Source organism: Lissotriton vulgaris, chromosome 11 (assembly GCF_964263255.1).
Source record: "Lissotriton vulgaris chromosome 11, aLisVul1.2, whole genome shotgun sequence".
NCBI classification, from domain to species: domain Eukaryota; kingdom Metazoa; phylum Chordata; class Amphibia; order Caudata; family Salamandridae; genus Lissotriton; species Lissotriton vulgaris.
The window spans coordinates 791,612,830-791,684,918 of NC_141699.1; positions in this window are offsets into that span (position 1 = coordinate 791,612,830).

Genomic DNA, 72,089 nt, shown 5'->3' on the forward strand with positions numbered 1-72,089 from the left:
ATTTTTTGCGAAATTAACAGACACGCTACATAGCACAGGGTTGTGCAACTTCAGCCTTACTTGTCGTAGGGGCGCAGAGTTGGTTGAAGTTTTAAGTACACATAACCTCACCAATGTTGTGGACCCTTTGGGTGTATCACACACCAATAACCAACCTGAGCCAACATTTAGAGGAAGGGGATGTTCTTCCACCATAGACTTTGTTTTTACTTCCCCCTTCCTCGCAGACCACTTAACGGAAGTAGAAGTTATTGTTATGAGCCAAGGGAATCATAAGCCAATTAAAACAGTGGTGAGATTAGCCCCCCGGCCCATGTTTACTTCCGAATGCGGGGCCAGGAACTTAATGCCCTCCACCAATACCTTAAGATTGGTATGGAGGGGCATCAACAATAATGAATTGTTTCAGGCATTGGGGAAGGCTTATATGCACCTCATAAATTCATGTTTATCAGCCCAAGATCCATATCCTGAGGCTCTCCATTATTTTACCAAACTCTGCCTAGTAATTAAAACCCTTTTATCAAAACCTATCCCCCTCGCAAAACATGGTCCTAGATGGTTTGACCACGAGTGCTCTGAGGCAAATAGACAATTGCGCAGAGCCCTGTCATCCAACACAAGGTGTAACCTAGAAGAGAAAATGGCCAGGCAGAAGTATAAAAGTGTGATTACTAGTCAAAAAAGGGTAATTTTTAAAAGATGGCTGGGAACCATTATCCAAAGCAGCCAGCATAAAAAAGGGTGACACATTCTGGACAGCTGTGAGGGATTTGCGATCCATGGGGCAAATATTAACCCGTATCAGCTGCACCATTACGAGTTAGTCATGGGTAAACCATTTCGCAAAGATATATGCTGCCCCTATACAAGATGGGGACCACTTTGAGCCTGGGCCAATTACCAGAAAACAGACAACTCTGTCTGAGGTGGAAAAGGCCATCCAACAGAGTGTGGGCAATAAAGCCCCTGACTGAGATGGGTTACCCATTGACTTCATCAAATGTGAAGCAGACTTTTGGGTGCCTCTCCTCTTAAATGTTTTTAATAACCTAACGTACGCTCCACTACCTAACACCTGGTCTTCGAGCATCCTTGTCCCGATTTTTAAAAAGGGGGATCGTTCTCAACCCAATTGCTATAGGCCTATCTCTCTAATAGATAATACCTTAACAATTTTGGGAAGAGTCTTATATAATAATATATTAGAGTGTTCTGAGGAATGCGCTATTTTAGAGCCTTGTAAATTGGGTTCTTGTAGTAAAGTTGGCACCAATGAACAATGCCTAAACATTAATTTAATCATGGGCAAATATACCATAGCGTGGGCCTCACCAATGTATTTCACCTGTATGGATTTTGACCTCCCCTTTTGAACTTGTCAACAGGTCAAAGCTCTGGTCTATCCTCTTGGCCTATGGATTGGATGAGCCCCTGGTGCATTTTTTGACGCAGCTTCACCAAGATCTCAAGGCTCAGGTTAGGATTAGTTGAGGGGGTGAGGTCACGGAAGCCATTAAGTTAGGCAGGGGGGTTAGACAGGGTTGTGTTCTAGCCCCCCTCCTCTTTATCATTACATTAATGAACTGCATAAAACATTAAAATCAATGTCTCTAAAATCAATGGTAAAACACTTCCCGTACTACTCTATGTGGACGATGCGGTACTCATGGGCCGCACTCCTTACTCCTTACGCATCTTAGTTCAGGGCTTTGTTAACCACATGGACAGTTTGGACTTAAGTACTAATTTCAAAAAATCCTTTAGAATGTCATGTGGTCCTAGGAAACACCAACTTAGTTTTATATCTGTGTGCAATCGGAAACTGATGAATACTAGCACTTTCCCTTATCTTGGGGTGGTCTTTGCTGCGAATGGCTCCTGGACTGAGCATTTGGCTCACTCCAGGAGCAAGTTCTCAAAGGCCATCAACTCGATTCTTAGCCTTCCACGCCCAAAGAGAACAGGTGCTATTTTTACATCGCAATGCGTACCAATAGCTATGTATGGTGCCAAAGTCTGGGGTATTGCCAAGAGTCTTTATTTTCCACAGGAAGAGAACAGATTCTGCAGGAAATTATTAGGCATACCAATCTCCACACCTCAATATTTGTGTCATAAGGAACTTAACTTAAAATTAATAGAGGATTTTATCAGGGTTCGTCCCTCCCTTTTTTGGCTGTCTGTTTGGAAGAACTCTGCCGCATCCCTAACAATAGAGATCATAAGTGATTGCATTGGGTTCGAGAAAGGGAAGGATATCCCATGGTTGTCAGGGGTGTATCGGTGTTTATGTAGTTTCACAAAGGTAGTGTGATCTTAAATCCCAGCACAGCTGAGACCTTGCATAAAAATGATCTTAGGAGTGCACTTTATTCACTATATAGAACGGAAAGGATTGAAAGGGAATCAACGAAATCCCTCGTCCTTAGCTATATGACCATCGAACAGCCTGTGCATCCCCTGGCCAGCTATCCAACCCTGTCTATGAGCCATTGGGAGAGGAGTCTTCTGTTTCGCCTAAGGGCAGGTACTGTTAAATTTTCATTATGTTTTACCCTCGGTCATCACCCGAATCTTGACCACTCACCGTGCCCATGTGATGGCAGAGCGACCAATCTATTTTACATTTTCTGTTTCTTTGTAAATATTATCTAAAGTTTTAATTCCGTTTTTAAAAAAAGTTTATGCCCATTAGTCTGGAAAATGCTTACCTGAGGTTACTTACCCAGGCTGATGAAGAGCTGGTCTTTCGTACAGGCACTTTTTGGAGAATTGCTGTACGAGCACGTCATATGATGTCTAATCCATGAGTCCTTATATTATCTATATATGAACTCTTGTACCAATCTAATATATTTTATTGTTGTGTTTTTCATGTACAGTGTTAATGGATTTTACTATGACCCTCTTCCTGTGTGTTATAAAATCTGCTATGCTGCTGTGCTTTTATGGATACAAAGTTATCCGAATAAAGTGTTTTGATTGATTTTTGATTGATCATGTGAATCTTTAGACATGGATGACCATCTAAAATGTGTTTTTAAAAAAGTCAGGTTTTTTTGGGATCATGATGACCAGCCAAAATATTGTCATGACAAAGCGGTGAGGCCTCTTGTTGTAGCAAAGAATCCAGTAAAAAACAATATTTTCTCATGGATGCATATCCCATCCTTTTCTATCAATTGTGTTTTGTTGGATAACCACTGGACATGGGTTCTATATTTTAAGATTTATTTGAAGAATTTTAGAAAATCTGCAGTTAAAACCATCCCATGAAAACAATGAGCTGGGACTATAGAAATGGGATTTTCTTTTCTTGTAACACATTTGGTGTCTGCAATATGAGACAAAATGAATAGACCCCTAAGAAGAGGGGTGGGTCCTAATGGCATGGAAGGTTGGACCACTGTGTATCAAAGTACCAAAAAGAGAAAATACCTCTGTGGCTCGACATTAATAGTTTGTTCAAGAAAATGGTCAAGGAAACTCATAAACTGATCATTATATATTTTGTAAACTTCACCAATAATCTCATCAAATCTTTCACTTGCAGTTTAATATCTTATGGAACACAAATTATACACAGGAAAACATAGGAGAGAATTTTTGAAGGATTGTGAATATGGTCAAAATTAACATAAGTTACGTATTGTACTTTCTCATTACCATTCATAAAGTGTAGAATTGATGAGTGTCAAATAAATGTAAACAAGTTCAGGATTCTTTTCTAGTTCCTGAATTTTAAAGACACATATTTGACTAATGTCCTTATTAAATTTATCTGTGCAAAATTTAAAGCAATGGCAGTCAGGGGCTCATGAGTAAAACATTAAAACATTAGGACTGAGAGGAGTCCAAATTAAAGGAAACTTTCAAACCTAAAATACAGACCTAGTGGTCTCCTGAAGAAGTGCAGTTGTATGGACAACAAAAGGAGTGCCAATACCAGGATCATAGACCCCTGAAGGCTGAGCTTGTGAGAAAAAGAGACTCTCTGATTAAATCACTTGACACCTTCACAGACTCTTCCAGGTCCTGACTGAAGGTTCATTGAATGAGAAGGACTGGGCACTCCAAACCTAGTGAGCTCCCACCAAAAGGGATTTTGCCAATATTAAGTACGAACAAGATGGTAAATGCACATGCACATTTTTATAAATGTGTGTGGGAGTCAATAATGAGGATGGAAACAAGTCCTTGCCAGAACATGGTACCTTCGATATAGAGGGATTGGCTAATTTGCAGAAGGCACTGGACGACCCAAGGATCATCTCTGAGCCCCACCCTCTTCAACGTCTACATGAGCCCCCTCACGGCCATCGTACGCAAACACAACCTCAGCATAATCTCCTACGCCGACGACACCCAGCTGATCCTCTCCCTGACCAACGACCCCGCCGCCGCCAGAGCCAACCTGCACGAAGGGATGAAAGAGGTAGCCGAGTGGATGACGACCAGCCGCCTGAAACTGAACTCGGACAAGACAGAGGTCCTCATCCTGGGCTCCTCACCCTCCGCCTGGGACGACTCCTGGTGGCCCCCCGCCCTGGGCACCGCACCCAAACCGACTGACCATGCACGAAACCTGGGCGTCATCCTGGACTCCTCCCTCTCCATGACCAGGCAAGTCAACAACGTCTCCTCGGCGTGCTTCAACATCCTACGCATGCTACGGAAGATCTTCTGGTGGATCCCCACCGAGACCAGGAAGACCGTCACCCAGGCCCTCGTCACCAGCCGACTGGACTACGGCAACGCCCTCTACGCCGGTACCACCGCCAAGCTCCAGAAGAGACTCCAGCGGATCCAGAACGCTTCAGCCAGACTCATCCTCGACATCCCACGAACCAGTCACATCTCCGGACATCTGAAAGACCTTCACTGGCTCCCCGTCAACAAAAGAATCACCTTCCGCCTCCTCACCCACGCACACAAAGCCCTACACGACCAAGGCCCGAGCTACCTCAACAGCCGAGTCAACTTCTACGCTCCCAAACGCCACCTCCGATCAGCCAACCACGCCCTCGCCGCCGTCCCCCGCATCCGAAGAGCGACTACAGGAGGAAGGTCCTTCTCCTACCTGGCCGCCAAGACCTGGAACTCCCTCCCTCCCGACCTGCGCCTGACCCAAGACCACCTCTCCTTCAGGAAGAAGCTGAAGACCTGGCTGTTCGAGCAGTAGCGGCACCCCCCCCCCCCCCAGCGCCTTGAGACACTACGGGTATGTAGCGCGCTTTATAAGTGTCAATGATTGATTGATTGAATAGGTGCTGAATAGTGGTGCCCTTCATACAATGGCATGAAGAAGCACACAAATAAAAACATGTATCTCAACTGCAGAGTACAAGAGACACTTGGGAGAAAAAAATGTAATATCAAATTAGCCTCAGGACTGAGTTAGGTCTTGTGCTTCAGCTAATACACTTCTTAATTTATCTATTTCCCTAGATTACCAAGCCACAAGAGAAAGATAGAGAGCTCACAAGGGAGGAGGATTCCTTGGACATGTTGCTCATGCTGACCAACGGTGCTGGAGGATGCAGCTTGTGACGCGCCTGGTGACAGAGCAATGCTTGCAGGACTGTTGATGACAAGAGCAAAAAGATGTGATGTGAAAGTGAGGTTAATGATGTGATTTACTAGGAGCATAACTATCAGGTCTGTCAGTGCAGAGTTTATGCATGGATTATTATAGATTTGTAAGAGTCACTTCACAACCATGTGTATTGGAGGGCAATCTAAGACACTAGGGAATTGGACACACATGACAATCACTGCCTAGCTTTGTTGGAGATAAAGAAAGAGAATGCTGAATTAAGTTTAATGTCTTTGAAATATCTAAATGAGTGATTGAAGGAGTGGGGTGAGGAGGCCCACAAAGGTGGAAGGGAAAATGAGGGCAGGAAGGTAGAATAATTTGAATATGATGGGGGATGCCCTAGAAAGTGGGAAAACTTCTGGGGGGAGTGGTAGGCATATGGGGGTCTCTGACAATAGGAGAGCCCGGGAACAATGGGAAATTGGACGGTAGCTAAAAGACCTACTGGTTAATGTCCAATTTGTTCCCCCACCTCGCTTTAAGGGGAGGTTTAACTACTAAATACCTCCAAATGTCAGATATCTGTAACAAATAATATCAGTTGAATACCACTTGCTGCTCAAAATGCCGTGTATATACTATGATGCAAAAGTTATTATAAAGAAGTTAAAAAAAATAATTTGAACATGTAGTAGAATAGGGTGGGGAGTGGCCTGGAGTTAGAATGTTCTTATTTTGCATGTGGTCAGTTGGGGCTTTGGAGGCAATGTTCTCCCAATACTCTTTCCAATGCACTTGGTCTATTGGACCAATCTGGGTACCATCAAATTGCTCAGAATCCTTACCCCGAATTTGAGCATGGCCCGAGGTTTGGACATTGAAATGTAAACCCTAATCTCAGTAGATCAGAGGGGCCAATTTTTGAAATGTCATTGATGGCAACACATCAGTTGCCTTATTTGTACTGGTGCAATACTGTCAGCTCTCAAAACCTCTGCATTCCCTTTTTTACCTCAAGGGCATGTCCATAGACACAAATGGTATTTCCAATAATAGTCTCCAACATAATAATTATTCAGTGTCCATTTCTGTAAACCTTTTCTCCTTAGTACAACTTGTAAGGTTATTCTGTAAATTGAACTGTATTGTCTTTTGTAATCCAGAAGCGGTGCTCATGAACATACCTCAGCATCAAAAGAGCAAGGTACTTGCATTATTATATGAAATCTTGAGCCGCTCAAAAAGAGCAGACTTGGGGGCTGATTTTGATGTTGTCACAAAAGCATTCCCAACTAAGCAGTTTAGGAATGCTGCCGACTTATTGCGATGTGTTCGGATGGTTATGGACTTGGTTTATTCGCACTCTAATTGACTTCAATGGGAACCTGTGTTCTGAACGAGAATACAGGCTCCCATTGAAAAAAGGGGTGGATGGGGAAAACCTTGCACCCTGTGGTGGGCACCCCATAGTGCCTGCCACACTGTGCATGGTTGGGATGAGGGGGTCCCTTGGGTACCCTCACGGGCCCCATCCAGAGGCCTATAGGTGAAGGGAGGCCTGTTACGGGCCCCTGAAGTCTGATTCCCACAGACGTTTTGTTTCGGCCAAACCGATTCGTAATGGCTCTCCGAATCGGTCATCGTACGGGCTCGTTTGAAACCGTCTCCATTGGGCTGTACAATTCGGCTCCAAATGACTCAGGCTGCCTGAATCCTGTTCAGCAACCGATTCGGACAGCCCGGACGGCTTTCTTGCATCTTAATCGGTCGTCCAGAAAGGTAACTGATTCGGTCAGGAACATAGGTCCCGAATTGGATTAGCAGAATCTGAATCCCGTTCAGAGCCTTTGCTGATGACGTTGTAATTGGCCCCTTGGTTGCCATGCCCCCTCATTTTAAAAACAGTACTTTTTCTGGGTACCATCCACATCGTGGTCCAGAGGGGTCCAAAATGTGCCATTCACCTCCTTGATATGACCTGTAAAGGTGAAGATTGAACTTCAGAAAAAGTTAGTAGAATATTTCAGTATCCAGTAAAACATGAGGCAGCGGAATGTATCTACTCTTAGCAGATCTGATTAAGCAAAAGCTTCTAGTACCTATTGTTAGTAGATGTAAAAACTGTGATTCCTTTATGCATGGTGAGGAAATCCAAGATCTACGTGCTATTAATAATGTGATGAGCCCAAGTTTCCCTATGATCCACAGTCCTGCTACCATTCTCTCCTGCATCCATTCCAATGCCCAATGGTTCATGGTGATAGATTGCTCATTCACATACTTTTCCATCTCTATTCATGAGGACAGCCATTACCTCTTCTCATTCACATTCTGAGTGTCACAGCTTTAATGAGCCTGTCTCTCTAAAGGATTTACAGTCACCCTCAGCCATAAAGAAGGATGCCACATGTTAGTTTTCCCGTTGTTGTCTACTCTATTTCAATATATAGGCAATTTATTGTGGGTGCCTGTTATTCCAGATCAGTGTAAGGAAGTTCCACCTATCTCCTCATCAAATTGGCTAAGAAATGGTACAAGGCTTCAAAAGACAAAATCCATTTCTGCCTTTGCCAAGTGCAGTACCTTGGAAATATTCACTGGCCAGCTCCACTTGTCCTCTGAGCAAAGTGGAGCCATCTGAAAGTTGCCCTGTCACATAACTGTCTTCCAAAAACTTACCTTTTTGGGAATGGTAGGGTATTGCAGAGAGTGGATTCTGGGTTGTACCAAAAAGTTCAAACCCTAGCAAGAATATATTAGAAACAATACCCCTTAACCTCTGTAGTTGTCTGGAGAAGCCAAGAGTGCATTTGTAAAAATCAAACTAGCATTGACCTCTGCACCTGATTTATGGCTACCATGTCACAAACTCTTTTACTTTGTATTGTCACGATAGAAATGGAATTTCAGTTGTGGGAGATCAGAAAAAGCCCATGGTTTACGGCTCCTCAGTTTTAGACCCAGTTACAGCTGGACTCCCACTATGTTTATGGTCTGTGGCGACTGCTGCAAATCTTGTTGAAGCTTCTAAAAATATTGTGTTGAGCTCCCAGTTAACAGTTGCTGCTCCCCATTGTGTGGTTGCAGTCCTCATTCCTACACAAATCCAACACCTCTCCACAGCTAGATTGTCTCTGAAATATTGTTGTTTTCTGTCTCTCATATTACTTTGCTCCACTGTCCAGCTTTGAACTCCACTTCCTTAATGCCCACTAGCATGGATGGAAATCCACATGACTGTGTTTTGCTCACCTCCCATGTCACTAAAGCCTGTATTGATTTGACTTATATAACCATAAATGACTGAATTTACATGCTTTGCAGATGGATCATGTTTCAGGAATGATAAAGGTACTCTAGTAGCTGGTTACCTGTTCATACTGTATGCCAATTTGTGGAAAGCGTCATTCCAGCTAAGACATTTTGATGATCACCTCTTAGAATGAAAGAGGGGGTATGCAGGCTGTTTTACTACATCTAACTTTTTTATGGCGTCATTCTGATGTATGGAATAACAATTCTGTTTGACAAAAATAAAAATAAATGCAAAAATTCAATAAGAAATAGCAAAATCAACCATAGCAGCTTTAGGATTAGTTACTGCGGTCTTATGTCCATTTCAAGATGCAGATCCAAACCAGAATGCTTTAACGGCAAATGGGGGTATCTGTGCCATCATAAGGACTGAATCTTGCCGACACTTCTCTCAGCATACATGAGCAGATTGATAATATTAATGAGAGAGTGAAGAAACTAGATGAGATCCAGAGCAGCCCTGATCTAAGTTCCAGTGGTATCTAGATGTTGTTGGGGAGGGTTTTGACTTTTATGTATGAAAAAATGTGAATCAGTTATTGCTATGGTTTTGTTTCCGGTTGTGATATATATATATTATAATACTGTACATCATGCAATGCTGCTGCAAACATAAAGGCACTGCCAATACTTTTATGCTTGATACTTCTTAGGATGGCGAGGAAAGTGATAATGACGAGATTAATAAAGATATGGTGAGACTGTATTCTATGGAACTGTTGTGAACTGAAAATGTTCCTCTTGGAAAAAGGGGGACTGTACAAGCTTAATTCGGGCTGGTATCATGTTTATATACTTCTACGTAGTACAGTATTAATCACAAATCATACAGCCAAGAGTTTACCAATATTTTATAATGAAATATAGATGTCATCTTACAGTGGTTTGAAGTTTCCTGTGGCATTGAATATATTTCTTAATTTTCATGGGTGAAGTAGGCCCAGAAGCCAAAGTCTAAGCCCAGAGGTGCCACTTTGCTATCGAGCTTGGCAAGTGACAGCGGAATTTATGAGAATTAAGAGCCCAGTATATTATGTATGAATTCAATCTTCTTCACAAGGAAGTTCAGCACGTGCTTGAGGAAAAAATCCAGACAACTGTGCACTAGTAAAGTTTTCGATGAGCATAACACATTTCTGTTACCTGATTAAGCTCAATTGGCTTGTGGTTTAGTGTTCGTGTATTTTTTAGCTCTATGCTCCGACTGTTTTCTAGCGAGAGCCATGGTCAGTTAAAATGACAATTGTCTCTGATCTTTTTCTATGCTGTCTGCTATTTTCCATGAAATGCTAGGTGGGTTTTCGGATTCCTGACATTTTGCCTTTTATTTTTAATTCAAGGGAAATGGTAACTTACTGAAGTTACTCACATAATAGTGGCATAATTCAAATTTTGCCCAGGTCTAATCATTATCCTGATGTGGTGGGAGTACATTTGGTCTATTTCTTTTATCAAACATCAGCCAAATTGGAATGGAATAGCAATCTGGGAGGCCTTCAAGTGTGGAAAACATAATCACTTCAAATTTCAGATTATGAGCAAGAATGGGTTAGTCTTTTATGTCTCTGGTAACTTGGAAACAAGAATATTTTTCTTTACAAAAGACTGCAGTTAAATCTTTTTCTTTAGGACCTCAATCAATGTTATTGAGTGTGAATGGTTAACAATGGAAGTCCAAATATGTTCTTTGGTGCATCACTTAAGTCAAAAATCAATTCATCAGCATGGTTGTACTTAATTATGAACCAGACGGTAAGCTAACTCCTTATCATCTACAACATACACTGCTACAGTTTTGTCTTTGATTTTAATAGGTATAGTTTTCTTGCATACTGCATGTCAATAAAATTCCCAGTTGTGGAGGAGTCTACTAAAACCCATACATTATTTTCACTAATGGGTAGAGTCACTAAATGGTCAAAAGAGATGCACTCCATAAGATGACAAGTTTGACGTCAATGTTATGGACAAACCCAGCAGTGTGCCCACCCCTTCACCCACTAAGTTAGCTAGTTTTCTGACAATATCTGAATTATCTTCCATGGACACATCCTTGACTTGATTAATCTTCTTTGGTTTGTTTGGACACTCCTTAATGGAATGTCGAACTTTTGCCACAGTATAAACACTAGTTTAATTTACTAAGTGGGCCTCTAATTCCCACAATTCGCAGCATGGGTTCACTGGTATCTGACATTTTAACACTGTCTGTCCAGGTTTTATCCCTAACCACCATTATTTTCTTATCTACATTTTTAACTTTTTGAGACATCCTCTCTCATAATCAATGATTTAGTTTATCTACTAATTCTATGTATTCTGTACAATGAAGCCACAACTTGGGAGAGGAGAGCCTTCTGGGCCTCTCCAAGGCTCCAGTAGAAGAGTGAGGTTCTCTTGGCCAGTTGGTGTCTACCACCAACTGATTGTAGGTGGTTATGTTGTTTAAGAAATCAGACAAGCCCTGTTTTAAACATAATAGTTCATTATCTGCTGCTTTAACAAATGTTTGACCGGAGAACAGGTTCCACATCTTTTCCTCAAAGCCTTGGGGACCCATTAGGATGGCGGGCGGACTTCCGTCTGCTTGCCAGCCTAGCGGTGCTGGGACCGGCCGCCAGTGGTGCAGCGGTCCCGCACTGGCGATTAGGATGCCACTGCCACTGTGGCGGTGGCATCCTCCATTCCCAGCATTGTGGTGGGCGGTGCTCACAGCACTGCCCGCCACAATACTGGGAATGCACTGCGTGCATTGTCATGCACAAGGTGACAGGTACCGCGAGGTGTCTGCCACCATGTCCATGACAATGCAGGGGGGTACCATAGGTACCCCATGTGCACCCCCCACCATCCCAATACCCTGGGGGCCCACAACGGGCTCCCAAAAGCATAATGCATTATGCCTGCTGCCACGGAAAAGCATGTTCCTGCACCAATGCTAATATGGATGACGGTGTATAGCAGACACCACCACCATATTAAACCCTTTTCCGCCCCGCCGACTTGTCGACCGGGCGGAAAAGCGGTGGATGGTCTTCCTGTCCACCGCGGTACCCCCGCCATACTAATATGGCGGTGGGTAAATGGGTGGCGTGCAGGGAAGGATTTAGGGTGGATCGCCACTGCCATGCGGGTGGTGGCGATCCGCCCTATATCCTAAACGACCCCTTGGTGTTAGACCTGGCACCATTGGCGTGGGTCTCTCTTTCATTTTTTGCTGTTGCCTCCTGTGTTTTTGCTATATTTAGCTGATCTATATGCTTTGGGCACTTTGCCACTGCTGTTCAGTACCAAAGTGCAGGTGCTCCCTGTTGTAAATTATGGAATGGATTAGTGATTCCATTATTGGCTTATTTGATTTACTTATCAGACCATAGTGCAGTGCACCATGTGTGCCAAGGGCCTGTAAATCAAATGCTGCTGGTGGGCTTGCAGCACTGGTTGTGCCACCCACAGAAGCAGCTTCTAAAGTGTCACTCAGGCCTGCCATTGCAAAGCCTGTGTGTAGTCTGGGACTGCCATGTCCACTTGGCAAGTACACCCACTTGCCAGTCCCTAATCACCATGGGCGAATTTTGCGAATCTGGCGTTCGCGAATTTTGCGAATTTGCGAACTCGCAATCCGCAAAATCCGCGAATTCTCGCGAATTTGCGGATTTTTTTTTGTGTTCGCAAGTGTTTCCGCCAGTTCGCGAGGATTTGGTACTAGTTCGCAATTGCGAACTTACTTGTCGGCTCGCAACGGTCGCGACTATGTTGTTTCTACGTCTGGTTCATCATCACAGCCTCCCAGCACCCTCTGTTTCACCACTGCCACCCTCTCTTTGACCCATGCCACCCTCTGTTACATCAATGCCACCCTCTGGTTCATCATCACTGTAGAAGATGGGGGGGGGGGGGAAAGCAAGCACACCTGCCCTGCTTCAACTGACAAGAATTAATTTGGAGTTAGTTTATTAACAACACCTGCCCTGCCCCAACTGACAATAATGAATTAGGGGCTAATTAATGTGTCACTGAATTTGAAGTTCCAGCCTGGCACCTGCTTGTCTGCTCCCTTAGCTGTAAATCAGGACCTTTGTGGCATACAGTTAAGGTCAGAGCAGGGTCACACAATAGTTGCAAGCAGGCAACCGAATTCTGGAGGGCCCCCTCAGGAAGCACTACAGGGAATCGTTACAAATGATGAGGTTGACCTTTTGCACCTGCTCATTGCTTTTGCTTTTGCAAAAATCGTTTTTCGTTTTTTTCGCGCTATTCGCGAGGCGCGGCGTCGTGCGAAACTGACCGCGGAAGCCGCCAATTCGTGCGAATGAGCTTTATATTTTTTTTGCAGCGTGTTGTTTCGCGAGTTTTTTTGTAGTATTCGCGAGCCGCTTGCAGCGCAACACGCGAATTTACCCCAAGGTCGAGTACGGGCGCGGCCATTTTGTTTGCGTGACGTATTTCCGTTTCCGCCCGCGATGTATAATCTCGCGTCGTAAGCGCATTGCGAGTACAAGTTCGCACGAGATCGCGGAGGAAAATCGCGTGCGAACTTACTTTCGCGCTCGTGAACGGGCGGCCATCTTGTTTTTCATTCATTTCCTGTGTCTGGGCATGGTGTTTAATCCTCTTGCTATCTTTGCCATCCTTTGCTTGTTTTCAGTTTTTTTCGAACGATTTTGCTTCTTATCTATCCCTCTCTTTTCCTAGCTGTATATTTTTGTCTTTTCTGCTATTTTTGTTTACTTTTAAACTACTTTTTTAAATTCTTTTCTTTTCTTCTTCCCTATCCTATTCTTTCTTAATTTTCTACTTCTTCCTACCTTACCTGCCCAGACCATGGTCAAGCCAGGCGCCATGAAGCTGCCCAGGCACTTGAGGGCCGCAGCGGCGGCGGGGAGTAGTCCTGGACCCAGTGCCAGGACAGCATGCGGGAGATTGAGGGGGGAGCAGGTGACGCGACGGGAGATATTCAGCCCGGAGGAAGTGGGCGCGCTGGTCTACTTCGTCCAGCGCCGCCTGCCCAGGACCATCGCGGGAGGCGGCAGGATCGCGGCCGGCGGCTACAACATCCGGGAGCGCCGGAAGCGGTGGGAGAAGGTGTGCTGGGCCATATCCCACCTCTACGGGGTCCAGCGCACCTACAGCCAGGTCACCCATCGCTGGACGGACCTCCTGGACTGGGAGCGCGACCTGCTGGACCAGCTCGGCTTGGAGATCCCCGGGCTTGGTGAGTAGTAGTAGCCATTTCATCACTCACTACTATGATGTTTTCTCCTGCTCTGTGTTGTTGTATTGCAAATATTTGTTTTTTATATGGAGCAAGCCAATAATGCCGCTGATGACGATTACATTGTAGTTAAATTATATTTCAAAATCTTCTGTGCATTTCAGGTGCACTGCTCTCCTTCTCAGTGGCGTTGCTACTATGCTTATTTGTTTTCTATTTTGTGGTCTCATTGGCCTGAGTAACTATTATGTATGAGTGTACTTTACAGAACTGCGTAATGCTAGACACTAGGGGGCAGATTACATTTACAAGCCCCTTGCGCCACATTTACGTTGCCTTGCGTGACGCAACAGCGGCGTAAACGTGGCGCATCCCTGCGAGTCATTTACAGCGTGACGCATCTAGGGAGATGCGTCACGTTATAAAGCCATGGGCCTGCGCCACAATGGGTGCGTTCCTAGTACGCAGGGTGGGCGGTCCGGCGGCTGTGCGCCTCGCAAAAGTGCCTGCGTGAAATCTACAAGATTTAACGCAGGCACTTCTGCGACGCTGCTACGTCAATTCAATTCCTTATGCCTGCTTGAAGCAGGCGTAAGGACTGACACAGCATGTTAAGTATTGGGTGGCCCTGAGCATTACTGGAGTTGCATTGCGTTGGCGACGTGACTCCAGCGATGCGCCGCTCTTACGTGACGAGATGTGTCACGCAAGTGCCTACCCTTGCGCCAGGGCGCGCCGCATTGTAAATGAGGCGCATCTGCCGTGTCGCAAGGGTAGTTTTGCGTGACGCATTTGATCTGGCGCATCTCTGGAGATGCGCCAGAACGCGTAAGTAAGTATGCCACTAAGGGGCAGAATTGCAATTACCGTCGCATCCCTGCAAAGTAGCAGGGATGCGCCAGTAATTGTGCGGCCCGCTACCACCACCAAACATGGTGCGCCGTATTTGCAGTGCGGCGCACCATGGGCCCAAAACGTCACCGAAGCTTTACTGCTGGAGTTGCGTCGCAACGAGGGCGCAGCTCCAGCAATGCTCTGGGGTACCCTATCTCCCCAATGCTGGGTCAAGCCGTACGTCTGCTTCAAGCAGGTGCAGGGTTTGTGTGACGCATCATTGTCCTAAAGGTGACTGATTGAAATTTTGTAGATTTCCCTCAGCCACTTTTAGGATGTGTTCCAGCGCGGGAATGCCCTCCCTTGCGCCGGAACGCCCCCTGATGGCGCAGGGCTTTATAACGGGATGCATCTCCCAAATGCGTCACGTTGTTATAATATTATACGCCGCACCATGGCGCCTCTTTTGTTTAGCTGCTGCGTCACAAAAGTCACGCAAGAACGGAGCAAAAGAGCCGCAAGGGGCTTAAATCTGCCCCTTCCTTTGTACCCCTGACAATAAGAAAAATAGTGGCGGTGGATTGATAGTTTGACTATTGAAATGACTGGTTATGTAGCAGGCAACTGTTAGTGTTGTCACTGATCTGACTGAAATCACAATGGAGTTTGTCTGTCACTTTGCGTCTTGCCTGCGGACTGCTGCCTGCCAGTCCTAGGTGAACCTTTCAGTACTTTGTTTAGTGAGTTACGTGACTTTAGACGTCGCAGGTCCGCAAATCAATGAAAACTAACCCTAATCAATGTAATCTCGCGGAAATATTTTGTTATTGTTGTTTTGAAATGTTTGATTTGGTTGACATTGACAAGCAACAATCATCCATGTTTTCTGTTCTTTCTTTCATGTTGTACGTCAGCTCCCCCCAGGGGCGAGGGGAGGACACAGGAGCAGCAGGCGGCGGATGCTGTTGAACAGGGCCAGGATCGGGCAGGCGAGGGCTCCTTTGCTGGCCCCAGTAAGTTTTCATTTTAGACTAGTACCTATTTTTCCTAGCGTTCCTCATTTGATTTTTTCAAAATCGTCTTTGATCTTCTTGTAGACTGTATCTAAATTCTTATCCTGCCTCTACTATGACTCCCTGTGGTATTACTAGATTATTCTTATTAGTCTGTCTGTGTAGCTAACTAAGATTGCACGGTTGGCGAAACTCCCATTCTAGTCAGCAATAGCTCTATCAACTTAGTGCAGTCCTCTGGGATTGTCCATAATGTCTTTTGAAGTGTTCTATCTGGACTCATGCTTGCAAAAATTGCAAAACCTTTCGCTCAGTCACTCTAGTCTGGACAAAAAAACACAGAGTCTATTTAAGTTTAAAAGCTTTATTAAAAGTAAACACATTTATTAAAATTAAGTCATAATAAAACTAAACGTTTAACTGATAATGGAAAAGTGGTTAGTGCTGATGATTAATTGAAGACATTTCTTGTGGTCGAGCCGAGCTCTCACCTGGTTTCAACTTGATCTTGTTGTTAGAAGTCCATCTTCTGTCTGTGTGGAGAAAAATGGTGCGTGTTAAAAAACCAGCCTTCATCAGTTGTGCCAAAAAGTGCAGCAAGACAACCTTCCCTGGAAAAAGGGACATTTTTTTTAACTTTAAAGTAGACAGTCACAAATTACATTGTTTTCACATGTCTTCATTCCTAGACCAAATACTAGTGAGTGCTTTATTCTAACATTCTTACATGTACTTTGTAGGTGGAACATCTGGTGGCGGCCGGGCCAGCGTGGAGGTGGTGGTGCTCGACACGGGGGCGGAGGGCAATTCTTCAGGGGAGGAGGCGGCGGCTGTGAGAGTTGAGACGGTGGTGGTGGCGGCCAGAGGTAAGCTCTTATATATTCCTTACTTATTGAGATTGAAGACGTGGCTGGGAAGGCAAGAATATGAGATGCATGGCTGGGTGAATGATGAAGCAATGATGGGTGGAAGGACAACAGCCTGGGTGGGTGACACAGAAACTGTATGTGTCCATATACCTGGATCATGCTACTATCTGACTCTTAGATAGCATATGTGTATCTAGAGCAGGGGTACTCATAGTACGGCCCGCGGGCCGGTGGTGGCCCGGCAAGCCTTTTTTGGCGGTGCGCAGACCTTGCAGACAATCACTGCTCCCCCGGCCCCCACAGAGCAGAGGCTTTGTTGTATTTCACCTGTTAGCGCCCCTGCATCTCGACTCTGACAATCACTGCTCCCCCGCCCCCCACAGAGCAGAGTGGAGATGCAGGGCCACAAAGAGGTGAAATAGATCAAAGCCTCTGCTCTGTGGGGCCGGGCAAGCAGTGATTGTCAGGGTGGAGATGCAGGGGCGCTACAACAAACAAAGCCTCAATAATATGTTAACGGTCTTTTAAAGACCTGTTAAGTACTTTGGTGTGGTTGTCTGTGTGTGCGCGTTGAGGAAGCGGTCTCAGCCCGGGCTGAAGGCTGACACAGACAGACACACACACAGTGAGATGACAGAGGGGGAGGGAGAGGGAGGGCAGGAGGGAGAGAGAGATGGAGAGGGAGGGAGGGCAGGAGGGAGAGCAGGAGGGAGAGAAATGTATGTAAATGCTGGGTCTGGTGGCTCAGTGGATGAAGGCATCTGCTGCAGGGACCTGTGTGCAACCTCATGGTCACAAGTTTTCGTTTTGCCTTAGCCCCGCCCCCTCTGACTCCGCCCCCACCAGTGCGGCCCTCGGCCACAAACTACACTGTAAATTTAGCCCCTGAGAGAAAGTTTGTGAGTACCCATGATCTAGAGAGAGTAGACGGTCAGTGGATGAACTAAGTGTAACTTTGAAGAGCATGTAACACTGCACCCGCACGTCCGTTCCAGTGTAGGAAAGGCAAGGAAAAGAAGTTTTAATTTTGTCCAAATAGAATCATCAATAGTAGCAGTAGTTTGTATTGCAAGCACAGCATAGATCTGCTTATTACGGTGGCCACTCCCTACCTCTCTTAATAAGTTTAGTAGTACTCAGTCATTCATGTGTGGATGTATCACTGGTCACTCACTAAAAGCAAAGCACCTAAAGTCATCCCATATATAAGCAAAAACATCCCATGTGAAGTGATAGATAATCAGATTATTTATCTTCTTCAATTTTCCATTTCTAGTACTCATTTGCACTGTAGGGTGAAAGTTAAAATAATTAAGCAGTAGCCCTTGTAACAGAGTATTCTCAGTGCCACCCGTAATAGAAAAGTAAGAGCTTCACCACCTGCATGTACTGGACGGGTACAGTAACGCAACGCAAGTCTAGGTCACTCATCATGGCGTGCGTCTCTTTTTCTCGGGTGCAAGTTCACTGCGCTGGCATTATGCCGGCTTGCAGAAGATAACGTACCAATTTTCCTAAACAAGAGACAAGAAGAAGAATAAGACTGGTGTACTTTCATAGTCGACTCCAATGGAAGTCCATAGTGCTCGTAGAATTTGTTCCTTAAACTCCCACTAATGTTAGAGCAAGGATGAAGAAGTGGGAGGTTAGATAGATACTGGCCTCAATAGTTATGTAATGCGCTTGCAAGTTGCTAGTTGTACTGCAACACAAATTTCTGCTGAATGATTGAGTTAATCTTAAAGAGCATTGGTTACAGACTATGTCTTTCTTTCTTCATATAGATGCTCCTTCCAAACGAACAAGGAGGAAGGAGCTGGCTAGAGCGGCCCGGCAACGGAGGATCGAGGCCACTGTTGCGGAATATCGGCGGCTGGTGGCCCTGGAGGACGAAGAAAGTGTGCAGTCGACCACAACAACAACGTCGTCTGCATCGGCCTCCGTGGCCCCACGGGCTGCCACCCAGCACAGTGGTCCACCCAGACTGAGCCGGGCTGCCAAAGCCAAACGCCACCGCCGAGCAGCAAGGACAACAGCTGCCTCTCACAGGCATTGCACCTGCAAGGCAGTGAAGGCACGCCTGCGCCGCAGTACCCTGATGGTGTCCCGCCTTCAGCAGGAGCTCCACCACTTCACAAACGTGTTGGAGGGGCTCCGCTTAGAGCACGCCTTGCTCCGCGAGGAGCATGATGCCCTGGCCCAAAAAGTAAACAGCATCCACCCATAGTGTCCCTTGCCCCTTTTTTAGAGACTTTTGGGGGGTTGGAATTGGGAGTTGGGTTTTTGGGGACTTTTGAAGGACAATCGTTGGGGTTAGGGAGGGTCTTGCGGGAGATTATTTTGTTAGGGATATAAATATACTTTTTCAAACTTTATCTGAGCATACCTGTTTTTTACTGCTTGCCTGGTGGGTGGGGGTTTAACAGTGACTTTGTTTTCCTGAAAGTTTAGTTCCATTTTCTTCCTTTAAGTGTAAATGCCCAAATGTTTTCAACACTAAGTGCCTCTCACACAGTAAGTGAAGTGAATTCAAGAGTCCTAGGACTTTAGTAGTACTACCGTCAGTCTCTCGTCTCTCCTAATACTCCATTATACTCCCAAACCACCAAACGCTTATCTTACCTGTAATTTGTGTTTGAAAGTAGGGCTAGACCCAGGGCTGGCTCCACCGGAAACAGCGAATAAGGTTGGCAATCCTGGGCGGATAAAATTTTCTCATAGCGGTGGTACTAGTGGTGTGACACAGTGGCAGTTGCATGCCTATGAAAAAAAAGAAAATTAAATCTGGTTTGTCCTCCTGAGCAATTCAACGGTACAATAGAGAATATAGCAGGTGACAGAAGTACACTAGAACAGTGCCACATTGTAGCCTAACAAATGGTAAAGTATAACTACTAATTCGGTTGAAGTTCTTTGACATTAGCCATGGGTCTTTGTCAAGCAGAGTAAGAATATATCCTCGCATTTCTTCACCAGCCTGTTGCTATCACCTTATCCTCCCCAGCAAGTGTGTGGATTTATTGCTGTAATTTAGTCACACATCAATCAAAACCACACAGCCCGGGGGAAGAGGGTTAGGGTTTGAAAAATGGATGGGTACGGGGGTTTTTGGGAAAGGTTTTGGGAGACAAGAAAAAATAGCACAGCATGGACAAACAATTGTGAACATAAACAAATCTTTGGGTACAAACCTACCCATCAATCTTTGAAAGTGCATGCGCTACTGCATGCATGTCAGTGAAAAGTAAGTAGTACTTTCGACAACTGTGGAAGAAAGAATGCGACAGTACAGGGCGTGTGTGGAATTATTGATAACTATATTCAACATAAGGTCTCTGTTGCCAGATACCTGAGAGCCTTGCTGGTCACTATAAATCCATTCACCACACTCAATGGGGTTGGTCTGGAAGGTATAGTAGATAGAAAAGGAGAAATTGCTCTTTTTCTAGGTGTCCCCTCACTCACCAGGGTTGCCCCTTGGTGACATGCTTCATCATTGGGGCCATCCCAGTCCTCTATCGGGCTGGGGCGTGCTGCGACTTGCGAATTACGTAGGAGCACTTACAAATGACTATGTGTGGTGCAGATGTGATTGTGGAGTGGACTAAGTGATGTGTTAAGGGATCAATTTAGAAGCAGAGAGAGATCCAAGAAATGCAGTCACAGTCAGAGAAAAACACAATGGATACTGTATCTCTATGTTGTTGTAGTTGTCCTGTTCAAAGTGGTAAGAAGTTGCCTGCAGAAAAAAAATCCTCTTATTAGCGGCACTCCTCCATTGCAGCTGACGCTTCGTCCATCGATGTTGGTCACCAGAAGACACCCTGTAAAAAAAGCACAGCATGGACAAACAATTGAACATAAACAAATCTTTGGGTACAAACCTATCCATCAATCTTTGAAAGTGCATGCACTACTGGATGCATGTCAGTGAAAAGTAAGTAGTACTTTCGACAACTGTGGAAGAAAGAATGTGACAGTACAGGGCGTGTGTGGAATTATTGATAACTATATTCAACATAAGGTCTCTGTTGCCAGATACCTGAGAGCCTTGCTGGTCACTATAAATCCATTCACAACACTCAATGGGGTTGGTCTGGAAGGTATAGTAGATAGAAAAGGAGAAATTGCTCTTTTTTTAGGTGTCCCCTCACTCACCAGGGTTGCCCCTTGGTGACATGCTTCATCATTGGGGCCATCCCAGTCCTCTATCGGCTGGGGCGTGCTGCGACTTGCGAATTACGTAGGAGCACTTACAAATGACCATGTGTGGTGCAGATGTGATTGTGGAGTGGACTAAGTGATGTGTTAAGGGATCAATTTAGAAGCAGAGAGAGATCCAAGAAATGCAGTCACAGTCAGAGAAAAACACAATGGATACTGTATCTCTATGTTGTTGTAGTTGTCCTGTTGAAAGTGGTAAGTAAGTTGCCTGCAGAAAAAAAATCCTCTTATTAGCGGCACTCCTCCATTGCAGCTGACGCTTCGTCCATCGATGTTGGTCACCAGAAGACACCCTGTAAAAAAAGCACAGCATGGACAAACAATTGAACATAAACAAATCTTTGGGTACAAACCTATCCATCAATCTTTGAAAGTGCATGCACTACTGGATGCATGTCAGTGAAAAGTAAGTAGTACTTTCGACAACTGTGGAAGAAAGAATGCGACAGTACAGGGCGTGTGTGGAATTATTGATAACTATATTCAACATAAGTTGCCTGCAGAAAAAAAATCCTCTTATTAGCGGCACTCATCCATTGCAGCTGACGCTTCGTCCATCGATGTTGGTGACCAGAAGACACCCTGTCCACTGCCTGGCTGATGCTGAATTGTGGCTCGCTAATGTAAAGCCTGACTCCATCCTTTTTTCCCCATTGCACAGACTGAAACCCGGCCTGTAATTATTCAACGAAAAACAGGAAGTGATATAATATTACAACACCACTGATAAATAAATATAAGGTATGTAGGCTGTGGAGTGCAAAAAGTCACACTTTGATTTTCCTAGTAGACAGTACAATATTTTTGAAAGTGCGTACTCTGTCAGAGTCACCTTTTAAAGGATAAAAAAGTATGGGCAAATTAATGTAGCGGATCTTCCCCTCAAGCTAGGTGTCCTGTAAACTGTGTTTTAGAACAAAATTAGATCTTCCCAGCAGTGCTCCCACCCAGACCCTTACTAAAGCCAGTCGCAAAAATGTAGAAGACCCCCAATCAAATCTCAAAAAACTAGGCCTAGCAGAAAACTGGTGACAAAACGTACTTTGAAAGTAAAAGTAGGCCCAAGTACCCCCTTACCCACCGTGGATTGCATTCAAACCACTTGCAAGCAACCAAGCAAAAGTATCCATAGCCAGCATCGCTCCAAGACTCGAAAACTCCCCCACCCAAACACACGCAATAGAAATACTGCTAACCCTAACGAACCCTAAGTTAAGAATAGTGGCAAAGGCTTTCTTTAACTATGCCAAATCCCCCCTTTCCCACCATGGATTTTCTTCAAATGACTTGCAACCAAAACTACACATTCTCACGAGTGCTCTAAGACCCCAGAACTCAGTTGCAAAAATCTAGAACACTCCGAAAGACATGCAATCCTGCTGCTAGGGCTAACCCTAACGAACCCTAAGTTACAAAAAGTGACAAAAGGCTTTTCGGCGTGGATTTTGTCCCAACCACTTCTACCCGGTATTAGACCTTCCCAGGAATGCCCCAAGACCCGCCAACCCACCCGCCAAGAAGCATAACACCCCCAAACAGGCCAAAAGCAAAATCTCATACTTGCAATATTTCTCGGCCTTCGGTCCAAACGCGCTGCGTAGCTAGGCCATAAGTCGGGGTGGCCACCACGGATTTCCTGAAAAGCAAATGCAATCAAGATTAGAGTGTCCCAGCAGTGCTCCCAGAACCCGAAACTCACCCACAAACACCAGGAAGCCCCACAAACAGGCCCCCGAAAACGCTACATTGAGCAAAATGTCAGAAATAGCAAAAAAAAAATCGGCCTGGATTTTGTCCCAACCACTTTTATCCGGTATTAGAGCTTCCCAGCAATGGCCCCAGAGCCGTCAACCCAGGAGAAAAGGAGTAGAAGACCCCCAAACAGCCAAAGAGCAAAAGTACAAAAATGGGGACTTAGTCATTTTTTTCCAAATTTCCCAAATCACTCCGCGCGCGCTCTGCAGCTAGGCCCTAACTCCCCTCTGCCACCATGGATTTGCTTCAAATCTCTTGCAAAGTAAAGTATATATAGCCAGCAGTGCGCCCAGACCCCGAAACCCACCCACAAACACCAGGAAGCCCCACAAACAGGCCCCAGAAAACGCTACATTGAGCAAAATGTCAGAAATAGCAACAAAAAAAATCGGCCTGGATTTTGTCCCAAACACTTCTACCCGGTATTAGACCTTCCCAGGAATGCCCCAAGACCCGCCAACCCACCCGCCAAGAAGCATAACACCCCCAAACAGGCCAAAAGCAAAATCTCATACTTGCAATATTTCTCGGCCTTCGGTCCAAACGCGCTGCGTAGCTAGGCCATAAGTCGGGGTTGCCACCACGGATTTCCTGAAAAGCAAATGCAATCAAGATTAGAGTGTCCCAGCAGTGCTCCCAGACCCCGAAACTCACCCACAAACACCAGGAAGCCCCACAAACAGGCCCCCGAAAACGCTACATTGAGCAAAATGTCAGAAATAGCAAAACAAAAATCGGCCTGGATTTTGTCCCAAACACTTCTACCCGGTATTAGACCTTCCCAGGAATGCCCCAAGACCCGCCAACCCACCCGCCAAGAAGCATAACACCCCCAAACCGGCCAAAAGCAAAATCTCATACTTGCAATATTTCTCGGCCTTCGGTCCAAACGCGCTGCGTAGCTAGGCCATAAGTCGGGGTTGCCACCAAGGATTTCCTGAAAAGCAAATGCAATCAAGATTAGAGTGTCCCAGCAGTGCTCCCAGACCCCGAAACTCACCCACAAACACCAGGAAGCCCCACAAACAGGCCCCCGAAAACGCTACATTGAGCAAAATGTCAGAAATAGCAAAAAAAAAATCGGCCTGGATTTTGTCCCAAACACTTCTACCCGGTATTAGACCTTCCCAGGAATGCCCCAAGACCCGCCAACCCACCCGCCAAGAAGCATAACACCCCCAAACAGGCCAAAAGCAAAATCTCATACTTGCAATATTTCTCGGCCTTCGGTCCAAACGCGCTGCGTAGCTAGGCCATAAGTCGGGGTTGCCACCACGGATTTCCTGAAAAGCAAATGCAATCAAGATTAGAGTGTCCCAGCAGTGCTCCCAGACCCCGAAACTCACCCACAAACACCAGGAAGCCCCACAAACAGGCCCCCGAAAACGCTACATTGAGCAAAATGTCTGAAATAACAAAAAAAAAATCGGCCTGGATTTTGTCCCAAACACTTCTACCCGGTATTAGACCTTCCCAGGAATGCCCCAAGACCCGCCAACCCACCCGCCAAGAAGCATAACACCCCCAAACAGGCCAAAAGCAAAATCTCATACTTGCAATATTTCTCGGCCTTCGGTCCAAACGCGCTGCGTAGCTAGGCCATAAGTCGGGGTGGCCACCACGGATTTCCTGAAAAGCAAATGCAATCAAGATTAGAGTGTCCCAGCAGTGCTCCCAGAACCCGAAACTCACCCACAAACACCAGGAAGCCCCACAAACAGGCCCCCGAAAACGCTACACTGAGCAAAATGTCAGAAATAGCAACAAAAAAAATCGGCCTGGATTTTGTCCCAACCACTTTTATCCGGTATTAGAGCTTCCCAGCAATGGCCCCAGAGCCGTCAACCCAGGAGAAAAGGAGTAGAAGACCCCCAAACAGCCAAAGAGCAAAAGTACAAAAATGGGGACTTAGTCATTTTTTTCCAAATTTCCCAAATCACTCCGCGCGCGCTCTGCAGCTAGGCCCTAACTCCCCTCTGCCACCATGGATTTGCTTCAAATCTCTTGCAAAGTAAAGTATATATAGCCAGCAGTGCGCCCAGACCCCGAAACCCACCCACAAACACCAGGAAGCCCCACAAACAGGCCCCCGAAAACGCTACATTGAGCAAAATGTCAGAAATAGCAACAACAAAAAATCGGCCTGGATTTTGTCCCAAACACTTCTACCCGGTATTAGACCTTCCCAGGAATGCCCCAAGACCCGCCAACCCACCCGCCAAGAAGCATAACACCCCCAAACAGGCCAAAAGCAAAATCTCATACTTGCAATATTTCTCGGCCTTCGGTCCAAACGCGCTGCGTAGCTAGGCCATAAGTCGGGGTTGCCACCACGGATTTCCTGAAAAGCAAATGCAATCAAGATTAGAGTGTCCCAGCAGTGCTCCCAGACCCCGAAACTCACCCACAAACAGACGGAACCCCCCCTAAGAGCACCTCAAAGGCAAGCAAGTCAGCAAAAAACACTAAAAAATTTGCGCCTCGGATTTGGTCCAAACCACTTTTATCCGGTATTAGAGCTTCCCAACAATGGTCCCAAAGCCGTCAACTCACCTGCAAAGAGGTAGAACAACACCCCCACAAGTGCTGAGTCTTTCTTCATTGGGCGTAAACCAGCCCTCTGGTTTGATGGAAATAGGAGTCTGAAGGAGGAGGATAGAGGAGCATGTTCTTCTGAACTTGTGAACCTGAGGAATGCAGACTGCGGCAACTTCAAATCAATTAGCAAACCAGTGAAGACAGTTCTGCTGATGGGCTTCTTTTTGTGATTATCTGATTAAAGTTTGAAATATATTAACTGTGCACAACAAAGAAAGACAGACAGAGACACACAGGAATAAAAGTGAATAAGGACGAAAAAGAAAGTTATTGCTTCGTTGTCTCATTTTCAGGGCTCGGTATCACGGTCCAGGAATGAGAATAAGGCTTCGTCATCATACTCTGCGAATTCAGGCAGGGTGAGCTCAGTGTCACCTGACAGAGTAGAAATTCCCTCATCTATGTTGCTGGCCACCTCGTCTTCATCCGGCGCGCTTTCTCGTACTCTGAAATCTGGTGGTATGAGGTGCTGATTCATCTTGATCATTGTTAACCTCTCCACATTTTTGGGCGAGAGGCGGCTCCGTTTGGGAGTTACAATGCCACCAGCAGCACTGAAAACACGTTCAGAAGACACGCTTGCGAGTGGGCAAGACAAGTAGTTTAAAGCCAGGTTGGTGAGCTGTGGCCACAATTCTTTTTTCCCATGCCAATACGCCAATGGGTCAGAATTAACATAGACCTCTGTTGAGTCATTCAGATAGTCCTTCACCATCGACTCAAGGTCCTCATCCAAGGTTCCTCCACTTTGCTTAGCTCTTGCTGTGCCTCTGACCTTTTGAGAACCAAACCCACGCAGAGCTAGCCAATCCTCTTCAGCCTCCAATGTTTCTGTTGTGTCTGGTGCAGATGATCCGGTTGCCGGTGTCTTTAACGGCTGAGAGGTCACTTGTGCCACAGCCACAGGTGCAGAAGTGGATTGTTTTGACTGGGGATGGCCTGCTGATGTACTGCCATTTCCTTCAATTTTCAGCCGTTCTCTTTCAAACCTCTTGGCTGAAAAGGCTAGCCAATGTTTGTACTTTGGAACATGTTCATCATCAAAAGGAAAGAATGCTTGGCCTGCCAGCGCCTTTTTGTAGCGTGGATCCAGAATAGTAGCACAAATGTAATGCTCTTCTGAGTGGATCGCTTTAAGACGTTCATCACCTTGTAGGAGCTCTAATAATTCCTCAGCCAGAACAGAAGAGTCTTGGTTTTTTACATCTTTTTCAAACACAGAACACACCTCCTTCAGTTGGTCCTCCAGCATGTAAAACAATGGGATAGCTTTTCCCAAATTACAGTCCTCCTTGCTGACTGCACGCGTGAAGACCTCAAAAGGACGAAGCATGCGTGTCAGGCTTTGAACTATGTTCCATTGCTTAGCACCCATCCTCAGGTTCTCCTGAGCTGTACCCTCTGTAAAGAAATATTGATCGAGTACCGTATACTGCTCATACAGACGCTCAAGCATGTAGAAGGTTGAGTTCCAACGTGTTACCACCTCCTGGATGAGTGCTTTGACTGGCATTTTACGTTGATATAGCAGGCTCCTCAGCTGCTTCCGGGCCTTAAAAGAATGGCTGAAATGGTTGCACATTTTTCGGCAGGTGTCCAATACTCCGTACGCTGCACTGCCTTTATTACCCAAGAATTTTTGGACAACCAGGTTTATACAGTGCGCCAAACACGGCACTCTGAAATAGTTACCCTCCCTCATGGCCTTAACTATATTGGCGCCATTGTCCGTGGAAACATAACCAACCTGGCGATTTAGTGGGGACAGCCAGTTAAGGACCTTTGTGTTAAAGACATCCAAAATGTTTTCTGCTGTGTGACGTTTCTCCAAACCAAACATGGCTAGTGTTGCATGTTTCCGAGCAGCTTTAAAAACAATGTCCGTGTCAACACCTGTGTTTAGCTTTGCTTTAGCCCCTGAAAAAGAGACCCAGTGTGCAGTGATGCACATGTAATCAGCGCCTGCGCCACTGGTCCACATGTCTGTTGTCATATGTATAGTGTGAACAGCACTCTTCTGCAAAGCTGCCCCAATCACCTTCAGAACATCTTCATGTAGTGCTGGAACCGCAACTCGGGCAAAATAGAACCGGCTAGGAACCTTCCATTTAGGGCAGAGCGCTGCCACTAATTCTAGAAAACCAACCCCTTCTACAAAAGAAAAAGGGAGAAGGTCCAGAGCTAGCATTTTAGCCAGCTTAGTGTTATACAGACGTGTCATTGGGTGGTTGCATTCATATTGCGCTTCTGTAAACAACATCTTTTTAATGTTGCCCTGGACCAAGGATTTATGGGATGATGATGATATCTTCGACCCATTTACGCTCGCTGATGAACTTTTCCGCATTGATGTCTCACTCTCTCCCACACTCTTAGTGTGCCTCACATGGGGTGTGCTGCTGACAGGGGTACTGGGTGTAAGTGAAGTGTTTGAATCGTCTTCTTCCTCCTCGTCATCATCAGATGAAAAATCAACGTTTTCATTACGTGCAATTCCGGCTTGCTTGAACGCCTCTAGGTGCGGAAACCATTGGACAGGGTGCGCTCTCTTAAGATGACCTCTCTGGCCTCCGGTACCATAGTTGCTACCAAACTTACCACGACTAACTCGAAGCTTACAAATGCTACAAATGGCTACGTTTTCCATTCTTGGGCAAACACTAAAGAAGTCCCAAACTGGAGACTTGAAATGTCTTTGGGGCTGGAGGAGGCGGCGATACTGGTGGTGGTGGTCCTGCTGCTAATGCCAGATGAAGTGGAGGATGTGGATTGCCGAACTTCAGTACGTTTTGCACTTTCACCACCACTAATTAAGGTCGAGGTGGATGGAAGTCCCTTCTTGCGAGGAAGAAATATGGAAGCGGTAGGTGTTGGTGTACTAGTTAACTCCAAATCCAATGATTGTTGTGTTTCCATTGACTCCTCGTCTACATCATCATCACGCTCAGCAGCTTCTCGGGATAGGGTCAAAATGTCTCTTTGCTGCATGCCCGCTGGGGCTGCAGTGACCATTGTGATGACTGGATCGTCGTCGTGAAGGGCTTCATCAGCAGCAGTATGCGTCACTTCTTGTCGAGCCTCATCACACTCCATAGCTATGAGTTTTTCGACGACCTTCCTTTTACGCTTAGGTATCTTTGTCAGATCATGGTGTGCCTCACTCTCAGGCTGCCGTGGTGGTGCCCATTCGTCATCCAGATCATCAGTAGGAGGTGAGCTTGAAGAAGATGTAGACACCCCCCTTGATCTTTTCCTTGCTAGGGATGTGGAAGACAATGAATGATCATCAGGAGGAGTGGCTTCCTCAAATGATACCTCGGTCTGATTGTCAATTTCCTGATGTGCCCCTACTTCGGGAGGAACAACTATTGTGGGCACTTGTGACCCTCCATGCACCTCTGCTTGCGCATCTCCTTGCGCTGCCTCTCCTTCCACATGTACTTGGGCTTGTACTACTTCCACATGTTGTTGTTGCGGCTGTGGTTGTTCAACACTTGTCAGATGAGTTACAACAACCTGTGTTGATTCAGGGACATTGCTGCTACTTTCTTGCGATGAGCCAACATCACTGGTCGATGGTGATTGGAGAAGTACACTGACTGCCTCTGAAGCACTCAAGGGCTTTGACTTAAGTTGGCGTGGTGGTGGAGGCACTGAACCCAATGGAGCGGGGGTGCTGCTCCCAGCTTGGTCCCCAGCAGATCCTGCTGCTGCAGGCGTACTTTTTTTTTTGCTCCCAAAAAACGTGGCGGTTGGCACACCAGCCTCCTTGGTAACTTGCTTCTTCTGCTCCTTACTAGCAACTTTCTTGCTAGAGGAGCTACGGAGACCTTTTTTTGGGGCCATCTTCTTCAGAGCAGGTCAGACAGCAGGCCGCAGTTGCACGAATTGTAGAGTTGTCTGAGGCCAGACGTGACGTCGCGTGACGTTATGCTGCACACACACACCGCTGCAGGACTTCTTCCTGGCACTGGTGGTTCTCTTGAGTTTTGTGCACCTAAAAACAATGGAAGACAGAGGAACATCAGTTCAGTTATACACCCCAAAAAAATCGAAAAAAACCCAGAAAAATCAGCAGAATCCCATTCAATCCATGCCCTCCATGATGTTTAAGTTCAAGACAGCCCACAGAAAGACTAGGCCCATGCTAGACTCAAATACCCCTGGTGAAAAGGCCACAAGTACAGCCCCAAAAAACGAAAATCATTGAAAAATCAGCACAATCCCATTCCATCCCTGCCCTCCATGATGTTTAAGTTCAAGACAGCCCACAGAAAGACTAGGCCCATGCTAGACTCAAATACCCCTGGTGAAAAGGCCACAAGTACAGCCCCAAAAAACGAAAATCACTGAAAAATCAGCACAATCCCAATCCATCCATGCCCTCCATGATGTTTAAATTCAAGAAAACCCACAGAAAGACTAGGCCCATGCAAGACTCACTACCCCTGGGCATAAAGGTTGAAAAGTAGGCAAAATGGTTGCAGGCCTAACAACAAAGCCTGCATTCAAAATGGCCACTTGCCTCCCAGCACATGGCCAGTGCCTGTAGCAGCACTCAAAATGGCCACCAGCCACATGGCCTGTCCCTCCCCATGAACACCCCCAAAAATCGAAAAACACTGCAAAATCAGCACAATCCCATTCCATCCATGCCCTCCATGATGTGTAAGTTCAAGACAGCCCACAGAAAGACTAGGCCCATGCTAGACTCAAATACCCCTGGTGAAAAGGCCATAAGTACAGCCCCAGAAAACGAAAATCACTGAAAAATCAGCACTATCCCATTCCATCCATGCCCTCCATGATGTTTAAGTTCAAGACAGCCCACAGAAAGACTAGGCCCGTGCTAGACTCAAATACCCCTGGTGAAAAGGCCACAAGTACAGCCCCAAAAAACGAAAATCACTGAAAAATCAGCACAATCCCAATCCATCCATGCCCTCCATGATGTTTAAATTCAAGACAACCCACAAAAAGACTAGGCCCATGCAAGACTCACTACCCCTGGGCATAAAGGTTGAAAAGTAGGCAAAATGGTTGCAGGCCTAACAACAAAGCCTGTATTCAAAATGGCCACTTGCCTCCCAGCACATGGCCAGTGCCTGTAGCAGCACTCAAAATGGCTACCAGCCACATGGCCTGTCCCTCCCCATGAACACCCCCAAAAATCGAAAAACACTGCAAAATCAGCACAATCCCATTCCATCCATGCCCTCCATGATGTTTAAGTTCAAGACAGCCCACAGAAAGACTAGGCCCATGCTAGACTCAAATACCCCTGGTGAAAAGGCCACAAGTACAGCCCCAAAAAACGAAAATCACTGAAAAATCAGCACAATCCCATTCCATCCATGCCCTCCATGATGTTTAAGTTCAAGACAGCCCACAGAAAGACTAGGCCCATGCTAGACTCAAATACCCCTGGTGAAAAGGCCACAAGTACAGCCCCAAAAAACGAAAATCACTGAAAAATCAGCACAATCCCAATCCATCCATGCCCTCCATGATGTTTAAATTCAAGAAAACCCACAGAAAGACTAGGCCCATGCAAGACTCCCTACCCCTGGGCATAAAGGTTGAAAAGTAGGCAAAATGGTTGCAAGCCTAACAACAAAGCCTGCATTCAAAATGGCCACTTGCCTCCCAGCACATGGCCAGTGCCTGTAGCAGCACTCAAAATGGCCACCAGCCACATGGCCTGTCCCTCCCCATGAACACCCCCAAAAATCGAAAAACACTGCAAAATCAGCACAATCCCATTCCATCCATGCCCTCCATGATGTTTAAGTTCAAGACAGCCCACAGAAAGACTAGGCCCATGCTAGACTCAAATACCCCTGGTGAAAAGGCCACAAGTACAGCCCCAAAAAACGAAAATCACTGAAAAATCAGCACAATCCCATTCCATCCATGCCCTCCATGATGTTTAAGTTCAAGACAGCCCACAGAAAGACTAGGCCCATGCTAGACTCAAATACCCCTGGTGAAAAGGCCACAAGTACAGCCCCAAAAAACGAAAATCACTGAAAAATCAGCACAATCCCAATCCATCCATGCCCTCCATGATGTTTAAGTTCAAGACAACCCACAGAAAGACTCAGTCCACCCACCACTGAGTACCCCTGGGCAAAAGGCCCCAAAACAGCCCAAAAATCGAAAATTCCAAAATTTTAGTTGCAGCAACTGTAATGCCCCAAACAAACTTACTTGTAAAATTTCTAATCCAACAGTGATCCAAAGAAAGTCAAAAAGGCCTCAAATCCAAATATCCAGCAGCATCCACAAAAAGTAATCCTTCCAGCTCCAGATCCAAATGAAAAGTGACCAGGAGATGGACAAAGCACTGGGAGGAGCCTGCTGGACAGGAACAGGAAGTTGAAGACTGTGGGGCACTTCCTTCCTCCCACCCCCCTCCCCCCCTCCCCAAAATGGACTCCTCGCTAAAAAAGTGCAGGCAAATGTCAACCTAAGGAGTTATTCAGATAAAAATCATCATTTCAAGAAGGTTTATGCTGCTTGCTGGTGGATTTCTTGTGCAGAATTGCAAATTTTATATTTTTGCGTGTGCGAGAATATTGCTGCTCGCCGCATCTCAAATCTCGCAATTGTGAAGTACCGTGAGAAGTGATCTCGCCGTACTCGCGTTGACAAACTCTTGCTGTGCAAGTTGGCAAGCCGCGATGACGTAATCGCGCTCGCCAAATTCCCGCGGGATCACACAGCAAGATCCAAAATGGTGCAGCACTCGCAAAATATTGAGAAAAACAACTCGGCAAACGATGATAAACGCCGCGCGCCGCAAAAATTGTATCACCAACGACGCGACCCGCAAAAAAAATCCGCTGCGTGCGAATTTGCGGATTTTGCGGGAAATTCGCAAATCTCGCGGATTGCGAATTTCCCAAAAATCCGCAAAATCCGCGAGCGTAACGGATTTTCCGCCCATGCTTAGTCCCTAAACCTTCCCTTTTCTACATGTTAGTCACCCCTATGGGCAGGGTGCATTGTATGTGAACGGTAGGACATGCCCTGGTGTGTGTGGCATGTCCTGATAGTAAATTACAACCAATTTTGTTTTTCACTATTGCAAGGCTACCTGTTCCCATAGGCCAGAATGGGCAGTTTGATTATAACATCTTATAATCCTAACTGACTCAGGTAATAATGTAGAAAAACAAGTTTGTATTCCTGAACTCAAAATGTTAAAATACCTCTTTTAGTGTGGGTGATTTTTACATTCTGAGGCCGATTCCGATCTCGCTGGGAGAAGGCTCCATCCAACTTGGATCCGGAGGGCTTTCCGACCCACGTGTGCTCCGGGGCTCTGAGCGCCCAAGTACGATGTGAAAAAGCACTGATCGACACGGGTCGCTCAGAGCCCCATTGAAGTCAATGGGAGCCTGTTTTACGACGCGTACATAGGCTACCATTGACAAAAAAGGTACATTGCGCACAAGGGCGCCCCCTGTAATGGGGACATGTCTGTGTCACCCGCACCGTACATGCATGTGTAGGGGGGACCCTTGGCTCCCCCCCTGTGTTCAATTTGTATGACTACGGGTGTTGGGGGGTCCGACGCAGACCCCCAAAGTCTGCTTCCCGGAGCTTTTACACATTGGAGGCTCCAACTAGATCCGGCTGTCCAAATCATGCATCGTACTGGCTCGGTCAGAAATCGCCTCCATTGCACGGCATGGTTTGCTTACGGACGAGACGTACGGAACGGTTCGGACCCGGAAAAAATTCGCCGACGATTTCGCGTTTCTTGCATCGTACTTGCTCGCTCGTACAGCTGTACGAGTCGGTTGAAAAACACACGTCCAGCTCGTACTTTTTCAGGCCGGATCGCGTTCAGAGCCCTTCGGAATCACCCCCTCTGTGTTTGAAAATACCACTTTTAGAAAGTAGGTATTTTCTTGCCTAACCATCCAGTATGCCTCTGCTAGGGTTGTGTATTCCATGTCTGGTTTGTGATTGACAGGGGGCTGGAGAGGGCTTTGGCTCCAGCAGTCTGATGAGTCAAGGCTGAGCTGAATAGGACCTGGATGAATAGAGAGTAGGGGGAGGAGATTTCCTTTCACTTGCCTGAGCCTACAGAGAATAGAGAGTAGGGGGAGGAGATTTCTTTTCAGCTACCTGTGCCAGGTCTGCTTTCACCTCCTGCCAGGGAGCTTCACCAGGGAGGACAGAACAGGTTTTGACTAGGTACAGCACTCTCTGCCTTCAGAGAACAAAGGATAATGTAATAAAAATGTTGGGACCCAGACCCCAGAACTTTAGTTTATTTCTGGGAATCAATACAAACCTTTGCCAAGGAGAGAAACCAAGAAAGCTGACGGAGGAGACTGCCCCTGTGCTGTGTGCAGTTTGGGGATGGCCTGCAGTAGTTACTTATTGCCAAGTGTGTACTTTATCATCTTGAGGAAGATCTCCAAGGGCTTGAAGCTGAGCTTGCCTCCTGTTCTGAAGTCTCAGGGACACAAATACTTCCCCGCTAGCTCCCCTGAATTTCCTTGCTGGGAATTCTACCTGCAGAGAGGTGCCTGCTTGTCACTGGGAGTGCAACGCAATGAGGAAGAAGCATGTCGCCGCCGCAGCTGTTGTTGTCACATCGCTGAAGAAGCGTGCCACTGCCGCAAGCTGTTTGCCGACACATCGCCGAAGAAGCATGTCACATCGCTGGAGAAGCGTGTCGCCGCAGCAGAGGTTGCTGTTGCTTCACCGGAGAAGCGTGTTGCAGGGCCTGTCACGGCTCAAGAGTTCACGAGTTCGCCACATGGCCGTCGGGCGTGAACGCATTGCATCCAAATTGTCCATCCCATCAAAGATGCCATTTTGTCGCACCGCACCGGATCGCCGCATCGCATCGAGGCGCCATCTTGTTGCATCATACCGGGACGTAGTAAGAAACCGACGCATCACCTCCTCTCAGGTAAGGAACCTACGCATCACCTCCCCTGTGCTGCAGTAAGGAACCGACTCATCACCTACCCGGAAGCAAGGAACCGAGGTATCACCTTCCCTGCGACCCTTTTGTTTGTTTTGCATGACGCATCCAAGGTACATTGAGAGTAAAGTGTTGCATTTACCATCTACATTGAACTAAGCTATTTCTACCATTTTAAAGTCATATTCTTGATAGTTTATTGTGGATTTTTGTTGTTTGGTCTTGTGTTAAGTCTAGTAAAGATGACTTATTTTTCTAAACTGCTGTGGTGTCCATTTGTAGTGTTTTCACTGTATTTACTGTATGTGTTCAAAAATGCTTTACACACTGCCTCTGAGATAAGCCTGTCTGCTCGTGCCAAGCTACCAAGCTACCAAGGGGGTGAACAGGGGTTATTTTAGGAGTGTATCCCCCTTTCCCTGACTAGAAGCAAGGGTCCCTTCCCTACTTGGACAAAGGTGCAAACCATTGCCAGCTAGAGACCCCCATTTCTAATCCTTGATAATATATACGCTTCCTGGAGCTAGTTTGCTCACCTGTTACTTTTTTAATACATGCACTGTTGTGAACTTTTATTTTAAAATTTGTACTGCTGCGTTCTGGTTAGCGGCAATTTGGGGGGTTGGTTAGGTGGGTCCTGGGAATTCGGCAGCCTGTGTTGGTCACCTTACCGATTACAGCGGTCCTCTACTGTGTGTTTTGTTGCCGCATTTTATTCTGGGCATTATTTTAATTTTTTACCCGTTACCTGGGGACTGCACCTCGCTGAGGCGGCTCTCCTGGGGGCGGTAGTTGGTGGCGGTGGCCATTTTGGGTGAGCCACGCGTCACGAGCGATCAGTGCTCTAGTCTTTTGAAGCTGACCGCCCGCTTTCAGCCATATCTATTTAAGAGAATGTTGACCCGGAAGCACAGCGGACGAGCGCAGCCGGCGTGCCTAAGGCAAGCCTGTCTGCGCCCGTCCGTGCCAAGTCAGCCCTCAGAGCGTGGCTCCCTGTTCAATATGGCGAAACAACTCTCAATGATAGCTTCATTCATTTCACTTGCGAGGAGCTGAAGGCTCTTAGGCCCCCGAGCTGCTCTGCAGTTAGCGCTTGCGCCTTTGGCCCCCCTAGTGACTTTGTTTGTGCTGAGTGTGGCTACTCCTTTCCCGCCGAACCACGCACTTCGACCCTACCGGCATCTACCGCTCCAATGGGGACCATCAGGGCCTGCCTATCAACGCTAGGTCAGTAAGAAGGCACTATGTCGACGTTGCTGACCTCATCTCAGATAATGATTTGGATATGCTGTTTGTAACTGAAACGTAGTTTGATGCGTATTCCAATCCGACTGTGGCGTTGGCCACTCCAGCCGGTTATAAAGTTAATCGGCTGGACCGCCAGTCGGGCAGGGGCGGGGGACTCGCCATTTGGCTCAGGGATAGCTGGTCTCTGCTTGGTGTGCCCTCCTCACTCCTGGGTGAATGCGAGGTCCTTAACTTCTGCATCCAATTCTCAGCGCACTTCACGCTCGGAGGCTCATTGGTCTATCGACCTCCTGGACCGTCAAAGCACTTTTTGGACTCCTGTGTGGACACTTTAGCTGAGCGAGCGCTGCGCTTTTCCCGTTTCATTTTTCTTGGCGATGTGAATATCCATCTTGACCACGCAGAAGCCTTGGATGCCTCTGCCCTGTTGGATGCTTTCCATCTCGCGAACCTCACTCAAAGAGTCTTGTTTCCCACCCATCTTGGTGGTCACACCTTAGATATTATAGGGGCCAATTTTCATCTATTGGTTGAGAAACCTAGCCCAGTCGCTTGGTCCGACCATTTCCCTTTCTTTTTTTCCTGGTGCTTGGTAAATCCTTTCCGCCCGGCATATTGCTCTCGGCCCCCTGCCTTTAGGAGACCAGACTTAGGGTCCCTGAGCGCTGTTCTGGTTGTCTCTCGTCCCTCCTTCTGTGGGGAGCTTCAGGACAATGTCGCTCAGTTTGCAGAGTGGATTTCAGGGTCAGTTTCTGCACAGTACGCTTTGAACCAGGCCAAGCTGAGGAGAGAATCCCCTTCTAAGCCCTGGTTTTCTCCTAAGCTAAGGACGTTGAAGCGGGAGTGTAAAGCGGCCGAGAGAACCTGGCGTGTCCAAGGCTACAGTCTAGCAGACAAGATCACTCTCAGAGCAAGACAGAGGCTATATTATACAGCCATCTGAGAAGCTAAGGGTCTTTACTTTGCCACGCGTATTGAGCGGGCCAAAAACAACTCCAAAGAGATTTTCTCCATCGTGCAAAGTTTTCTGGACCCCTGTGCTCAGTCAGTGGCCACTCCTGCTTCTGATGCATGGTGCAATTCCTTGGCGACCTTTTTTAAGGATAAAATAGCTAATATCCAAGCTTCACTTTCCATCTTCTCAGGGCATCCTATTACGGGTTTATTCCCATCTATCAGTAGGGTAGAGCCCCTCTTCTCTTTTGCGGACTTTGTCCCGGTGGACCTGGCTAGCTCTCTTAAAATCCCGAAGGCTCTTAAGTCCAGCTCTCCCAGTGATCCCTGTGGCGCCAGGCTTCTGTCGGATTTGCCGATATCGTCAATCCAGAGGTGAACTACTTGATTAATAAGTCTCTCTGCTCGGCCTCCGTGCCTAGAGCCTGGAATCTTGCCCTGATCCTTCCGCTGCTTAAAAAGCCGTCCTTGGACCCTTTGGTGCCGGAGAACTATCGCCCTATTTCGCTTCTGTGCAGCTTGGCGAAAGTGTGCGAGAAGGCTGTCACTTTTCAACTTACTAAGTTCATCGAGGAGTCCAAAGGGCTTCACCCGGCTCAGTCAGGTTTCCGTGCAGCTCATAGCACGGAATCGGCTTTGCTTGAGATCCCTGAGGCTATCAGGGAGTGTCAGGATGCCGGCAGGAGGGCAGCTCTGGTCATACTGGACCTCTCGGCGGCATTCAACATGGTCCCCCATGCCCTGCTGATTAACCGCCTGTCTGCCATTGGCATTATTGGCAATGCTTGGCATTGGATTAGTTCCTTCCTTGAGGGCCAGCAGCAGCAGGTTTGGCTTCCCCCAAGTGCCTCTGCGCCGCTTACGGTGTCTACGGGTGTGCCTCAGGGTTCATCACTTAGCCCCCTCCTTTTTAACATCTATATGACCCCGCTTGTGTATCTGGCGGAGTCACTGGGGGCTAAGGTGATGGCCTACGCCGATGACACCCAGCTGCTGTTTACTTGGCCTAAGGAAGTGGACTCTGTCGGGCTGGCCCAAAATTGCCTTTCCGCTGTCTTTCACTGGCTATCTAATGCCCAGTTGAAATGCAACGAAGGCAAGTCTGAGGTGCTGCTGTTTGGCTCCTTTCCTTCTGACTTCAGAGAAAGGCTTTGGCCCCTGGGTTTTTCTCGGCCCTCTGAAAGAACAGGTGCGGTAAAAAACCTGGGCGTCTGGTTCGTCCAAAACCTGCATTTTGTGATGCACGTGAAGAAGTTGGCCGGTTCCTGCTTCGGCATATTGAAGAGCTTGAGGAAGTTTCTTCCTCTCTTGCCGAGTGCTTCTAGGGAAACCGTGGTCCGGGCGTTGATTCTGTCCCACCTGGTCTACGCCAATGCGCTCCTGGAAAGCTGCTCGGGGTCCCTGGTTAAAAAACTGCAGGTAGTGCAGAATTCAGCGGTTAGACTCCTTAAGGGGCTCTCTCCTAGAGATAGTGTGCGGACACACTTGCGCGCCTTTCATTGGCTGCCAGTGGAGTCCCGCTTGAAATTCAAAATGCTTACCATTGCTCACCGGGCCTTGTATGATACGGGCCCCCTTTACCTACAGAGAAGATTTGCCTTTTATGTGCCTGGCAGAGTGCTGCGGTCCTCGGCCCTATGGCTGATGCAGATCCCGAAGTTTAAGCGCCAGCGTCTCGGTGGAAACTCCTTTGTGCGTAGGGCTGGCTTGGCCTGGAATCTACTGCCTTAAGCCCTGAGGACTACCCAGGAGCCAGTGCTTTTTAGAAAAAAACTCAAGACCTTGCTGTTTTAACCTGACTTACGTTCATCCTTTCTTCAGGAGCTAGCGCCGGGACACTTTGAGTAGCTGAGCGCTCTACAAGCTTAATAAACATAAACATAAACATAAACTTAAGTGGGTCTTTCCATTTGACAAAATAAATGAATTGACAACAGAACTGCCTCTCCTGCTATGTAAGAGAGAATAAACACTACTTTTCAGGCATCATCCAGAAGAGGCTATCCATCCAAAAAGTGAAACGCAGATGACAATGGTTCACAAAAATCCCACATTTGGAACTATCTCAAGGGAAGGGTTTAAGTGGGGCTAAATAAGTACAGGTCAGGATTACCAAAAGGGAAAAACATGAAGGGGTGTTCCCTAGAAACAAATAGAATTCAAAAATTCAACCCACATCAGCAGCTCACCCAAACATAATAATACAGATGATTTTATTCAAAAAGGTTTTTAATTTTCATTTTTTTATACATATAAGTATCAAAAAATACTTCTTTTAGATAAATTCATTTAGACAGTAGAACACATTTAGAAAAAATTTGACATAATCATAAATGAACAATGACAGTCTAAAAACTAGGACACGCAATGTAAATTTAAAAGGCACCAAATACATCCACTCATACATACAAACATCACTTTTATACAGTCACTTACAACCACAGGTATTCACATCCATATCACAACACACAAGGACAAGAAAAGCGCCGACGCGCGTTTCGGACAAGTGCCATTAAAGGCTTCCTTCATCAGGGCGCACTTGGTAAAGACATAGGCAGACACAAAAATGATGTCTGTAACACGGTCTTGAAAGGCGGTCCTAGGTGGCAGAAAGGCTGAGGGAGGATAATCTGTGGGAAGAAAAATAAATTCAGGACTAATCCAAATAAAGTTGATACACAACAAGGTGGCCTGAAAGAACGAGTCGGCAAGACAAAAAATTTTTTCAGTCAACCAAATACATATATATCGCTAGAAGAAGACTGTCCTTATATCCCAAAAGTCATAGAACCCAGCACCAAAAGAGAGGAATAGATAAGGAAAGTATATAGCTAGGTCAAACCTTGCAAAAGACACTTTACCAAAAAAGAAAATAAAGGTGCACCCAAATTTGGAACCAATTTTAAAATGGAGAAGCCTTCCTAGAAAGCCTAGGGTAGGCGAGACCAATAGAGATATATAAAAGGGTCTGTACATTAATGGGAGACCTTATGAATGTGGACAATAATCTCCAAGTTCCACGGGTCAGGAGGAAACAATTTAAGAGTAGCCCCACAGGGGATCCAGGCGTTCACAAGGGGCAGGAGTGCTGGAACAATTCCGCAGAGAGCATCAAATGTCTGATAGGGACATGAAAAATAGATACAGGTGTAACACATCTCCAAGGATTAGAAGCATATTAAAGCAAAGAAAAAAAGGAGAGGAACGTGTTGAAGAGTACCTCAAAGAGAATAGCGAGTGCTATTGTAAATACAGGGGATAACGTCGATACCTTTTAGGAAAATAGGAACGACCTGAAAAGTAATAAATGGAAAAAATAAATAAACTACACGAACCGTAAGGGTGTCGTGCTTCTAGCATAATAAATAGACAAACGTGCAGTGAACTACGCCATACCTCAATGGAAGGTACACAGAAGCATTTGGTTAGCGGTCAGTTGGAAACAAGAAGTATCACATAAGTGCAGGATGTCGATTCAAGAAAGGTACTGTGGGCCTAGAAGAACAATGGAATAAAAGAATTTCAAGACTCCATAATAGTAAACAGACACAGGCAACGAGAGGCGTAGTAAAAAAAGACGAGGGAAACGCAGGATCCATTCAACTGACCTTATGAGACCCGTAGGTCTGAGTGTAACGTGGCGTCCTCGGAGATGGAAAAAGCGGAGCTCCTTCTCCCTGCAGCGCGAGTGTTTCGTCGGTAAGTGGGAGGCGAGGGGAAGGCGGGATTAAATACACACGCCTAAACGGATAATGGCAGGCACCTGTGTGTCATAAAGATAAACGATGGACCACGCAAAATAACGAATAGCAAACACAAACAAAGGACTGGGAGGATTAGCAACAACAAGGAATAAACAACAAAAACAGACTATTTGACCCGGCTACCAGTGAAAGATATGTACAGGTTCGAAACCGGTAAAAAAACCAATTGCAGAAAGGGGATGAAAAAGGTGATACTTCAACCAATAAAAAAACCAATAAAAAACAAACAAAGAAAGGGAGGGGGGGGGTTTAAAATAAACAGCAAGGGGCAACGGATAAATATATCCTACAAACAGCTCATTTCTAACGCGGATCCAGCCCAAAGGAGCTGAAAGAATATAGAGGGACATGAAAAAGGTCTAGAGATGAAAAGTCTACAGACAATCACAGTATGGCATTCTCCCAGGGAATAGATTCATTAAGTCCTGAGACAGCCGTCTCAAGATAAAAAATCCAGAAAACTTCTCTTTTGGCCCTAATGGCATCAGTGTTGCCATCTTTGGGATGTTTTATTTTTTCCAAAATGAGCCATTTAAGGTCTTCCAGGGTGTGATTACAGGCTTTCCAATGTGCGACAAGGGGTGCTCCAGAGCGCAGGTTTCTAATGCATGATTTATGCTCCGATAACCTGGTTCTGAACTCCCTCCCTGTTTCTCCTACATAGCCCTTGGGACACGGACATGTGATGAAATATACAACGTTGCTGGTCCTACAATTTGTCATATCTTTCAACACAATTCTTTTTTTGTTCCAAATGAACTCAGGGACAGTTATGATGTTATCACAAGCGTGACATCCGCCACAGGTCAGGATTACCACCTGAATCTGCAGTGTGTCATTCTAAGCAGATGCAAAAACAAAATTTGATGGACAGAATGCAGAACAATGTCATACATTCACCCCAGTACAGACATTCTAAACAGAACCTGCTGCTGCTGAACCCAAACTCAACACCTCCTACCCCACATCCCCATGAAACTTAAAACTGAGTTCTCGCCTGAATAGATGTTAAGACCTATGGCCAGATGTACCACCCTTACTATTTGCGAGTCGCAAATTGCGTCGTTTTGTGACTCGCAAAATGTAATTTACAACAGAGTCTCAGACACTGTTTGAGGTTCCTAATGGGGTCGCAAATTGCCTGCCTCATTAATATTCATGAGGCAGGTGCAATTTGCGACCGCATTAGGAATGGCTAGCACTCCCAGGGATGGTGGCCTGCTGGGGTCAGCAGACCACCATGTCTGAGACTGCTTTTTAAATAAAGCAGGTTTTTGTTTTAAATGCAGCCCGTTTTCCTTTGCGGACTGCATTTAAAAAAGAAAAATGAAAGGTTTCTGTTTCATTTTGTAAGGGCAGGCAGTGGTCTCTGGGACCACTGCCTGCTCTTAAAAATATTTTTGCATCTATTCACAAAGGGAAGGGGTCCCCTGTGGGCCCCTTCCCGTTTGCGAGTGGCTTGCCACCTACTTGATGTAGGTGGTAACCTGCGAGTGTTTTACGGCTACAAATGCGATTGCAAAACAATGAATCATTCCATTTTGACTCGCTATTAGGAGGGGGCGCACCTTCCTAGTGAGTCACAAACAATATTTTGCGAGTCATTGCCAGGACCATTTTTTGCGTTCGCAAACGGGCTATTTCCCATTTGCAACCTTAAAAAATTGTCATATATCTGGCCCCTAGCCTCGAAGGGTATAGGTAGAGATCATGCTCCTGAGTAAGGAGTCACTTATTGCAAATTGATTGCTATTACCTTTGAGGTAGGTAGAGATCATGCTCCTGAGTAAGGAGTCACTTATTGCAAATTGATTGCTATTACCTTTGATCGAAAAATCTGTGAGACTGATTCATAAAGGTAACTTACACTTTTGAGAAAGTTTGCACTTTTGGAGTAAATGTATTACTTTCAGTATACAGAAGTGTGTGCTTGGGTGACATGCTACCCTAAACTCTTCTTTTACCCTTTCCAAGCCCCTATCACTGCTCCCTAGTCCCATCTCTTTTAGGAGTATGTCTGCTCCTTTACCCACCCACTGCCCTGTGTTCCTCTCACATTTACTACTAAAACATATACTTACAGAGTAAACTTCATAGTCGAGGTGAAGAACTCTACACACATAATTATAGTTAAACTTACATGTTGGAGTATGTTTTGTAGCACTGCAAAGCCTACTAAAAAGTGCAGTTTGTGACTCAGGTCCTGATTGCCTGCCTTAATAGATAACACAACATTTGCAATGTTTTTCACTGTAAAATCCTGTGTGTCCATATCACCGTGGCAAGATTATTTACACGTGCATTCCCTTCTGACAAGGTTCTAGATGTGTGGGCACTTAGCATGTTTTTTCCCAATGTGCTCCATAAGGTCTTATGGAGGCGATATGTGCTCAACTCTCTCCCATGCTCCTTTTCCTAATTTCTTATCTAATTTCTTACAATGGCAAATAAAGTTGGGGCTCAGGGTGGGGTTTTTTTGGAGTGTCTCTCGTAAATATTGATCAACTTTAAGAGACACAATAAAAATGTCTTAGAGAAGGTTTGCCTTTACTCTTATTCTGATTAATAAATAGGTCACTCCAAAGAACCAGTCCACCCTACCTGAAAGAGATCTTGTTTTTTCGCTTCTCTTTTTCTTAGTGGCTTTAACCATTTATAATTACAATAAGTACTTCAGGCCTACTTTTTTGTCATAACTTTGAATAATAAAAAGTACAGATCTATGGCATCGGAAATAAATTATCCTAATGACCCAATTAGATTGCTGCCATTTTCTTTGGCTTGTCACCATAACAAACCCATGTCTACTGTGTGTTATCATATGACAACTATCAAGTATACAGTCATAGAGTTACACACTGACAAAATTAGAGTTCATACAATATTATGCAAGAGGGCCAAGCAATGACTATTAGAGTTCTATCCCCACCCCCTTGATTATAAGCAGATAACCTATTCCCTTGCCTACTATGGTAAATTTGTGAGATTTAGTGCAACAACATACCTCTCTAGTGGCTTTAGGAGCAATCCCGCTTTAAACATGCCTTTTCACTTCTACTTGTGTTTTTCAACATATTGATGTCAGGTATAGTGCCTTTGTCATAATAGTTTATAATAAACATATTAGGCCTTTTGGCCTTGATTATCGACGTGTCACAATAACCAATTCAGTCCCGCTGTATTGAGTTTAAACTTTCTCAGAAGCCAAAAGGGCAATAGAGGCACTATTTCTCAGTAGAAGCATACAACTTTTGCACCAATCAAATGCTGTACTCATGGGCATTAACATGCAGGTGGAGCTGAACACCTCCCTCTAAAGTGCTTCTTTAATCCCTTTTTCTATTGATCACATAGAGTCCAATGATAGCTGCACTGGTAAGCCATACCTAGAAACTCACAATGTGCCTAGTGGTGTTGAGGAGAACAAACTGAGGAAATAAAGATTCATATGAAAGCTGTTAAATCTGAACTGTTCCACCTCTTAGGTATCTTTCTTCTTCTCACAACAATTACTATCTTTAACTCTTCTTCAGTCTTAGAAGGCCCGCCCCATTATTTCATATCTTGTGCTGTCTTTTGTTGCATAATTACACTGGCCTGATTTGTCTTGGTGGGAAACTTCCACCACCCCACCCTAACAACTTCTACCACTTCTACTGCTGCTACTATTAGTGGAAACACAGCTGCTAACACTACTACTACTTCCAACACTGCTATTATTTGTTCCACCACACTACAAGGGCTACTACTTATACCACTCCTACCACTCCTACTATATCTGCTTCCACCACTACTACTGTTGCCACTATTGGCCATAGTTATATAGTGTGAAATACCAAAGAGGGTTAGGTAGTTCAACAGATAGGAAGGTACAGATTTATAGCACAATATCAAGGCAAGAAAAGAGAGTTTGAAAATTAATCTGCTCCTTTACCAGGAGCCTGTAGAATCATTACCTAGCTTCAGAGATACGGTAATGTTTAACCCATGCATACCACATACCAAATTACAGCATTCCTTACTAGAAGTAATCATTTGTCCATGTGACCATAATTCAAGACGTTGCTGTATTCAAGGAAAGGAATAGTAGCACCATGTTGACCAATGCTTGATGCGAAGCAAGAGAAGCTGCATGACAAACAGCAGCTTGCAATGCTAGAAAATTCAGCTAATAACTACAACACAAACGTGAGCAGCAAATAGGCTGATTTTGATCTTGGTGGATGGATTGTAGTCCATCAGGGAGAAGGAGTAAATTACTCCATCGCCCTGAAAGAGTACCCACCTGCCAAATAATTAAATGTCCTTATATCTGACAGACATTTCACCCATTGCCAGGAACCGTTGTCAACGTGATTCCTGCCAGTGTTTTGGATCTTTGCTGAACGGCTCCATCAAACATGACAGAGCCATAAGGTAAAGTTTCCAAATGCTTTTTATTTTCAAAAACAAAACCTCAAAGTGGGATTTTGTTTTTGAAAATAAAATAAAATCTACGACCCCCTCACCAGGTGAGTCCTCTCCCATGGTGAGAGGGGCATGTTTAGCCCCTCAATGCCAGAGTTTACCTGGCTGTGATGGACAGTAAAAATCATAGCTATATATATAGTCATCTAAATTGGGTGGGTGGACATATAGCCATTTCTTCGACAGCTCATACTCAGTTAGGCCATTGGAGAAGTTTGGCCACAGCAGAGAGAAAGTAGACATTGACAAACTGAGGTCTGCCTGTCTCTAAATTCTGGGGAAGACCCTTATATTGGCGGTAAGGATACACCATCACTGTTGTGATGGAGCATGCTTACCGCCAATTCATAAATCAGGCTTAAACTCTGTTATGATCCAGAACCAGTTCAATTGGAGGTCACTGTCTCGTATCCAGTCCTGAGTACTAAGCTGATACTTTTAAAGGCAAGTAAATGACTCTTTGTGTTCAGTAGCCTTAACAAAGAACTGGCAGTCAAGCAGTCTCACTGCACACAGATGTGAAATCTGTCACCGGAGCATAGCAAGAGCAGCTAACTAGATAGTGAAAACAGCAAGGAGAGTGGAAGACCCTTGCTGCACCACTCGAGTAGGAGCAGAGAACGAGAAACAAAAGGGTCTACATTTACTTTCTGTCTTTACTTACTTTGTGAGTTAGGGCCTGATTTAGAGTGTGGCAGAAAGGGCATTCCATCGCAACAGCGACAGAGTGCCCTTTTTTTTGCTATACTGAAGGTCTCCTCACCTCATGTATTGTCTGGCTGACCATGAGTATGTCGGCAGCATTGACTACTGTGCCTCCGGCACCGACATACACCTTCAATGATCCGACGTAGTAAGGGCTGTTGGAGGTTTCGTCATTTGTCTACCCGCCATATTTCGGTTGGGTGATCAAATGGCGAGTTTTTAGTTTTGCTTACCACGAGCCAACATTTATGAGTAAGTTAAAAGGAAAGTACATTCAATGACCCCCACACCATGGAAGAAAACTCCCATTGCAGAGGGGTCATTGCTTGTTTTCTTTTCTAAAACAATATCCTGCTTTCGGATTTTCTTTCATAAAATAAAAAAAGAAATTGAAAGTGTGCCTTATGGCTCTGTCATGCATAGGGAGCTATATGGCACACTTTCAATTCACTGCCAGGAACTACAGTGATGGTTTTATTCTGGCAATGTAAAAGATGTCCACTGGGGCAGCAGATATCTGTAAATATGGTTTGCGGTTACTCTTTAAGGGAGACAAAGTTAAATACCTTGTCCCCCTGAGTGTAACCACACCCCCAAATCAGGTCTTCGTGTTTCAATCAGAGCTCTGTGGACCTAAATAACACACCAAACGCTGAAAAAAATGTACACATTTTATTTAACCCCTAAATTGCTGCTGCTTTAGCCACAAACCCTTATCCCTTCATTATCAATCTAATCAACCACTCCTATATTTTGGATGTCAAAATATTGAGGCATAATACTCCTGAGCATGTCGACATGCGTAACTGAATTAATATCTTAATGCCATGGTACCATGATACACCCTAAGTATACATAGCATTCCTCCTCAGAAGGGAGTTGTCTAGCCTGTCCAGTAAGTGTTGTACGTAGGAGGCTAAATAATAATAATGCATTTCAGAGACATCCAATTAACTTCAGTCATATGGCAACTTTAAGTCTACTCAAGTTGACCCTAGCTGGAGCTCCTCCCATATAAGGGAGGAATGCATGCTGTCAAGTTCAGAAATATGGCCTTGCAAGAAGGCTGAAGACACTCTAGAAATATTAATTCCCCTGGGGCTGATCACTATTTTGGTCAGAGCTACATTTCGTATAATGGACTATGGAAGACCCATACAGATGAGCTCTCAAGGTAGCAATGGCAGAGCAACCAAGACTCCCTCAGAGAGGTGATATGAGTTGGAACTAAGAACTCAGAAATAGACAGCCACTTAATAAATAACTGCTCTGTCAGTGTTTTATCTTTTAAAATTAAATGTCCTTTAGTGTACCCAAAGCTAAATACTGCACAGAGAATTACAAATACATACACAGTATACAGTTTTCAAAATGGTGTATACTGAAATATATTCAAAATCAGCGTGAGACTACAGCTTGCAAAATCCGTCCTCAGGAGGGTTTTACAGATAACCTATCAACAGTAAGAGCTAAAGAATTTGTTAGACAGGCACTTAATCAATCATGATGGCCTACTTCCTGTGGCAACAAATACATCATGTTCAACATAAGCCTATTGGCTTTACAGTAACCATATTTGCCATAAAAAAGCAAAACCTGTTGGCTTTGGCCTATGTTCATAATTACCGCAAACAATGATCATTTCACATAATATGAATATTTTACCAGATATTTTGACTAAAACCAATTCAAGTCAAAACAATCTTTATTCGGTTTGTTAAAACAATAAAAGAAATACAAAACAATTCCACTGCACATATACATAATAAAACCTTGACCAAGGCATCCTCAGAATAGCCTGTAATTCAAAACCTTGTGGTACATATCACGCGATGATACGTCCACCAAATGTTAAATCAGGTAAAGCTATGAATAAACCGAAATGGATCGGACCCTTTGATTCATAAAACCCTCCTTTATATGATACATATTAAAAAACAACTCATCCAATACGTCATCCTTCCATTCTTTTCCTAAAACTTACTGAAGATTTAAAAAAGAACACACACTGGGCTGCTTAAAAGCTGCAGATTAAGTAAATCATCCTTACACTTCTGGAATGCTAAGGTTTTTAGAATAGGTTTGGAGAAAAAGTACGAAATAGGTCCTGTACAATTAAAAAAATCAACATGAAATGCCGCAGAGAGTGCAAAGGCGACCCATTACAGGGGCAGGCAAGCAAAGTATCTCCCCAATGACTGTCGACATCCGAAAAGCACAAAAGCCTTCGCACAGTGCCTGGCCTAAAGCAGAAGAGAAGCGATCTTCCCCACCTGGCTAGTTCCAGAGATAGGTAACTTGCCCGTTCCACAGATGCTGCGGAAAAAAATAATCATAAGGGAGTCTTTACTATATACTAAATCAATCATTGGGTAAGATTGTGATCTAAGAAAACTACATTTAATTAATGTTTTTACCGAACCTGGTTAAAATAAACATGTGCAGAAAAAAAACCAGGCTTGCCAAGTTCGGGGGGGGGGGGGAAGATATTTCTATCAGGGGATAGAAAGGCCTCTGTCTACACTAAGACACGCTAAAATAACTTCCTATTTTAGCTTGTCTTCATATTGGACCACACATTAACTCAGAGCAAAAGCGGAGCCAGTCTTGCTTTATCAGATAGAGGTAGTAGGTTTAGCTCCAGAATGTAAGATAAAATAAGAGCTTGTAGGTGGAAGATTAAAAAGATGCCTACAAATACGATTTTCTTCTACCAGTTGGGGGAGAGATATTCCCAAAAACAAATATTCTTTGAAAAAGAACATTTTATCATAAAAACATGCTTCTACTTCTAATACTTTACTAAAAATGAACATTGCGTGGCTCAAACACAACAGGATATAATACTCCCTGGGACATTCTACAGGCAAAAGAATGGGAACTCTTGAAAAACAGCATCCATTTCACTAGAGTCACTGGTCCTCAGTTCCGGGAGAATTGGAGTACCATTCCTTTTGTGACTTGGTGGAGGCACTGTGGAGACTGAGGTTGGCTTCTGACACCCCTTCAGAACACTTAGGGGATGATTACGATTTTGGTCGGAAAGCCTCTGACCGCTAGTCGGAAGCTTTCCGACCACGGTCGGAGGCTTTCTGACCAACAAAGTCGGTTTGTGGTCCAACCGCCCAATTACGATGTCGGCGGTCAGAACGCAAACTGGCCAGTCATTCCGACTTGGTTCAAACTGGCTCTCTGAGTCTTCCTGCCAATCGGAACTGCACCATAATCTCCTATGGACGGAGTTTCCCAAGTCCGGATTACAATGTCAGTTTCCAACAGCCTTTCTGTGCCCGCCTTTCTGACACCGAACGGCTGTTGAACAGCGACTTTGGGGGCCCTTAGTAAGGTCCCCTTGACACTGCGGCCTACTGTTGGTGGCCGAGGGGTACCTAGAGTACAGGGTGCAGGGTTTACACACACCCCCATTCCTCTATGAGAGCCAGTATTACGCCAAGTTTATGACTGTAACACAAGCTCCCATAGAGTATAGTGAGTATGTGACTAAACAGTGTTCGGTCACATCGTAATCGGGCAGTGAGTCGGTGGGTCCCGAGACCGAGGCGGTGTTGGTCGGCGGCAACTCCGACCAACATCATAATAAGCCCCTTAATGTTGTTTTTTGTTGTTCCCCTGCCCTCTGACATTTTATGGATTTTTGTGGCCCTGGGCAAGACATATGGGAACAACCTTGAATTGTATGTCCCATTTTCAGCTAATCCAAGCCTACATGATGCCAAACAAACTTTCAGAAATGAGGTCACTCAGAAACAGTTCAAATATGCCTTTGCCATAAAAAGTCAAAATGGTTGCTGGTTGTATTGCCAATAAGTTAGATCCAATAAAACATGTTTTAAAAAAAGAAAAAATAATTGTGCACTGCCACAGAGGCCCTAAAAATGATTTCCAGGAACATGGACAAAGAGGGACAGTTGAGGTGGAGGTAGGAAGACAGAAGGACAGAGGTTCACATATAGAATTAGAGGTGAACTGAGAAAAGTTCCATTTCCCAAGGGGCCCCTTGGAAAATTGGAGCCTTGAGTGTTTGCCCACTTTGCCATCTGCTGGGCACCACCACACAGAATATTCACATTTCAAACATGACCCAAGGCCTTATGACACTTGCTTCTCATATGACTATTGTGGCAGCCCCAATCAATTGTAAACAATTGTCTCCCAGCCCAGGGGCGAACAGATGGGGCAGGCTCATGTGTGGTCTGACTGGCTTCTCATTTTGTCTTAGCAGTTTGCTCATGGTGCCAGCTGAAGAGCTGCTTCTTCTTGCGCTCCTGGCCTGCCCACTCAGATGCTACTTGTGTGCAGGAGAGCAAAGAATGGCATGGTTGGCTCTGCCATGCCTTGGGGCTCTGTCTCCTTACATGCCGCTTCAGTCAGGCCGGGTGCACCCACAGGCAGAACTAGCAATGGCAGTCCTACAGTGATTGCGGGCGCCATCTTGGATTGGGCTTCAATCGTCATGAAGCTTCCCTGAGGCTCCACCCTCGTCCTGCCCCTATTTAGGAGCGTGTTTCACTCCTCAGTCGGTGTTTTGCAGACAGCCCGGTGGCAGTGGGCTTGTTTGCTGACATTGAGCGAGTTGAGAGAGAGAGAGAGCATCTCTCTGTGTTTTTAGCTTTTCGCCCCGCTGAATGCGAGCGGTGGCGCTTTCACGCTGCGCACTGTGCTTTAAATTGTATTCTTAACCTCACCTTTTGTTGTGCAGGGTTTTAACTCTATTTTCCGCTTTTCAGAGGCGAGTGGCTGGCTGGGGGCTGTCTGTTACCTCGGGCTCCCAGTGATTGCGGGCGCCATCTTGGATTGGGCTTCAATCGGCATGAAGCTTCCCTGAGGCTCCACCCTCGTCCTGCCCCTATTTAGGAGCGTGTTTCACTCCTCAGTCGGTGTTTTGCAGACAGCCCGGTGGCAGTGGGCTTGTTTGCTGACATTGAGCGAGTTGAGAGAGAGAGAGAGCATCTCTCTGTGTTTTTAGCTTTTCGCCCCGCTGAATGCGAGCGGTGGCGCTTTCACGCTGCGCACTGTGCTTTAAATTGTATTCTTAACCTCACCTTTTGTTGTGCAGGGTTTTAACTCTATTTTCTGCTTTTCAGAGGCGAGTGGCTGGCTGGGGGCTGTCTGTTACCTCGGGCTCCCAGTGATTGCGGGCGCCATCTTGGATTGGGCTTCAATCGGCATGAAGCTTCCCTGAGGCTCCACCCTCGTCCTGCCCCTATTTAAACGGCCACTATGTGTCAGCGCAGCGGACGAGCGCAGCGCAGCGGACGAGCGCAGCGGGCGCGACGGAGGCGCGCCGGAGTTGCGCCTGAGTTAAGCCCGTCTGCGCCCGTCCGCGGCAGGCCGGGACACGGGGCATGTCACTCTGCTCCTCGCCACATCTACTCCCGCTCTGCTATTATTTCTCTTCACGAACCCCTCCTCCCCCCTCCCGAGGTCTTAGTCAAGCATGCCGTATGCAGCTTGCCCGCTCCCAGGAATTCCTTTCCTGAGATCTTTTTTTCTCCCCCACTCACAGCTCCCCGGTCCTGGTAAGCAAATCTCGTCCTCCTATTTCACGACCTGCCCCCAATTCCCCCTTATCTGTGATGTACCTGAACACTCGGTCTCTGGTCAGACATAAAACTGACATTTTCTATCTCTTAGGTTCGGAACAGCCTGACATCCTGTTCCTGTCCGAGACCTGGCTCACAGATGATTCTTCCCCTGATATCCTGGCGGCCATCCCCCCAGGATACTACATACTGCAAGCCAATCGCCCCTCTGGCAGAGCGGGCGGCGGGGTTGCAGCCATCATTAGTCACTCAATCAGGTTTTCCCCTGTGTCTGTCCCCAGCATCCCTATGACCGATTGTCTTGCTCTCAGGCTGGAGCAACCTGGGTCCTCTCTTGTATGTGTCCTAGTTTACCGTCCCCCCCAACCCATGCCAAATTTTTCAGCTCAGTTTGGGGAGCTCATCTCCCAGTTAACTATTAACAACACCAATGTTTTAGTCCTCGGTGACTTTAATTATTGGCCATCGGACCCTCACGAAACCCCTGATTCCGTCGCCTTCACTGACCTTATGTTGGGTCTCAATTGCACCCAACATATACACACACCCACGCACATTAAAGGCCATATTTTGGACCAGGTATGGACTTCCTCCTTAGATATCTCCACTCCCCTTGTCCTCCCCTGCCCCTGGTCAGATCATCTACTCATCACCTTTTCCCTTGCTAAGCCTCCCCCGACCAATGTCACCCGAGACTCTAATTTTCTGGCACGTAATTGGAACAAGGCCGACCTCAATAAATTCACCTCCCTCCTGTGTTCATCAGCCCCCTCTATCACGGGACCCATCACTTCCATTGACTCCCAGTCTGACCACCTTACCCAATGGCTTGTCTCTGCCGCTGACTCAGTGGCACCCCTAAAACCTGTTAAGACGCGGCGCAGTCACGACGCCCACAGGTGGTTCACCGATGAACTTAAGGCACTGAAACTCAGTCTCCGTCAGGCCGAAAGACGCTGGCGTCGAGGATATACCCCCGAGACAAAGGCTGTCTTCTCTTCTCAGCTGAGGGAATACAAATCTGCAATAGCCCGAGCTAAAATTAGCTACTTCTCCAACAAGATTTTGAATTCCACCAATAGGTCCAAGGATATTTTCTCTATTGTCGAGGAACTATCCAACCCGGCTAGAGTCACCATTGCCCCGCTTCCCTCCCAGCCTCTGTGTGATTCCCTGAATCAGTTCTTTGTGGACAAAATTGTTAAAATTAAAACCAGCATCTCTGCTCACGTCTCACCTGCCTCTTCCCCCGCCAGCACTCCCTCTCACCCCATCACCCACACCCTATCCCAGCTTACCCTCATCTCAAAAGAGAACTTCCTCCCCCTCCTGCTCAAAGTCTCTTCTGGCTCCCCCAGCGATTGTTGCCCCCCCTCTGCCCTGCGAGAAGCTTTTACTTCCTGTCCGGACCCCCCTTTAGCTCTTTTAAACAACTCTTTAACTATGGGGGTGGTTCCGGCCTCCTTCAAACGGGCAGAGGTGGTCGCCATTTTGAAAAAACCTATGGCTGATCCGTCCACCATGAGCAACTATCGCCCTATTTCCCTCCTCCCTTTCCTCAGCAAAGTCCTGGAGTCCCACGTTACTCAAACCCTCACTTCTTTTATAGAGGACTCTGGTGTTTTGGACCCCCAGCAGGCTGGGTTTAGGCCTGCGCATTCCACAGAAGCAGGCATCCTCTCTGTGATGGACGAACTACGCAGGGGCGCCGACTCTAACACCTATCAGGCCCTGGTTCTCTTGGACCTGTCGGCCGCTTTTGACACGGTCGACCATGACATTTTGGTCGACCGTGTCAGAGAGGCTGGCATCCAGGGCACAGCTCTGGACTGGGTGCGCTCTTTCCTGACCCATCGCCATCAAGCTGTCAGGCTGTCCCAGTTCTCTGCCTCCCAAGTCGAGTTGTCTTGTGGTGTGCCGCAAGGCTCCTCTTTAGCCCCTCTCCTTTTTAATTTATACCTGGCCCCGCTTATCCGCTCCCTCCGCCGATTCAATGTCTCCGCGTTTAATTACGCGGATGACATCCAACTGGTTTTCACCATTGACTCCAGCGATCAATCTATCTTCACTTTTCAAAACACCCTTTGCTCTATCAGTGATTGGATGGGCACAAACCACCTGAAACTCAACCCCGACAAGACTGAGCTGGTTCTTGTCGGGGGGCCCTCCAATCCCTGGCACTCTTCTTTCTGGCCTGCCAGTCTTGGCAGCCCCCCCTGTCCCGTCAACTCTGCAAAAAGTCTGGGAGTTGTCATAAGTAACGACCTATCTATGACACCCCAGATCAGCGCTGTAGTTTCCTCCAGCCATTTCCAGCTCAGGAAAATACGTAAAATCTCCCGCCTACTTACCATCGATGCCCTTACTTTGGCCCTGCTTGCGCTAGTCATGTCTAGGCTTGACTACGCAAACGCGCTATATGTAGGCATTCCTGCATACCAACTCAGGAGACTCCAGCTGATCCAAAATCAAGCTGCTCGCTTGATCTACCATCAACCTAGAGATCAGCATGTCCAACCTCTCCTAAAAAGTCTCCACTGGCTCCCGGTCTCTGCCCGCTGTAAATTTAAGCTCGGTTGCATCATTTTCAAATCTCTCACTGGTCTTGGCCCCTCCTTCATTTCTTCCTTGCTTCATCCTTATGTCCCTTCCCGTACCCTTCGGTCTTCCCAATTGGCTTTACTTTCTGTCCCCAGATTCAAGCGGAAGAAACACGGTGGTCTTAGGTTTTCTTTCTTAGCCCCGTCTTTTTGGAATTCCTTACCTCTTTCTCTTAGGTTGCTCTCCCCCTACTCCACGTTCAGATCCTTCCTCAAAACGCATCTGTTTACGGTATCCTACCACTAGTCTCATCCTCTGTTATGTTATTTTCTGTCTCTCCTCCCGACTCCCTCTGTACAGCGCCAAGAAACCTAATGGTGTTAGCGCGCTTAACAAATTGATTTAACATAACATAACATAACATACCTCTATGAAAGGGGGCAATTTGAAAGCTATAGTGCAATGGTGCTTAAGGTTCTCCATTTGCAACTGCACTCCATTGTGGAGATCAAAGTATTCACTGGGCAGGGTTAAGACTTACTGACTGTGATGATTTCCCATCTCTTAAGGCACTGCTGGACACACACACAAGTGCCTCCATGAACATGCTCTTTCCTTTAGGATACCTTCCCCCCTGGTGTATGGATTTGCATGCAGTTTTCAGTCTGCTGCTACTGGTGGTAGGACCTAACCACCAATAACATTTTCCAGGGCTCTCCTGATTACCAGGATTTTGTGGATGGTAATTATTTGTCCTTTCTCTAAAGCTGAGATCTCCTTTACTAGACAATGTTCTTCCGCAGGCATTCAGTCAATACCTTTTCCCTATAACTAGCGGAGGCATTTCCCTCAAGTCAGATTCAGCTTCTTAAGCAGGTCTAGGACACAAGTCCCTTGCAAGGCTCATTAGTTACCAGGCAACTGGGCTGATAAGTTCATGCAGCAGGCTTCACCTCTGAGGGATGCAGTCATGCTACACCCTTCCTCCAGTAGGCATTTACTCTTTTTCTCCAGCCAGTCTATGGTATTTCTAGCTAGATTCTTGCCCAGGATGGTCCTACTTGGGAGGAAGCCATCAATCGGAGACCTGGGCTCCAGTGCTCCAGTTATTGACATCCATCCTGCTGGATGGATCCTGGGATGGGTCCATGACAGCATTGGCACACTGACCTGGGTTTCTACCCAAAATGCATCTGGGTTTTGCTGGCAGCAATTTTTATTACACTGGTCCCCCTGCAGGACGGATTTTGAGCAACTTCCTGATGTTTTGGGTATCTCTTACAGAGCGGTCACGCCACAGAATTTGTCATTTACTGTCAATAGAAAGGAGGGTCTGGGCTGGGAATTCCCTGTCAGAGAAACTTAAAATAACGGCTCAAAAGAGTGTGAGGCTTCCTCACTCATCACATCTCAACTTATTGGTGGTAGAACTTCTAAGGTATGATTGAAGCAGAAAGGTGTCAGTGGCTGTGCTTGCTCTTTAAAAGGGCACCTGTTCCTCTTACAGACAGGACACCAAAAATGGAATCCAGTCCACACACACAGTAAAGCACTACAGATACACTCCACGCTCGCCATAAACCATGTATGCTACATGTATAGTTCAAAAAAACTCTCCATACATGTCTCCTGACCCTTACCCAGGGCTTCTTACCCTGGGTGCTCACAGGCAGGTGACATTACATTAAAAGGCATTCACTACAGGTTGCAGCTTGTGATCCAATTTAAACAGAGCTTACCGTGCATAAAACTCGTTTAGAGATGCTCCAAAATACTGGAGGTCGAAAAGCAAAAGAAATTAGCATATTCCCACATTAGAACGCATTTTCCTCACAGCCCCTTTAAAAAATGTTAAGTTTACATTTATCATCAAGATGGGGCAGTAAGATTTCCATCAGGACCTTCGAGCGTTACTGCGACACAATTATCATGGCCTCCTTCATTAGATCAGTTAGCTGACCTCCAACAAAATATTCTTTACACACTAACAGCAATCTAACGAGAAGCAAGGCGTAATAGAAGTTATAATGCGCACTAAGGGTTTGTTAGTGCAGTGGGGTTTTCCTCACTTCACATTAGCAAGTGAGTACACCAGTTTGTCCCGGACCAAGTGGTTTCAAGAAGGGCTTCTCACCATTAGCCTACCTAATGACGATCTGTCTAAATATGCACCTATTAACCCCTCACCCGGGAATATTCCCGGTGTATAAAGGTTTGTAAGTAATGTTGCACTCTCTGATTTTCTTGCTCTAAATGGTAAGCCAAAGACACACAGATGATGGACAGAACGCAGAGCAAATCAAACATTCACTCCGAGTCAAGAGAGCTGGGTTAAATCCATCATTGTTTTGCTCACCATGTCACTCCAGTTTAGACCCAGCGATATGGAAATCAGTCTTGAACCTGTGCCTCAGGGGAGCAGTCCAGCCCAGCCAAGTCCTCCCTGGACTGGAAAGAAGCAACCTGGGAACAGTTTCAGGGCATCACCCCTCATCAACCAGGTTAGCTTGAATCCAGTGGCACAGTGAGCCCGGGACCCACTTCAGGGTATACCTGGAGCACCTAGGGTAAGAAAGCAAAAGACACACAGATGATAGACGGGAACGCAGAGCAAATCAAACATTCACCTACAGTCAATAGATCCGGGTTAAATCCATTGTTCTTTTGCTCATCATGCCACCCCAGTTTAGACCCAGCCATAAGCAAATCAACCTTGACCCTGTTCCTCATGGGAACAGTCCACCCTGAACTGCCAAGCCAGGTCCTCCCTAGACTAGAAACCAGCATCCTGCGACCGGTTTCGGGGCATCAACCCATATCAGCCAGGCTAGCTTGAATCAATTGGCATCGTGAGCCCAGGACTTATCTCTGAGCATACTCTGCACACTTAGAGCGATAAAGCAAACAACATACAGATGATGGACGGAATGCAGAAGAAATCAAACATTCACCACCAGTCAAGAGATCTGTGTTAAATTCATTGTTCTTTCGCTCAACATGCCACCCCAGTTTAGACCCAGCCATATGCAAATCAGTCTTGACCCTGTGCCTCATGAGAACAGTCCAGCCCGAACTGACAAGCCAGGTCCTCCTTGGACCAGAAACAAGCATCCTGGGTCCGGGTTTGGGGTTTCACCCCTCATCAGCCAGTCTAGCTTGAATCCAGTGGCACAGTGAGCCCGGGACCCGTGGGTCCCGGGTTCACTGGAAAAGACTAGTGTGATTGTTTTTGTGGAGGAAGGTTTCCCTTCCTGAGCAAAAATAATCATCCCCAAAAAGCAGGCACACTTGCACTATGGTGAAAAGGTGCCTGCATTGGCGCATTCCTGCCCTTTTCTTTTGCTGTAGGGCAGCGCAGCAGCAAGGCCTGCTGAGCTGCCCTATGGCAAAAAAAACATAAATGAGGCCCTGTGTATCCAAGAGTCTCTTCAGTTTCAGTTTTTTACGAGTCTTAACCCTGTGCATGTTTAATTCTAGAAGTAAAGGGAGTTCCTTTATAGCTAAGGTCCATCCCTAGAGATATGGAGCTGTGTGCCCCGAGGCAAGAATTGAAACTAAAATCAAGCCTGGCAAACAATGTCAAAATCAGTCCTACACTGTAGAAGGAGCAAGTAGCATGAGGTCTTGGGGGTGGGCGTGGGAAATGACAGAGCGTCTGAATGGCCAGTCCGGCCCTGGCGCATCCTTCCGTTCACCCAACCTTGATTGGAAAATCTTTGATTCGCCTGCATCTCTCCAGATCCAGCAGACTAATGGTGTGTCCCATCCAGGGACAGAGATAAGATCCCCACAGCTCCACCCAAACCCAAGAAGGTTCCTTCATATGTACACTTCACTTAAAGGCGCGAAAGAGTCCACCGTAGGTCTGTCACTCAGCATTCCCAGCGCCCCGAGAGTCTGTGCGGCCGCGAAGTCTGACGGGTTTGCCTGCGATTTATTAATGATAATCCCGGGGAAAGCTATTTGTAATCTAATGTACGAGGAAGACATTCCCGTGCTGAGAGGGAGTGATAACACGCCGTTTAATAATGTTTATGCAGCCGGTAATTGGGCGAATGAGTGATAATATGCTGTGTCTGAAAGCCTAATGCTGTTTACCCTGTGAATTAAGCTGGTTTCCTCTTCACGTTGAGAGGATTCCTTTATGAAGAGCCACTCCTGAGACTAAGCAAACAGGCCCTCCCCCTGGGAACAGCCTGCCTGGCCGAGCTGGACAATTTCTCATGCAAAGTGCACAGCGCTCAGAACGTATGGAGAGGTTTGACATTAATAAAAATAATAGCCTTGGTGGAGTGATGGGAGGTAAGCGCCCCATTGCGATAGATTAGCCCGGGTTTATTCTATTGACGGTGCGCCAGAAGTGATACCATGCAAACAAAACCGCTGCCGGAGAGTGGAGGGGGCAAAAATAATGCGACATTTCAGATCTGGTATAATTAGAATCAAAACAAAACAAGCTTGGCCAAAGCCAAGAGGTCTGGAGTTCTCTTCTGACCTTTCGACTTTGCGACTTTTCCAATGCTTAATACTTATTTTGTATGTCAGTGGGTTAAGTATGACTGCACGCCATGTATGAAAACAAGTATAGTCTAAAAGCTGGGGATCAAGGGATAATCAGTGAAAGAACGCTTTGTGGTCTTGACATTTAATATAGTTAGATCAGACTTTCACTGTAGGAAGAGCGTTTTTGTTTTGCTATGGAGTGATTTGAGGTATCTTCACAAAACTTTACAAAACAATAGTTCATCCACCTCCTGGAAAGTTGTGGGGCGACTCATCAAGTAGGGGTCTGGGAGGGTTCCAAAACGCAATTACACAGCGCTACAGCCAAAATGGCTACAGGGAGTTACATTAAAATGAACAGAAAGCTAATCTTTATGCAGAAAGCAGGTATTTTGTGATTCGGTGTAAATTCGTTCAGGCCTTCTGATTATGTTGAGGGGGCTTTTTGGAGGACGTGCTCTGATTGGCTGAAATATAACTGGCACGTTTTTGCGTATGTTTGGTTTTTAAAAGTCATTTTAAAAACATTATTTCAACACGTAACTAGAATGTTACTTTAACCTTTGGTTGTTTCAGTGAATTTCTAGGGCTTTTTGAGCAATCTTATTAACATACCTAACTATATTGTCACTTTAAACATTCTTTCCTGCAGTGAATTTCTTTTTTTTTTTTCCTTTAGTGTAAGGGATGATCATAACTCACCACAGCCTGACCTCTGTAGTCAGCTTGTTGCCCCTGCACCAGTGCTGCCTGTTTTCAGTTTTAAAAACCTTCCTTCCGGCCTTCAATGTGAGCTTGCTGCCCTTGCCAGTCTGCCCTCTGTGGTCAGTTGTTTCCACTGCCCTATTCCCAATTGACCCCCATTTCCCATCTGTGTGCCCATGCTCCCTCCCATCTGGCCTCTGTGGTTGTGGATAGTGTAACAGTGTTGCTTTTTCTGGATTACACTTTGAGGTTCAGCGACGTCTGGCATCGTTCACGGTAGTCAAGTGACAGCTCCCTTATGTGTTGATGTTCCATCATGCTTGAACGTTGTTCACTTTTGGGCCTGGCCCTTTTTTGCAGGGTTATTGCCTGACTTTTTATCCTTTGCCATCAAATTTTCAGACCCTCTTTTTTTTAGTTAGAGGTCTCTGGGAACTTTATCACTGCTGATCAGTGCTAAAGCGCATATGCTCTCTGTGTAAATTGTAATTCTGATTGATCCAGGATTGGCATATTTGATTTCCTGGTAAGTCACTAGTGAAGTGCACTGTGGGTGTCCCGTGCCTATCAATCAACTGCCATTAGTGGGCCTGCAGCACTGATAATGCCACCCACACCAGCCTCCTTTCAAATGTGTCTCAGATCTGCCACTGCAGTGCCTGGCTGCATAGTTTTAAACTGCCATGTCGACCTGGCAAGTGCACCTCCTTGCCAAGCCCTAACCTTCCCTTTTCTTACATGTATGTCACCTCTAAGGCTGGCCCAAGGTACCCCGTGAGCATGGTGCAGCATGTTTAAAAGTAGGACATGTACCAGGGTGTTTTCCATGTCCTGGTAGTGAAATACTGTGTATATTGTTTTTCACTATTGCAAGGACTAGATCTCTCATAGCCTATTGTTGGAGCTGCCTTTTAACATTTTACAAGTGCAACTTTGAATTAGGAACAGCTAGAAATGTGGAGTTTGGGCTCTCTGAACCCAGAATTGAATAGCATATCTTTTGGTAATGGTGGTTTTTAAATTGGGTTTTGAAAATGCCCCTTTTAGAAAATAATGAGCCTACTAGGATAAAAAGTCTTAGACAGAGTCTGCACTACACGTGCGCTTAATACTGCGTCATCAAAGGAAATCACTATTTTGGTGATGAATAATACAATAACACATAATCAAACAACATTCACATGAATAATGTAAACAAATTGATCAAACAATTGTGTGCAGTTTCGCTGATTCATTACTTCATGAATCTTCATTTTATTTGTTTGTTTGCTTGAATTTTCTTTCTCTTAACAAAATATCTTTCAATTGAGCGTCATAAATAATGGGCGTAAATCACTCTATCCCAATTCATTTCGGGTCCTGATTACACCCTTCCTCAGGGGAATCTATGAATAAACAATACCTCAAATCAATAGGAGCCATAATACAATTTCATTAAAGCATTTAAACTTACTGAAGGCCTGTATATACACGAGGTTTAAAAATGGACAATTAGAAAGTATGTAGGAAAGCTGAAGAGTGTGAGGTGTATCCAAGACACACTGAACTAATGTCTGGACTCCAAAGAGGATCGGTGAATGAAGAATCGATACTAGGTATGTTTAGTGAAAAAAATACTCCACTTGTTTGTGACCACATGACTCTCAACATGCAGTCTCAACTTAAATCTGTGATTCCTCTTACGTCGTATTCAAACTAGAAAGAGGTGCTAGCCAATGTGATGCCGGTGCCTATGATCAAAAGGACGCAATTCGCAGGCGAGTTGGTGAAGGCTTGTGCCAGATAAGTAGGAGCAGTATATTCATACCTCCACGCTCATGTGTCTGTACGTCATCCAGCATAAAAAGAAACTTTTAGAAAGTAGGCATTTTCTTGTTTAACCATCCAGTGTATCTCTGCCTGCTTGTGGATACACCGTCTAGTTTTAGACTGACAGGTGCTGTTTGTGCATTCACTCCAGCCACTCACACAAAGTGAGCAGAGGTGTGCCCTGCATATGCTGATGAGCCATCCTGGGCTAGAGTGGTGGGAGGAGTTGTCACTAGCACCTGAAAAGGCTGTGGCTGCCCTGCACAATGCTGTCTCCACCCACTGTAGTGTGGCTGGTCCAGGGTGGACAAAACAGGTTTAATAGAGCAAGAGAGACTTTCTGGACAGAGATTTCAGCAAAGGGAAAAAGGGGTATAACTATTAGACCTAAAGCCCAGAACTTTGATCACTTCTGGAATCACGAGGAACCTCTGCAAAGAAGAAGAGCTGAAGAGCTCTGAGGAAGAAACTGCCCCTTTGTTGTGTGTTGCTTTGCTGGGTATTGCAGTTGCTGCTTCTGCCAAGGAGAGGACAAAGACTGGACTTTGATGTGAAACATGCTTGAGAAGAATCTCCAAGTGCTTAGGTTTGCTGGCTTCCTGTTCCAATGTTTCAGGGACACAAAGACTGCACCTAAAGCCTTCTTGAACTTCACTGCTGGGGGTTCTGACCTGCCTGGGGTGCCTATTCCAGCTCTGGAACCCTGGAAGTTGCCCTTCTAATTTTCTGACGCAGCACCCCCATGCTAAAGAAATTTCCGACGCATAGCCCTGTGCGGCCGAAGACACTGATGCAGGGCCTGCCCATGGCCTGAGAAACCGCTGTTCAATGACTCCAACACAGGCCACTGTGCACAAAAAAGAATCGATCCATCACTGGTCAACACCTACGAAAATCCACGCAGCCCCCATAGTGCCAGAATTTTCTTACACATTGCACCTGTGCTGCAAGTTTTCCTTACTTAACACCCGCAGACCAGAATTGCCTGGGAAACCAATGCATCACTTCCCCCTACAGTCCAAATTCGACGCACCACTTCTCCTGCGTGCAGCACAATTTTGGTTCGCTTCCTGAAGGACTCAGGAACTGACGCACTTCCCTACTCTGCAGCTGTGGATTTTGACACATTTGAGGTACTGTGTATAAAAATCATGCATCCATAGTTCTCTATGGAAAGAATTGCTTGAAACATTTAAAAGTCCTATTTAGAATTGTGTATGTTGGATGTGTATGTTGGATTTTTGTCGTTTTGGTTTTGATTAAATAAAGATACTTTCTTTTTCTAAACTGGTGTGGTCTCCATTTCTAGTGTTTTCACTGTGTTACTGTGTGTGTTATGTGCAAGTACTTTACACATTGCCTCTCAAATAAGCCTGTCAGCTTGTTCCAAGCGTCTAAGGGTGAGCAGGGGTTTCTAGGTGTGTAGCTCTCTTATCCTGACTATAAGGAAAGGCCCTTACTTGGATGGGGTGCGAACCACTGCTAACTAGAGACCCCCCATTCCTCACATCCATATACAGCGCTCCTTGTTCTTTGACTCCCCTGATGCAGCTTGGAACTGGTTGGAGCAACAGTACCCTAACACACACCACCCTCCTGCACCAGAACGGCCGTCCGGGCAGGTGTGGAGGACTCCCCTTCGGCGTGGCTAAGTACCCCCGGATGACTTACTCCTGAGGCAGCCCCTTCCCCTCAACAGGCCCTGGAGGGTAGACTCTAATATGAGCATAGCTCTTTTTCCCTCTGTGAAACCACAATCTGCAGATAATATGATTTAACACTTATCTCTTTATGGATTATTCTGCTGTCTCTACAGCCATATCTGATGATATTACCTCTGTGTCTTCCCCTTTTTGTCCCCCCTCTCCCTGTCCCCACTCCCATCCTCCCAGTTCCCTCCCTCTCTTTTCCTCCCACCATATTGTATATGGGGGTATCACTGTTCGGGCGGCGAGGTCGTATACTGTCTCCTTCCGTTCAAAGAATGTTCATATTATTGCACAGAGTTGTAATTGTCATATGTAAAGTTTGAAACACACCTGAGTCTGTTGCTATCACCAGCTCAAAGTGTATGCACATCTTGGACCCAAAGCACGTTTACCAACTGTTGCATTACTGCTGATTGTTTTCCCAAATTGATTATGGGCTGGATTTCCCAGGGCACCCATGGGTTTTATCGCAGTTGCAGTGCACGCTTTAGCTTTGGTTGGCCTACATTCCATTTCGATTGCACAATGCACTATTTTGTTATAATGGGTTTGTTGGTTGTTTTGTTTTGGATGAGCGATTGCTTTTCACTGGCATTGGGGAATCGTTCTTTTCCTTTTTGCTGCCATGTATGTTCCAATGTCTTACATTTAGTTGTGCACTTGATGCGGGACCCTCCCTTAATGGGTGACTGGGAATTGTTGGCATATCACCAGTTATGCACATTATAACATTATAAGATATTGACCTGAAATGTTTGGGACATGGGGTTTATTCGCAAGTGCCACGGAATCTTGGCACAGCTCCATTGGTAGAAAGCAAACACAGTTTATCTATAAGAAACTCAACTCTCTTCCCCTGAGGCCCTTAAGTTGCATATTTAGGATTTGCCCCTGAGGCAGCCATCTGGGAGTGGGCTGGGGTACCAGTTGAGGCCAAAGCCACCAACATTGACACCAATGGTTGCTATGTCTTTGCCCGTGGGATACTGGATGGTGTGATGTTAGTACTGGGCCATTTGTATGCCCCAAACTCAGAACAGGATGTCTTCTTACAGTGTATATCATCAGTTATGGCTCGATGGTCAAATCTCCCATGGTTGATAGGGGGTGACCTTATTGCAGTACTGTTTGTCAGTCTCGACTGCTCCTATCCCCCATCACCCCTCGCCGAGTGCTCGCTCAGTTAAACATGCTAAAGCCCAGTCTAATTGGGTGTCCCATAAGTCATTAGTTGATATATGGAGGGCCTGACACATGGGAATACTTGACTATTCTCTTTACCATTCCCCTCACGTTGCCTACATGCACAGTTGGACAGTATAATTGCTTTGTGCCTCTTACATGGTGGAGAAAATCACACAGGCAACCTATTTCTGCTAAACATTTTTGGACCACAATCAGCTTGAAACAGTGATGGAATGGGGCAAGGTCCGACACCTATTCCTACTTAGCACATGCAGTCATTACTTCTAGAAGATGCAGTGTTTAGGGATACTGTGGCCACCGCCATAGACACCTCATTTTCTGATAATGAGGGCATGGCCTCCACACCTCTTATCAAATGGGAAGCATTTAAGGTGGTGATTGGGAGTGTCTATAGGTACAACTATGGGTGCCAGGATACCGGTACTCCGAGACTTGCAACTCACAGAAACATGACAGGGGCTCCTTGAACAGGAGTCAATACATGACCCCAGACACTTAGATGCCTTTCAGGAAGCGAGGATACAGCATGCTGTGTTATTAGAGGATTTGAGAGTTATCGACCCAAAAAACATACGTACAGAGGTTACACGCTGAGGACGATAGAGCATGTACATTACTAGTCAGCATGATACGAACTACATTATTTCCTTCATAGATACAATCCTGGTGACACCTGCGAGGGTGTGCTGCACTAAACAGATGGAAATAAATTAGATTTTTTGTTCGTATTATAGGAAGTTGTATGAAGCTCAGCCCTTTCATTACTCCACAGAGGTGGTCATGTTTCTGCGTGATTTGAGACTTCCATAGGTTTCGGCGGCATCACGTGTGGAGTTGGGTAAATTACGACAGGCTATTGGAGACATGGCATGTAACAAAATATTGGGGATAGATGGGTTATCCATTGAGTTTTACTCTACATTTGTGTCCCATTTGGTCCAGTGCCTAGAGAACCTTTACAAGGCCTCAGTGGCTGCAAGATCATTACCGTCCACTACCAGTCAAGCACTGGTCACCTCTCAGCTGAAACCCAACCAGGCTTCTGGAGCACCTCCCCTCCTATAGACTGCTCTCTTCTCTGACCTGAGAATAAAACATTTTGTGCAAGGTGTTGGCCCAGCAATTGCTCCCCTTACTCCTGGATCTAATTCACATTGACCAGCGTGGTTTTGTCTCATGCAGCAGTACCTCTTTAAATATATGCAAAACCCATAACTCATTGTGGGTTGCCTCTCGTTAGACATTCAACAAGCATTTGACTCCCTGGGTTGGGATTATATGTTGATGACACTGCACAAATTCAATATTCCTCCCACCTTCATTGACTGGGACAAGCTTCTTTATAATAAAGCCAAGTGAGAGCCAAGATGGGTGCACACATTTTTGCACAATACCCGATTTCCTAAAGGAACTCGTCAAGGATGCCAATTATTCCCCCCTTTTGTTTGCTTTAGCAATAGAACCTTTAGCACAGAAACCTAGGCTGGAGTCAACCGGATTAGGTATCCCTCACTGGCCTCAGTTCCATGCAGTTTCATTGTATACGGATGACATGATAGTGTATACTTGTAACCTTCGAATGGATCTCACACCTATTTCCACTATACTCAGCTCGTTCGGGAACTTGTCTGGCCCACGTGTCAACCACACCAAGTCGCATGCATTCTCATTCCGTAACACCATGCCCCATAACATGCTCTGGTTGGGCATGTGGACCTTACCTGTGGCGCATCACTCATTTCGATATTTGGCATTCAGATTAATACATCACCCATAGGGGAAACATCACTTACAACGCATTCATTACAACGCACTACCATTACAACGCAACCATTACAACGCAAACCATTACAACGCATTGCGCTGGGGGGTGCTCTAGGATAGGGAATATATTTAATTTACTATCCAACACCTTCCCTACTAACCACGGGGACTGGAGTTGGAATAGTAAATAAAATAATTCACTATCCAGCGCTTAAAAGCACTATGCGTTGTAATGGTATGCGATCTAAAAATCGCGTTGTAACAGCAGGCGTTGTAATAGCCTGCGTTGTAACGTCATCAATCCCACCCATAGACCTTTTGGGCAGGAGCCTGCTCAGGGCCATTACCTCATTATGAGGCCAGGTGAAATTTAGTGTTACATTGTCCCTATCTGTGGCTGGCCACCTAATCCACTCCAAAATGATGATGCTGCTAAAATAATATTTTGTTGTGTGTGAATCTACCTATAGTTGTTCCTAGTTCTGTTTTCAAGACCCTAGACTCCCGAAAACTCAACCTAATTTAAGGCTCCGGAGTCGACTGGATAGCCTACGCAGGCTGCAGCTGCCGACTGAGAGGGGAGACTGGCTGCACTACACTTCAGGTCGTATTGCTTTGCTGCCCGGCTACAATGGCGCTTACTTGTTGACTGGGATATACTTACAGGAGATTGGCACCTCACAGCCTCTGCAGCGTTCAGGAAATTTGCAGAAATTGCTGCTACTAGAAATAGCAAGTCCCCCAAAGCTCCCACTACTTCTTAACAAGGCTCTTAAATATTGGAGAATGTAGCAAACATTCCATTGTGTGGGCAGCCTACCTCAGTGGGCACACTTACATCAACCGGACTGCAACCATGGGAGGAAGTGGGAATCACAACTGTGGGCAACTTGTTCAGTGATGGGGCTCTGCTGCCTCATCAGGAGTTCATGCAGCAGTATGAGCTCCCTGGGGTACTTTTTTCACACATTCTAATATTCTACACTATGTCCGCATGCATTGGTCACCAACAGGCTTGGAACCTGACACGCATGCACTGTTTCAGGCGGTTCATGCCATTGGCACCGGCAGATACCTGGTCAGGGGGCTCTACAAGGGGTTGCATTCCCATTTGCACACCTTGCTATTCCTGTTTAGAATGTGAAGGGTAATGAACCTTAACCATGCTCTCCATGACAAGGAATGGTTATTCCTTGTAGAATATTCTAACACAATAGCCCGCATAAATGTTTTACATTTATTAAATTCTTGGTTTTATGTGTGAATGGCCCTGCCTCCTTCCTCCTTTGGCAATTGTGCTGCCGCTGCCACTGTGCTTTTCTGCCCTCCAACCTTGTTTTCCATGTATGTACCCGTGACCCCTCACTCCTTACTCTGTTTTGTTGCTACTGCTTCTGTTCTATCACTGCCCTCTGTTGCTGCTCCTACACCCATGACCCCCATGTGCTTGCACCTGTCTCCTCCCTCCCAGGTTAGTTGTGTTGCCAGTCTCCCTGTGCAACCATTATCATCCATTGTTGCCCCTGCCCCTGTGAGGACGGGTGAGTATATAATTTATTTAACAGCATTGGTACTGTGGGGCAAACACTGGTTCCCCAATATCAGTTGTTTGATAACATGGTACCCACCATCTAAAATGTTTTCATTTGTGGTTGTTTTTAATCGATCCGAGGGCAATTTGAACCCCACCCACGCCACATGGCCCACGCGGTCATGTTGTGCCCACCCTTCACCTTTAAGGGCTTTTTAAAAATAAAATAAATTCTGGAGGATTGAGTCCCTGATAATGTAATGGCGGCTGCATAACTTTAGTTGTAGATGCCGCCAGCTAATCAAATCCCTTGGAACCACGTGACTGGTCCTTTTTCCACAGTACTTAAAAGGACCAATGGAAAAAAGCATGCAATGTGAATGAAAAGGCCCAGTTGTCTTTTGTTTTTTTTAATGCAGGTGGTGCATCCAGAGAGGCCCAAATCTACCTAACTTTTGAACCCCTTCATGATCACCATGAACATCTATTTAAACACAAATGACTGAACTGATTTACACCACATAAAGGAAAGCATGTATTCTGTGTTAAATTCTAACTTTTGGCCAGATTAGTGTAATCCCCTTCAGCCATTTCTTCTCTAGCTGCAATGAAACTTTCTTATGGGATTTAACATGGGAAATCAACGTTTTGAGAACCACTCCTCTTTCTTGATCTCCCTTTAATGGATCTGCCCAAGACTTTTCAGTGTGGAGCTGAGGTGGGTCAACTTCTTTCATGAAGCTTTGTGAAGATTCGTCAAACAGCTCCAAAGTTATTAGCAAAACAACAAACTTTCTTTATATGGAAACTCTGACCTAATTATATCTGCACTGCGATGAAGGCCATAATGTAATAAAATCAACATATCTATCCATAGGAATTCCTCAGATTTTTGTTACCTTTAATAACTTTGCACCAGTTAAACGAATCTTCACAAAACTTTCTAGTCCTATAGCATTTTTTACATTGGCGGAGCATCCAACGTTCTGTGGGGATTGGTCAAGGTGGTGCAAATTAAAAATGAGGGTCCCAATACATTTTATAATGAATACATTTTATATTGACTTTTGCGTCACATTTAGCGCAAAAACGGCGGAACAGATTTTGATGACCTTTTGCAGGAATATGGAACATGCTGTGTAGAATATCCTTTGGGTTAGAACAAATAAGTAGGGTAATTATTTTTAAAGTTATAATGCTGTTTAACTTATTGGTATCTGTGGAAGCAGTAGTTTTCCAAAATGTCACGGTATTTTGTGAGAGTACTGCAGTAAGTAGAGATGACAAGGCATTATGTGATTGGCTAATGACTGCTTTAACAATTAATGCCTTTAAGTTCAATCAATCAATCAGAGACATTTATAGAGCGCACTACCTACCCATGGGGTCTCGAGGCGCTTGGGGGGGGGGGGGGGGGGGGGGGGTGCCGCTACTGCTCGAACAGCCAGGTCTTGAGCTTCTTCCTGAAGGAGAGGTGGTCTTGGGTCAGGCGCAGGTCGGCCGGGAGGGAGTTCCAGGTCTTGGCGGCCAGGTAGGAGAAGGACCTTCCTCCTGAGGTGGCTCTGCGGATGCGTGGGACGGCGGCGAGGGCGTGGCTGGCGGATCGGAGGTGGCGTTTGGGAGCGTAGAAGTTGATGTGGTTGTTGAGGTAGCTCGGGCCTTGGTCGTGGAGAGCTTTGTGTGCGTGGGTAAGGAGGCGGAAGGTGATTCTCTTGTTGACCGGGAGCCAGTGCAGGTCTCTAAGGTGTCCAGAGATGTGGCTGTGTCGTGGGATGTCGAGGATGAGTCTGGCTGAGGTGTTCTGGATGCGCTGGAGTCTCTTCTGGATCTTGGCGGTGGTTCCGGCGTAGAGTGCGTTGCCGTAGTCCAGTCGGCTGGTGACGAGGGCCTGGGTGACGGTCTTCCTGGTCTCTGTGGGGATCCACCAGAAGATCTTCCGAAGCATGCGCAGGATGTTGAAGCACGACGAGGAGACGGCGTTGACTTGCCTGGTCATGGAGAGGGAGGAGTCCAGGATGAAGCCCAGGTTGCGTGCGTGGTTTGTCGGTTTGGGTGCGGTGCCCAGGGCGGGGGGCCACCAGGAGTCGTCCCAGGCGGAGGGCGAGGAGCCCAGGATGAGGACTTCCGTCTTGTCCGAGTTCAGCTTCAGGCGGCTCGTCGTCATCCACTCGGCTACCTCTCTCATCCCTTCGTGCAGGTTGGCTCTGGCGGCGGCGGGGTCGTTGGTCAGGGATTGGATCAGCTGGGTGTCATCGGCATAGGAGATTATGTTGAGGTTGTGTTGGCGTGCGATGGCCGCGAGGGGGCTCATGTAGACATTGAAGAGAGTCGGGCTCAGTGAGGATCCTTGAGGGACGCCGCAGATGACTTTGGTGGCCTCTGACTTGTACGGTGGAAGGCGGACTCTTTGAGTTCTTCCGTCGAGAAAGGAGACGATCCATTCCAGCGCCTTCTCCTGGATTCCGACGTTGCTGAGGCGCTGCACTAGGGTGCGGTGGCAGACCGTGTCGAAAGCCGCGGAGAGGTCTAGGAGGATGAGGGCCGCTGTTTCCCCGTTGTCCATCAGGGCTCGGAAGTCGTCAGTGGCGGCGATGAGGGCGGTCTCGGTGCTGTGGTTGGCACGGAATCCGGACTGCGATGGGTCGAGGGATCCATTCGTCTCGAGGAAGGTGGCCAGCTGTTTGTTGACGGTCTTCTCGATGACTTTGGCTGGAAACGGGAGTGGAGAGATGGGGCGGTAATTCTTGAGTTCGGTGGGGTCTGCTGTAGGTTTCTTCAGTAGAGCGCTGAGTTCGGCGTGCTTCCAGCTCTCGGGGAAGGTGGCGGTGTCGAATGAGGTGTTGATGATGTCCCGCAGATGGGGTGCGATGACAGCGTCGGCTTTGTTGAAGACGTGGTGAGGGCAGGGGTCGGTCGGAGATCCGGAGTGGACGGAGTTCATCATGTGGACGGTGTCTTCGGTGTTGACCGGGGTCCAGGCGCGGAGGGTGGTGGTGGGTGGTGTTGCTGCAGTCGTGGCGTGCGTCGGTTGAGTGCTGAAGCTGTTGTGTATGTCCGCGATCTTGTTGTGGAAGTAGGAGGCAAGGGAGTTGCAGAGGTCTTGCGAAGGGGTGATGTCGTTGTTTCCGGCGTTGGGGTTGGAGAGCTCTTTCACGATGTTGAAGAGTTCCTTGCAGTTGTGTGCGTTGTTGTCCAGTCGGTTCTTGAAAGCCGTTTTCTTGGCGATGCGGATCAGTTGGTGGTGTTTCCGGGTGGCGAGCTTGAGGGTGGTCCTGTTGTCCGGCGTGGGTTCCTTTCTCCAGGCTTTTTCGAGGGCTCGGCAGTTCTTCTTGGAGCTCTTGAGTTCGTCGGTGAACCATGGGGCTCTCTTACTGCCGGGTCTGCTGGGCGGGGTCCTCAGTGGGGCGAGTTCGTCCGCGCATTTGCTGATCCACTTCGTGAGGTTGTCGGCGGCCTGGCTGGGGTTCGCTGAGCTGGCTGGAGGGTGCTGGCTCAGGGTGGCGGCGAGCTGGTCGGCTGTGATCTTGTTCCAGTTTCTTCGGGCAACCTGTTGCTGGTGGTGGTGGGTCGTCGTTCTTCTGAAGGTGAAGTGGATGCATCTGTGATCCGTCCAGTGGAGTTCTGTGGCGTGGCTGAAGGCGATGTCTTTGCTGGATGAGAAGATGGCGTCGAGTGTGTGTCCGGCGAGGTGGGTGGGGGTGGACACCAGCTGCTTGAGTCCAAGGTTGGCGAGGTTGTCGAGCAGGGTGCCGGTGTTGCAGTCGTTGTTGTTCTCCAGGTGGAAGTTGAAGTCCCCCAGGAGGATGTAGTCAGCGGAGGGGAGGGCGTGCGGGCTGACGAAGTCGGCGATGTCCTCGCTGAATTGAGTGCGTGGTCCCGGAGGTCGGTAGATCAGGGTGCCTCTGAGGGTGGTCTTCGGGTCGGAGTGGATCTGGAAGTGCAGGTGTTCGGCGGAGGGTGGGGTGTTGTCGGTGCTGGTCGTGATGCGGATGGTGTTCTTGTGGATGATGGCGATGCCTCCTCCCACCTGGTTGGCGTTGCGGACCCTCCGGGTGATCTTGTAGCCCTCTGGGATGGCGATGTCGGGAGCTGAAGAGGCGTTCATCCAGGTCTCCGTGAGGAAGGCAACGTCAGGGGCTGTGGTGTCGAGGAGGTTCCAGAGTTCAATGGCGTGTCTGTGGACGGAGCGGGTGTTGAGCAGGATGCACTTGAGGTGGTTGCTGCTGGTGTTCGGCTTGGCGGGTGCTGGTGCGAGGCAGGTCCGGATGCAGGTGTACTTGCAGGTGTTGCAGCTGAAGGGTCCGTGGACGCGTCGTGGGGTGGCTCTGCTGCATCCTGGGACTCGGCCGGTGTTGAGGGCGATGAGGGTTGCGGCGGTGTACGTCAGGCGGGTCGGTCGGGGTCCTCGAGGGCCAGGGGTCCTGGCACTGGGCGCGGTCCAGGCGCGGACGGGCGTAGACGGGCTCGGACGGGCGTAGACGGGCTTAGAACCAGCCATTTTGTTTTAAGTGCACTTTGGCTATGTTCTGGGTTGGGGCCTTGGATATAGGTAAGTATTACATTTTATATTTTTCTCCCTACCTATTTTCCCTTTAAGAATTAGTAATAGGGAGGAAAAATTATTGTTACGTTTCTCTATCTTTTTTAAATAATTCACGAGCGGAGACAAAATGGCGTCTCTGTGAAAGAGCACAAGGGTCCTCCAATCTCCTACTGCTCGCTGCTGATGATTGAGGTGGTGCTGAGCCTCAAAAACACTAGACTTGCCCCCCAGAAAGAGCATAGCCTGTGCCCAGCTTACCTGAAGCAAGGAAGTGATTAAGAAGTCCGTTTGGGGCCAGGGCTCAGATGGTTCTGGTGGCGCTAGGGGCATCAATCAAGCGTATCTCTGTCTCCGGCAGAGCAACTGCTGAGCTTCTGACTTTGCTCGCAGTACGGCAAGGGTGGCTCTCGGCATGAAATAGTGCCAAATCCAATATGCCTCCCAAATCTGCTCATTCTGCTCGCGACCGGAGCAGAGAAGCTGGACAGTCATCTCCAAGAGCTGTCACCACGGTCACCATGGTGGTATGTTTCCACCACGCTCCAAGGGACTAAAAGCCATTCTCTCTTGTGGGCACAAGAATGCCCCCAAAGAAATCATGCTACTTCACTGTATGCCACTCCACTCTACGCCACTACACTCTACGCTATTCCACTCTACACCACTCCACTTTACACCATATAACTCTACGCCACTCAAGTCTATGCTTTCACACTGTACGGCAATACATTCTACCCTACTCCACACTACTTCACTCTACT